Source organism: Apteryx mantelli, chromosome 4, assembly GCF_036417845.1.
Source record: "Apteryx mantelli isolate bAptMan1 chromosome 4, bAptMan1.hap1, whole genome shotgun sequence".
Classification (NCBI taxonomy): domain Eukaryota; kingdom Metazoa; phylum Chordata; class Aves; order Apterygiformes; family Apterygidae; genus Apteryx; species Apteryx mantelli.
This window is the reverse complement of record NC_089981.1, coordinates 38,478,987-38,551,075: the sequence shown is the minus strand read 5'-3', so window position 1 is coordinate 38,551,075 and position 72,089 is coordinate 38,478,987. Positions and strand designations below refer to the sequence as shown.

General features: G+C 42.0%; 3 protein-coding genes across 3 annotated transcripts in view; all 3 read left to right on the top strand.

Moving 5' to 3' along the window:
- The window catches only part of FGF3 (fibroblast growth factor 3), a 5,541-nt gene extending 277 nt beyond the window's left edge, over positions 1-5,264 (top strand). Inside the window, exons 2-3 of the mRNA XM_067295544.1 lie at positions 1,501-1,604; positions 4,932-5,264. Of these exons, the coding sequence (XP_067151645.1) occupies positions 1,501-1,604; positions 4,932-5,264 (437 nt within the window). The remainder of the gene's footprint in view (positions 1-1,500; positions 1,605-4,931) is intronic.
- Positions 5,265-36,065: 30,801 nt separating this feature from the next.
- On the top strand, positions 36,066-38,908 carry FGF4 (fibroblast growth factor 4). Its single transcript, XM_067295543.1, has 3 exons — positions 36,066-36,366; positions 36,902-37,005; positions 38,732-38,908. The coding sequence occupies exons 1-3, from the start codon at positions 36,066-36,068 to the stop codon at positions 38,906-38,908; spliced, it is 582 nt and encodes a 193-aa protein (XP_067151644.1).
- A 29,490-nt stretch (positions 38,909-68,398) lies between these two features.
- The window catches only part of FGF19 (fibroblast growth factor 19), a 3,971-nt gene continuing 280 nt past the window's right edge, over positions 68,399-72,089 (top strand). The window contains exons 1-3 of the mRNA XM_067295351.1: positions 68,399-68,633; positions 68,727-68,830; positions 72,037-72,089. The exon at positions 72,037-72,089 is cut by the window's right edge and continues 280 nt beyond it. Of these exons, the coding sequence (XP_067151452.1) occupies positions 68,399-68,633; positions 68,727-68,830; positions 72,037-72,089 (392 nt within the window). The remainder of the gene's footprint in view (positions 68,634-68,726; positions 68,831-72,036) is intronic.

Here is a 72,089-nt window from a genome sequence, read left to right as displayed (position 1 = left end):
CGCGCCGCCGCCGGTGGGACGGGACGGGACGGGACGGGACGGGACCCGCCGGGGCTCCGGCTCCTCCTGCCCCTGCGGCCGGGCCGGCGGAGGGGCTCCGCTGCCCCGCGCATCCCGCGGACCTGTCACCTGCCCGGGCTGCGGCCGGGGCCGCCGCCGGCAGCCGGGAGCCCGCGGGGCCCGCGGCTGCCCCTCGCCTCCCGCCCCCTCCCCGGCGCGTCCCGCGGGGCCCGGGCTGAGGCACATCTGCCCCGCTGGCGTGTGCCGAGCTCGGCCGTCATTAAGGTGAAACGGGATACGTCGGAGCGAGGGGGTTCGTGCGCCGGCGGGGCGGGGGGAGCGGCCCCGGGGAGCCTCGGCAGCCCCCGCCGCCGCCCCGGCCCCCGGCCCGAGCCCCGGCCCGGTGCCGCGGCCCCAGGAAGCACCAGCCCCGGCGGTGATGGCTCGCAGCGATAGGGAGACCTCGGGGATGTGGCTGTAGTCCCTAAAGGAAGGCCGCTGTTTCCTAGAGGAACCCCCGGCTCTCGGAGCCCGGAGGAGACATCCTTCAGCGGCGAAGCGGTGGGTGATTCAAAACAGCTGCACCGTAACCACCCCGGCTCTCCCAGGCGCGGTGGGGCCAGCAGTCCGGCTCCGCAACGCGGGCAGGCCCACGGCTCCGCTTTAGCGCTGCCGAAAGGCAGCGATGGGTTTGGGCTGCATCTCGGCTCCCAAACACTGGTAGAAAGTACCGAGGTATTGGGCCAGAGCTGCTGAGGTGAGAGCAGGATTTGAGCGGCAGCTGGAGAGCTGTGCACATACAACGCATCTTCCCCTGGACCATTTGTGCCTCCCTCTGCATCCTGGCATCTCTGGCTGGACATAAACATTTTGGTAGGCGTTGTGCCAGCCCTGCCTGTGACACTTGTCTAGTATTTGAGACCCCATCTTTGATGGCCTGAAACATCCCCTCCCTTTTAATTTGACTCAGGCAGTCATATTGTCCTTTTCTGGAGGGCTACATTGACCTCCTAAATGACAAGTTCCTTTCTTGATTATATACATGGCTCTAAAATGCAGCCGACTCACTCTGTTTTACCCTCTGGAGACCTCAGCGAGGGCTTTGTCCTGAAATGGACAGCTTTGTGACTGGTCTCAATAAGTCAAGAGCTCTTGTGTTCCTAAGCATTAAAGAGGATTTAAACTTTTTTTATATACATATAGGATTAAGTGAACCTCTAGTTCAGTGTCAGATCTTTTTCATTTTTGAAAGAGTTCAATCTCAATCAGACATCTAGGGATTTATTGCCAAGCTTGTCTCAAACAATGCCTATGTCATTGTTGTTTTATAAGGTTTCAAACAATAGTCTTGTTTTGTTCACATGGTTGCAGTATGATTTTGGTATGAGCTAGTGACAGCTGTGAAATCCTACTCCGCAGGTAAGTATCAGTCAAACGTATCTCCAAAACTTACTTATGGTGGGGAGCAATAACATATCTCATAACTGTTTCTGTTTCTAGGTATTCTGGAAATAACTGCCGTTGATGTCGGAATTGTTGCCATCAAGGGCTTGTTCTCAGGCAGATACCTGGCCATGAACAAAAGGGGCAGACTTTATGCATCAGTAAGTTTTACTTAAGACTCTGGTATACTCTGGTAATTTTCTATGGGGAGAATGGGTCCAGTGGGGAGCACTAATTTCTTACAAGCCAATGTTTATAGAGAAAACATTTAAAGTTACAATAGATTTCTCTCTGGATTTGTTACAGGCAACTAATTAGCATATTTTTAAAAGATTTGAGATTCTCAGAGGAAAGAGGCCTTGTTCTTACTTTCTTATTGCCTGTACAGCCAAAGGTATTTCTCACAGCCGAAGTCCTGGGCGATTGTACGCACTGGTAAAGCCCTCAGGAGCCAGCCGTTGCGGTGCAGACTACCTACCTCTCTCTATTCCAGATGATCCATATTTATATTTGCTGTAGATCTTGGACACTGGTAGGGGGTATAAATGTCAGATGAAGAGTGTCCAGAAGCAATTGAGGATCACCATTATAGAAAAGCAGCTTACTGACATTAATGGGAGTTTCTCCGCACAGAGTATTCAGTTCGGCAGTGGGAGAATTAACAGGGCCTAAAAGGCAGGGCTATAGCAAGGAAAGGAAGTATGAGAAGGTGTAAGAAGATACCTTATTCTCCTTCTTGGACCTTATGCTTTCCTCCTGATCTTTGAGGCAAAATCTCAGCTCTACCGGTAGCAGTGGTCTTGCCCTTTCGGCTCAGCTCTCTTACCCTCCCAGTGAATAAAACAGTTTAGCTTATACTGCTTTACACTCAGGGACAAATATGTCTGTATTTACCATTGTATACACTATATGCATTATCTACCTACTTGAATTTCTTCTGGTGTCTCTGATTACATCCCTAGCAACTTGTGATCTATTACTGTATAACAACCATACTGTGCAGTTTCTCCAGGAATCCTGTGGTCTGAAAGCAGATTTGAAGGGGATAAAATAGAGCTATGTGAATTTTGCTTCCTTCAACAATTCTGTGTAACTCTGTTGATTTGAACAGTATGATACATTCTCAAGCAGTGTGAGCTTTTTCCGTGTGAATGGAAGCTAGGTAACACAATCAACAAGACCAGCTCTCAATTACCTCCCTGTTTCAGTGTATTTTACTCCACCTTTTCAAGAGTGTTTTCCAGATAATATTTTTGATCCGGCTTCTTTAGTATGTTTCATGTGATGCCCACTGACGGAAGGGGCTATGTATAAAGACAATGGTTCTTTGCTGGTACAGAAAATTGGACCACAAATAACTTTGGCAAAGGAAAACACAACTGAAGGGAAATGCAGACATACTAGCTCTGCTGTGCCAGGGTTAAGGCTGGACTACTTCTATGCCTCCAGTTAATATGCAGATTAAATTTGGGCATCTTTAGCTCAAAGCCAGAGTCTGCCCCAAAGGAATGAATGGAAAGGTTGAATTTTAAAGGAAGCTCTTTCTTGCCTTTATCTCTTTCTTGTTCAGAATAGATATCTTTTTTCCTCCAGATTATTTGGATTGAATTAAAATAAGACTAAACAAATTCTTAGTGAAAAAGCCCCTCTCCTACAGTGGAGAAAAGCCAGGGATAGTCCAGGGAGTCCTTTTTTCTTGGATATCCCTCTCCCGTGTGAGGAGTACCAGGCCATCCTGCAGTTTGTTCAACTGAGTCATGTTCCAAGGAATATCACCTGTGAAAAGTTCCTGTAGAACTAGAAAAGGTAATTTTTGCAGCTCCAGCTCAAGTTTGAGAGACACGGTTTCCTACAGACTTGTGTTTCAAAGCCGGAGGGACCGTTCGGGAAAAGCTTTTCCACTCCAACATTTCTTTTCACAAGGGGGCAAGGGGTGAAGGCTCAGCTCAGGAGAAACTTTCCTGCTTTGCTTGCCTAGAAAAACTGACCAGCTGCTTCAGTGGTGCTACTGTGCCAGGAACCTGTGTTAGGCTCCCTACTTCTGATAAGACTGACCTCTTTTGGAATAATTATACAGGGATCATTTTGTGGAACAGTATTGGAATAACTCTTCTCAGGTATCCTTTGGTTCACCAGTTTCTCCACATCAGTAAAATCAGTTAGTTGAGTCTACAGAGTTTTTTGGGGTCCTTTGCAGACTGTGCTAATCTACCCTTTAGAGCTAGGACTGAGGCAAATGGCAAGAAAAATCTGCCTCCATATGGCAGTAGCATGGGCTCCGGCACTGCAGCACGTGAAAACCTTGCCCTCGGAAGGGAGGGCACTTCCATTTTACAGCTGTGAAACTGAGACATGCAGAGTCTTTTAAAACCTTGTTAAATGCCTATCAGCATCTCTGGTGAGTGAACAGCATTAAACGTGTGTTGCTAGTGGGATGCTGCAGGGTTCCCGCAGAGCCCATGGCTGTCCTGGCCCTGGCCTCAGTACCGGTGTCTTCACCACCTCCACCAGAGAGGTGGCTGTAAAGGAAAACCTCTGCGAAGGATGCTGCTGCTATTCCCCTCTCTCCCATCTATGCCTCACACACATCACAGATTCAAGTCATCGACTCAGGGCTAAGGCAAAGACAGCTATGCAATTAAGACAGTGAAAAAGAGATATGCAGTGTAGAGCAGGCCTTTTTTGGCTGCAGACCAGAAGAAAGGGGACAAATTTTGATAGATAAAATGTGAACATCCGGGAAGAGAATTTGTTTTGCCTTATAGTGGGACTGATGTTTTGAGGGCAAGTACTGAGGAAATGAGTCTAACCCATCTACAAGGAAGGCAGGATGAAGAAGCACGTGTCTGTCTGGAAGCATACGTACAGGGACCTGGTTGTAATAAAGGAGCAGCCTCACATTTTGGAGGAACTTGGTGGGCAGGGTGTACTTTCATTTTGGTACACTCATGCAAACAAAGAAGTTTCATAAAGCTAACTGTTGTTCACAGCTCAAATCTTCATAATAGTCTCCAGGTGTATCTAGCTATACACTTATTCAACATCCACACTTTAAACTATATGACTTTACCTTTTTAACAGGTGCCAAAAGTTGTTAGGTAGCATTTAGATCATACTTCCAGTTCACAGGCATATTTAGGCCTATAAGCGCAAACAAATTAAACTTACAGCTGAAAAACCAGCAGAGCTATTCTTTCCTATTCATATATCATTTTTTGTGTTCAAAATGATATTCAGTCTTTTTCTGCTTCTGACCCACAGAACTCAGTCCCGCTGGTGACAGGGAGCACATTACTGCCCAGCAGCTTAGACTCAGCTCTTCTGCATGCCTTTTTAGCATCTCTTTGAGTTTTTCCAATCACATGTGTTGCTGTCCTTAGCCTAATAATGAATAGAGTCTTTTGTAAGACTTTCATCCAGTCTAATTGAGGTACAAGCAAGCTATCACGTATGTATTTTTTTTAGACTTTGTCATGTTTGCTTTACAGGAAAATTATAATGCAGAGTGTGAGTTTGTGGAAAGGATCCATGAGTTGGGTTATAACACTTACGCATCCCGTCTGTACCAGACTGTGCCCAACGGAGCCAACACCAAACGTAAAGCCAGCGCAGAGAGACTCTGGTACGTCTCAGTCAACGGCAAAGGACGACCCAGGCGGGGTTTTAAAACTCGCAGGACACAGAAGTCGTCTCTCTTTCTGCCCAGAGTGTTGGATAACAAAGACCATGAAATGGTCCGACTTTTCCACACAAATGCGAAATACCGAGAGAGTCTCCTGAAGCCTCCGAGCAAGAACCAGAGAAGAAGGAGAGGGCACTAGGGGCAATGGGGGAGCTGGCATGGAGACCAGAAGTGAGCAAGGGTCCTCAAAGTACTTCTAAAAAAGACTAACAGCTGTGATTGTATGACAGGCATAAATGTGGACATTTCTTATACACTGTATAATATAATTGGAAGTCGCATGACTGACTTTTAGCTATTTTAGAATTATTACTTGTGGTAAAGGAGATGTGAGATAAACTAAGGCACATTCAAATGTAAATTAGTTTGGTGTAATAATTTTGTCAATGATGACCTTTAATGATTTTCTTTCCTAAAAAAAAACATTTTAATTATTATTATTTTCATTCTAACTCACCTTAGGGTATTCTCTCAGTGAACCTGTCCTCCCAAATCATATGAACATTTTACACTTAACAGCTTTGTGCGCTGAGAGAAAGCATAGCACTTTCACAGCTTTTTTGGCAGTTCCTCCTAAAAGACTACATTCCTATTTTTATGGAATACAGAAATCGCAAAACTCACTTATTTTGTAACTTGCATACATTAATTTTTATTTTATGATCAGTCAATATCAGTTATACTTTCTCCCATGACATTCGGGTAACTAAAAATTGTAAGTTGCTTTGAACATTTCAGTAGACCTACACATTACTAGAGTATTCCTGAATTTGTTTAATTAAAACACCAAGACACCTGATCTTGTCATTAAGTTAAGTGAATCTTGGAAGAGCCAGGGTTTAGTAATGTAAATCTGTTTACCAGTTGATGAATCCTCTTCTAGAATAGCACCCAGAATATGTTGTGAAACCTGAGTTTGTGGTGTTGATTGAACTTGTGATATATGAAAGTTCAGCACTGGAGAGAGGAATCTTTATCATATGCTTTTCTTTAGCTAAGTTTTCTACAGAAACTCTTAGTTGTAGGATAAATATATTTTAACTACTTGGGAAAAAAGCTCAGCCATGTTGTCCGTACAAAACCTGTAGTGATTCACTGATTTAAGGTGGCTGCTATGTTCTGATTTTATTTGCTTTTTAAGTGTTTGTTATTTTGATGAAGTAGTTCTAAAATGAAAACTGCAAATTCAGACCGGGATCAATGATCCTGAGTTTTGATTTAATCAATGTAAAAAATATGCTGCTATACATTTTTCTAATCTGAATCTGAAAGTGAACTTTTGCAAAGTTGAGGCGAGTCCACATTGCAAGTTAATTTTGAGCTAAGCATTAAATTTTAAAAATTTCTCTTCACATCCAGGAAGATGATAGAGCAATACAAAGATATAGAAATGCTTGACAAGCAAAAACAATAATCTCAATGGGGTTTGGCCTTGCACTCTTCACTTCCTAGAGTTAGGTGAAGATACAGCACAGCTGGAGAAAAGAGACTGCACTGAAATAAACATTTGACCTAAATTTAACCAAAGATCTGTGAAGTTAAATATTACATTACATAGAAACACAGTTAGGTGCAAACTCCATTCAAAGTCATCCTGATACTATGGGCTATCTACTGAATAACAGTATGGTCATTTAAAAACAATTAATGAAAATATTTCATCATTAGGGGGAGAATTCTGTGAGAAAGAGAAATAAAAAGAGTCCATAAAGTGAGTTCAGTAAGCCCAGTAATAATATGTTTAGTGCTGCTCACATACGCACAAAGGTGAGAACATAAAGGCATTTTCCTACCAAAGTATGCTCCATTACTTCCACCTTTATACCCTTTTTGTAATATACTATTAAAGAAGGAAGCAATGTTTGAATAAGAAAGACAGTCAAAATTCTTCGAGCTCTGCTTTCCATTAAATCAAAACCATGTAAAGGATACTGAAATGATGCACATTAAATAATGTCACATAGAGCGTGGAATGGACCTAGGTTAAAAAAAGGATACAGGAAATTATGAACTGCGTTCCCAAATTTGCTTGCTATCAAAAAAGTAACTAAAAATGCTAATGGGAACTGAACGGAAGCAGTCTGGCAGTATCATGTCCTCTGTGTCAGGAGCGACTGAATAGGCTGTGAAAGAACAAACAAAGAGACTGAAAAAGAAACAAAAAATTTCAGGTTTTCCATTTTGCTTACTGTCCTGTGAGCCACACGAGGTCCAAACTCCTGCAGCATTCAAAGTGTCTGTTGCAGGTTGGTTCTATCAGTGAAGAGATTTAGATTTTGTCTATTGGTTTTCAGGAGTGGAAAAGTCTTTTGGGGGCATACGGTTGATTATACCAAGCTACCCTATCGCAACCCTACATTTCCCCTCCAAGGCACTGGTGGGAGCTAAATGAGTTGACTGGGCAGGAAAGAGAGGGTGCAAGGGCAGCCTGCACAGCTCACAAGCCTCAGGAACAAAACACCAGGGAAGAAAAGTGTCACCCCAACTGCCCGGCAGGAGAGAGACCCTGGGGCTGAAGACCATGAGTGCCTTTTTCCTCATGTCTCATTTCTAGCACCCAGGCAGGACATTTTTCTTTTTGGCCACTTTCAGACATTCTTCACCCCAACTGGTTGGAAGGATAAGGTCCATTCTCAGCTTCTCTCCCCACCCCAAACTGTTGTTGTAGAGCTTTTTTGTCAGGAGAAAAAACTAATGAGGGCATCAGGTATTTTTTGACACAATTCTGCCTGTCTAAAGAGAGTGGACAGACTCCATTTCCCTAAGACCCAAAGACGACACCTTCACTCCAGATCCAAGTCCCTTTTCTGTCAGCATTTAGACTTCACTCCTTGCTTATCTCAGGGACAAGTGTGTGTGCTGACTGTATCCTTTGCTTTTCTGTTTTTCTCAAGTTTTCTGCTGATTCTTTTGTCCTTCTACCTCTTTTACAAGGGCTCAAACTACTACCATGATGCAACAGTGGATAAAACTGTTCCCATGCTATAGGCGACATAAGAACAGCATTAATGACAAAAAAACAACTGCTTACACATGCTTTTGTTTTGAGCTGTGTCATGTGCTTGCTGTAGGAGTACTGTTGAACCACCTTCCTGTAGGGAATTTCAATGAAATTTAGTTTAATACACAGACTATATCCTTATCAGTTTCACTTTTCATCCCAACGAAGTTTAAAATAATGACACTCAAAAAAAGGAGGGGAAGGGGAAGAAAGTAAAAATAATTAACTCATTCAGGCAGTGACATTTTAACTACTGTAGGTAAGTGATGATTTTCATATCAACCTAAAACATTTTTATCAACATTCTTAGAATTTTTCTTTGCTCAGTCTCATTGCAGCAATTTGAAAGAGATGGCTTTGGGATTTGTCTTTTTTTTAACTTCTGAGAAATATTACTGTTCCTGTTGAAATACTTTTCATTAAAGACATTCATTACTTAATATTCTTTTAGCAATCATGAATTCCACAGTCCCCAGATACAGACATGCTGAAATCCTGTTGCTGATAATTATCCCAGTTGTATCCTATAAATCATTTTATTTATTTGGACCAGAACTTTATAAGATGCCTTGCAAGATTCAAGAGATTTGAGTTACTGATACTGTCTTCTTAGGGTTATAAAGTCAAGCTGCGTCTTCTCTTTTAAAAGTTTCTTGTGTGACTTTATCTTTTCATCTTACCACAGGCTGTTATCAGATTTTTCTTGAGGAAAATGTGAATTTTACTCATTTTGGATTGCAGAGTTTGTAAAAACTTTGTGTAGTTCAAATTCCAGAAGTTCACCAGCATTCTTAATTCATCTCAAAACAGGGATCATTCACGGAAGCCAAACCTCATAAAAAATTCATTCTGCTGCAGCCTTTTGGTTATACACCAGGTAAATTTTCAGTTGTTCTGTGGTTTGAAGGCTATTTCAATGCCCCTATCAGCATCTTGTGGTGACGTCTGCATTAGCAAGTAGTGCAGACCCAGGGCGAGAGATCTGCATAGCAAAACTCCTGGTGCTGAGTACCCAATGTCCGCACTATACACATTTTCACTCTTTCTTCATCTCCCTCATCTCTACCACGTTGTAAAAGTATTTCTTTTGGTGCCATTTTCAGCTTTGCATTGAACTCTTTCCATCATGTTTTGCACTGTACACTTTACAAATGTTGTTTCACTTTCCCAGTTATGTGTAAATTACTTGAACCGGATTTGAATGTCATTTTCCTTCAAGGGCATGAGGCAGAGAACTGTACATTGAGGGTTTCTGGCAAACAGTTTCTATAACACTTGCTTCCTTCTCATGTGCACTGTTCCAACAGATGATTCAAGTTCTGCAGCAAACTCTACAGCATTTGAGAGAGTCATTTATCTTCTTTCATTGATCAAGATATGCAAGATGAAATCCCACTGAACATCTGTAAAATGAGCCATTGGCAATTTAGCTTTGGAAGTCCTTGTTAGTAGCTTGGGATGCCTGGTGGGGGTAGGTTCCTGAGGCTTTGTTAGAGCAGCCCCGTTCATTTTGGCTCCTAGGAAGTCCATTTTCTGCCACCCTTCCAGCCATTCGTTTGTGTGGTACCATGGATCAGGGCCAAGTAAGCTGTGTTGGGATTTTCTCCAACTGAGACACAGATGTTTAGCATTATTTGAGCTGGGATGACATGATGTCTCCTCACTGGGCCTCTGCAGGTGACTAACTGGGAAGAAAAGTGCCCAGGTTCTGTGTCTAATGCAGTTACTCTTCCAGACAGATGACATGCAATTTGCTCCAAGACCTTTTGACTTACATCTGAAGCAGATATTTTTTAGTTTCTTTAATCCTTGCTTTGGCCCATCATAGCTTTTATGGTCCAATCTAGCCAAAGCTTCATGCGAAATATTCTGGTCTTTGATTATGCTGGTACTTCTGTAGTTGTCTGTTCATAAAAAACAAAAGTTGTGCATGCAACGTAAATAGCTAACCCATCTTGAATAACTATGTTACAAAGCATGAATTGTTTCCCAGTTTACTTGCACATTTTCCTCCACTTTCTCAGCATGGATTTTATCTTTCATTGAGGGTCATTTCTCTGTCATCCTGAGATCCTATTATAGTCCTTTTGTGATATTTCCAACTCTCTGTATCACCACTTAATATAGGTTTTATATTCGTTTCTACAAGCCCTGCTACCATCACCCATTTACTTCAGCAGAGTATTTTTTCTTGGAAACCACTTCATGCTTGTAACACCAGCATGACACACTTAGAAAAGAAACTGATGATGTTTCTTGAGGAGATCATATTTGTTTTCAAAGAATGTAAAAAATCTGTTTTCCTTACTCACAACAAGCATAAAACAATGCAGGAGAGTAATTGCTGCTCATACTTCTTAATGGCAGTACATAGCCCAAAACACTCTGTTTCCTTCACTCCACTCCTTTTGTGAGCTATTGGATTTCCTGCCTTGCTTCCTGATATTTCTTCTCTTTCTTGCTTCCCTACACAGATATACAACCTTCTGCAAAACGTTAAACAAAAAAATCCTTTTGACCACACGTGCCTTTGTTTTGGGTGTTTGCATGGACCTGTTTTTGGAATGGGGCTGGTATTAGTTCAGCTATTTGTTTGACAAAGCTTGACTGTTTCTTATAATTGTCTGAAATGGAGGATGTGGTTACGCCCCCAGCTCTCAGAAGGTTTAGTCCAATCCAGAACATTACAGGCTGAAAAAAATCTAGAAAGCAAAGCTGCTACAACACACTACTATTAGTCACATATTATTTGATTCACAGCCTCATCAGTAAATATGAGATCAGAGGAGCAGACAAGTAAATACATTTAAAACGGTATCCAAGAGTGCAATATGAGATATCACAAAACAATGCAGTTGAATGGCCTCTTGGCATTACAGCTAAAACCTTTTCCTTGTGCTTAGCAGTAAGTGTGGAGATGAGCAGTGTGAGCTTCCCTCCTTTGTGGCTGCTCTTGGTCGTCTTCTCTTGCTGGTGCATAGGCTAAAATGGCATTTGCAACGGGAAATGGATGTTGTCCCCCGAGTCTGTCGCGGACAAAGAGCCCTGAGAGACAAACTGACTCGGTGAGCGAAACGTTTGTAACTGCAAATGTTCCTTTACACACGTTACAACCATTAAAATGACAGCAAGAAGAAATGACCAGTTTCTAACCTATCAACAAGACACCTGAAATTTTTACATGAGTGAAAGGAGACATGTAAATAGCTAACTGCAAAAATTTTTACTTGAATTTATCATTTTTACCTCTAATTTGAGGCCAAATTTTGTTCTTGTAGCTTCAGTGAAGTTACTGGGCAGAATACACACTAAAGACTCCACGCTATTGCAGTGATTTGAATCAGTCAGTAACATAAACTTCAGCTTTTCAGCTATAATTGCTTGGTTCAACTCCAGCCCAATCCAGCTCCCATCAAAGGTGTTGAAATTTATTCCATTATTCTCGGTGGACGTGAATCATTTCCCACCTGACCTTATGACATTGTGAAAGTTTAAACAAGACTTTGCAGTACACCATGTCTTTCATAAATGCATGCAATAAATAGGTTAGGAGCATATTTGAACAAAATAGTTACTTTATTTGTAAGGAAAAGATGCCTTGGTTTTTGGATGTACTATTCCTCAGATGAGAGCACATAGCCATAATGTTCACAAGGTTTATTTCAGCAGCATAAATTAACAAAACAGAGGGAGAATGAGAGAATATGTATGCTAAGTCCCTAGGGATATCTGGGAAACTTGTACCCTTGTGAGAACCAAAGGATATAACAAAACTGAATAGCTTGGATAGGGTAGCAATTTCTTTAATTCCACGTATCTGCTTCCTCTTCTATTATAGAAGATTTGTTTTCTTCCTTCTTGTATTTTCAGTGGTTAAATGCTTTGCATATAGGGGGAAAAAAAAGTATTGAACTCATTGGCTTTTTTTAAAGCTATCTTAAATAGTGCCTTTGAAGTTTTCAGTGGAGCTCAAGTTCAAATGTCTCCTGTTTCCTCTTGGAAGGTTTGAAGGATTTGGGAAGGTGAACAAGCAGATCTATAATTAAAGAACAGTTGATGGTAACTGTCCTCCTTTGTTAGCATTCTCAGGCCACCTCCAAATTTAGACAGTTAAAGAAAACTCCGTCCCATTATAGTTCTGCCATAGTTTAGATGCCACCATTGCATAGCAGAAGAGAAGCCTTTCTGACATCCAGGGTACATCCCCTTTCTGACCGCAAGGAGAAGTTCACAGTCTTTGCTTTACTTTAAAGAAAACACTATGGTTTCCTACAGCAATAATTCCCCAAACTGTAGTAATTCTATTGTAATATGAACTGTTTGGGTTTGAGGAAGTGATTTATCCGTGAGTGGAGTTTAGAAACATCTTGATGCTAAATCAAAAGAAAGAGGGAAGCTGTAATAGGTTAGCAAATCATCCAAAATACATAGAACTGGAAGAAAAAAAAATTCTCCCAAACAGACAGTTACTGATTATTTAAAAGCAGGAAAAAGACTGCTTGTGTGGGAGACAGATCGGTTCCCTACACTGTCCTGTGTAGACCGGTCACCAGTGAGAAAGGCAAATTTGAAGAGAATAAACATTATCTGGAGTGACTGTGAGGAGACCTCCCACCAAATCTAGTTTTCACAGCTCAATTATTTAATGCAATTTTAAGTTCAGACACTCAGGCCTGCAACCCAGCTAAATCTCCTAACGTGTAATGAGGAGAGTGTAATTATGTGGTGCTGGATGAATTCAAAGAAACTTTGAGATAGACTGTTTTAAAAGAAACAGTCACTGGAGAGATGAATGAATTGCCCAGCTTTTCAATAGAGGACTCTAGAGGGCTACATCTATAGTGCACACAAATAGCAACAGCCCCCCTGAAGGCCTGATGGGGCTGGGATTGTATAGCTCTCAGAGAAGCAGTGTAAAGCTCCTCAGGTGGTAGCGCTTTCCTAAAAAAAATAAAATAAAATAAAAGAATAGAAAGGCATGATCAGCCAGGTGCCTGACACAGCCATTAGCTACAGAAATGCCAGGACTGTGCAGGAAATGAGGGGTGATGCTGCAAAACAGAAGAGGTCTGCGCTCCCTTCCCTGCCTCCAAAGATGACTGGTGCTGGTATGCAGAGGCGCATGGCAGCAGGGCTAGCTGCAGAGCCTCGGTGGCATCTGACCCCACTCAAATATGCAGTTCTACTGACTTCAAAATCTCTGGCACAGGCTGCCTGATTTTGCACATTTCTGGAAACAAGGAAAACTAAGCCTGATAGTGTCAAAACATCACAGGATCCCCCACTGAAATATTTTTTAATGAAATGTTTGTATTTTTCATATTGAAATAAACTGTTCTGAAAGTACTCTTGTAAGTTTCATTATACTATCCCATAATATATCATCTGTAAAGATCATCCCAAAAGCTACTAATTCATTGAAATTCATGTTTATCTTGTGGAATTATCCATTGTGTGGATTGGGTGGTGGTCAGGGAGTAGAAGTGAGCTCATTCATATTTAAAGTACTAACAAAATTCAGTGTCTTTAGATACTTCATTAAATAGAGCTCTGAAAAAATTAACAGGAGGAGTATCCATTAGCCATATTCAGTAGTACACATGCAATGGAAACCTTCTGGATCAGATTAACCATTTCCTTCCCAGTTCTGAAGGAAGACCACATTGCCTCTCTGCTGCTTTATTGCAAATAAGTTTCAGAAATAATGATAAGAAATAGAGTTTCTCTAAGATCTTCCCAGGGGAGTTCCCAGGATGATAAAATGGGGCTCTTGAGAGCGGAGATTTCCTTTTTTTTTTTCCCTAAGGAGCACCATAAAAAGTTCTAAGCAATAATAATTTCCTCTTCAACAATTCTAGTTGCTGTAAAGGCCAGAGAGGGAGTTTTCCAATATGAATGTGGGCAGAATAAGCCCATGTATTTTTTGCTTTTTCTCTGAGAATTCAAACCAATGGTAATTTTCCCCATATCCCTGCATTGCACAGACCTAATTCACTTTCCTGTCATATATCATCTCTTTCTGCTTTCCTCTTCTTTAGCACTTCCCCAGCTTTAGGCAGGATTGATGCCAGAGCCTTCTCCCCTGCAGCTTTCCACCCTGCAAACACTTTTTTTTTGGCCTCTGATTCAATACTTCTCTCTACATTTTCAGAAAACCTTTCACCTTTTCTCTCCTCTATTGCATCTATATTTGCATATTCTAAAAGTCACATGAGACCCTATAAGGCCTGAAGCACCTGAGCAGCCTAGCAAACCCACCTCAGACCATGCTCAAGGAAACTCCACCACCCTTCAGAAAGGGCCCCAAGTCAAAGAAAAACCTCAGCCCCCCACCTCTCTTATAGCCTGTGCAGGGCAGGGGCTCATTAATTCCCCACAGCTGTCTCAGCTCCCTGCCCCGCAAATCCCCAGAAAAGCAGCTGTAGGCTGCCTTCTCCCTAAGCTGAACTCCTGCTGGGTTAGCCTTGATGAGGGCTTGCCTCTGGGCTAACCCCTCCCAAGGGGCTGCAGCAGATCCCCACCACCACTTGAGCACTTCTCAAATTTTATCTTTGTTCTCACATTGTCATTGTTTTGGCTGTGTTCACCTGGAGAGCAAGGTGAGGGTGTTCGAATGCAGGGCCTGAGTTGCATTTTGCAGCTGTTTTGCTCTTTGACCATAAAGGCTGCAGAGCTCCTTCAGGACAGTACAAAAAGGAACAGGTATTTGATCAGGTTTAATGCTTCTTGTAAGGAAAAGAGGAAGGAGCCCAGTGTAGCATTCTTTTAGTACTTTTTTTTGAACTTTTGCCCCATATCTCAGACTGCATTAAGGTGAACTTGCTGCTGCTTCCTGTTTTAAATTCTAACAAACGTTGGATTCTCTACCAAGAACAAAAACTAAGAGCTTTTTTCAGTAATAAAATCTGTACAAAAGACTAATGGTTTTTGCAAAGGCATTGTTCTGTCTTATGGCATGGGCTAAGCACTCCACATAACTTCATTTTCACAGAAAATTAAAAAAAATTTTTTTTTAATCTTATCTGAACTGTGACATGTTTGTGTGGTGGCTCTAGAAGAGGTGAAAAATCTCTAAATTTGTAAAACAATAAGATTCTTATAAAACAAAAGAAAATTTAAAAAACAATACAATTTATAAAAGTCATGCAGCATATTCTGGGATTTGACTGTTGGAACAAGTGTCCAATTATAAAGGTGAATTGGAAAGGTAGGCAAAAGTTTGCTTTCCTGGTGGGTTTTTTTTGGAGCAAATGTAGGTTATGGTCTATGTAAAGAACATGTATAACTATGCAAAGGAAGGCATACGCTCTTTTAAAATAATGAAACATTTGGTCAAAAAGCTGTAGAAAGCCTGAAGAGCACTCTATGCTTTCTATCCCACCTTGACAGAGCAGAATCAGACAGGAAACATGGATAGATTAAAATACAACCAAAGAGAGGTATGAAAAACACATTTACACCTTGAGCTGCTGTTGTGGTGCTGCTCCTGATGTAAAATTGCCAGAGGAAAAAGAAGAAAAGAGAGGGGGAAGGAAAAAGAGAAAATAGAATAAGTTTCGAGCCCTACCCTGGAAAACCCAGCCAGGTAGGGCCTACAGGTTTTTATTCTGCTCTTCCTCACAGGAAGGAATTGCTGTAACTGAAACAGACAAATACATTTTTACAAACCAGAAGCACAATTTACTTGCAGATGTGATACGGCAAGTTCACTTAATTATGAGAAAATTCACATTTTTTTATTTGGCTAGACTGATTGTGTTGACAAACATTAATATGTTTAAGTTTTCTTTGTAAAACTGTATATTCAACTTTGGCACATGCATGTTCATGCTTAGAGGCCCCATCAGAAGAGATGCTCATGATATGCAAGGAAACAGCAAAATGAGAATTAACAGCACAAATCTGTATGCCGAATCTAACGATGATGGCTAGGTTGTGGTGGCAGATGCCCATGTGAAACCTGGCCCCGGTCCGGCAGCCGGTAGAGGGAGTACGAGCTGGGGCTCTGCACAGGCTTCAGATGCTCCAGTAAGGGTGATGATGTGGAAACAAAATAAATAAAATTCAAAGCCAGAAAGCGTGCTACTGTCAGCCACTGTGGGAATCGTGACTTTGCAAGAGTAAGAGCAATATAAACTAGTATTACATTTCAGGAACTTGGCTCACTTCTCCAACCTCATTGTACTTGAGCTACTTCTTGACCTTTGTGCTAGTGAAAAGCAGGATTTTCAGTTAATTCTGTATTTCAGAGAGGCAGATGGCCAGCTTTCTTGCTCTTGTGAAGAGCATATAAACCTATGCAAAGTTCCAGGAGTGTCAGGGCTATGATTTCTCTTCTTCCTTTCTCCTTTCAACAGAAGTATTCAAAGTAAAGCTAAGTCTTTTCCTTTTCAGATACTTTCAAGGGAACTTTTGTATAGCTTCAATACAGCTATAGGAGGGGAAATAATTTTGCACCAGCTGTATTAATTGCAAACTGATTTAATGGGTCCACTTAGTGAATCTGAGTAACTAGGGTTTTGAATAACTGAGATACTTTTCAATGTAAGCAATAAATGCCAAGGATAGAACTGTATTATAGGAAAGAGAGACTATGGCTGAGCTTTGGATAATCAAGATTCGAGTTTGTATCGTGTGTACTTTGGCAGCAGCTGATTCCTATAGGTATAAAAAAGTAAAAACATGTGCAAACTGCAGTATGACACTACCACTGTGACCTAGTCAAGAACTTCAAGGTCATCATTAGGACAGTCTTCAGCTTTTTTTTTCTTTTTTTTGCCTAGTTGCACATGGGTTGTTAAGATTATTGCAATGATTGCAAGGAGACACCTGCTAAATGTCAAAAGATTCCTGGGAAACTTCAAGTGTTTTGCTAAGGCAAAACTACACCTTTTGCGCTGCTTTCATGAATTCAGCTCAATGAACTATAGTCTAGTTTTCCTCAATTGTAGAGGCTTTAAAGCAGAAGCATAACCACAAAAGATATTCAGAAGAATTTGTCCTCCCAGACCATTTACCTTTATCAAAAAAGATACGACTTGCTTCCTGGGATTGCTGGCATATATTATACTCTGTGTGAGGGCCAGATCCACGGCTGAAGTCAACAGGCGTTGCTGTATTGGCTTCGGTGGAGCCATGACGATTCACACCAACAGAGCACTTAATTGGATGGCTAAGCACTGTCTAAATGTATCTATCTGGAAAATTAATCTTAAACTTGTAAAATTTATATTAAACCATTAAAAACATGGAGAAATATCTTAACATTCACATTTCTAGAGGTTTCTGCTGAAATTTGCCATGTCTCTCCTTTGGCTGTGTTGCAGTGTTCTTGCCCTACATCACCATTTTATTTTCAGCTCAGCACTTCTCTTTTCTCTGAGCGATGAAACACTGTCTGCTTTTCAAGACTAATATATGGCCCCTGAGTGAAGGCAAGGCTGGGATTCAAATCAAGAGTTCTGTTGACATTATAATCCTTAGGAGCACAGCTGGAGCATTTCATGAACAGTAGCAAAGACCCTCCATTGATTTACTGCCTTGGTATTTGATCAGGAGCCCATGTTCTGTGTCGTTAGCTGCAACATACAAAAAATAACTCGGCAGACTTCTAATTAAGGCATTTCACTTCTTGCCTATCTTGTAAGAAAAGATTTGTGCTATATATGAGATGATGCTGCTTTTATGGATTCTCACCTATTTTTATAGCAGGAGGGCTCCAGGCACTAAGAAGATCCTCTGGGCTATATATAAATGGGATATACACCAAAGACACTCCAACCCTTCCCAGCAGAAGACTAATCAGTGCAGGATGGCAGGAATTTTCACGTGTCTCTCCCTAGTTCAGCATCTTTTCTTTTATTCCAGCTCCAGTTTACGTAACTTTATTGCCTAGCCATAATGTTCCCCAGCTGCATGAAACCATTCCTGCTCTGATGAGAGCCCTGAAGGGGATCCGCAGCTCCTGTTCTGGGCAGCAAGTAAGCCCTTCCTTCTTGGCAATGCCGGTCCCCCACCAGAGTATGCATGAGAGCAATTTCCAAGCCGTGCTCTTTCTCGTCTCGCCCCTCGTTCCCAGCGGCAGGGTGCACGCTGCCAGCCCCTGCTGACCTGAAGAGGAGAGTTCCCTAGATTGTTTCCAGCTTGCACTGCTAGCCCCGCTGAACGAATAGCACTTACAGTATTTTGGGGTGGTGACTCACAAGAAAGTCATGAATGCCCCCTTAAGGGGCTGTCCAAAGCCCCTGGTAAGAAGTGTTTTGTTTTTCTTGTTTTCGTTGTCCAGGCTGCTTGCAGATATTTCCATAAGACTCAAACACAGTTTTCTCAATTCATTGTCCAGTAGCAAGCTGCACCCTAAAAGGCAACAGCTTGGAGCCCCAGACCCCAGCCTGGCATAACTCCTACTTCTCTTATCAGCCCCTGTAGTGATAGTCACAATATATAGCCCTTCTGGTTATCACAGGGGATACCAAAGTGCTACCCAGGGCCAAACCCAGGGATGCTCCTGACTGCCTTTCAGTTACTTATCTCCCTGTTTATTTCAATGATAATTCAGGCAGCTAAACTCCCTGGAAAACCTAGGATTTAGGAATAAAAGTATCTTTGGTACTAAGTGCATCATAGTCATATTTTTCATCTCAGTAGTGCTTCAGAAGCTTTACTGACCCTCTCAAATAAAATTAAGTAGTCAGGGATTATTATCACAGACACTTGTGTCTCCCAAAGCTGTGAGGTTAAATGACTTCACCAAGGCCAAAGAAAAGTCAGTGTCAAAGCAAGATATGGATTCAAGTGTTCCTGGGGGCAGAAGAGCCATAAGATCTGCAGTTCTTAGTGTTGCTCAGATTTGTAGTTCTACAGAGTTATTGCTGCAAAACTTTTTTTCCTACTGAAGTTGAGGATTATTATGGCTGGGTCCTCTGAGACCGTGGCAATACAACTTCTATCAGCCTCCTGTGAGCAAGGCTGGCTCTCAGCTCAGCAGCACTCCCTCCATCAAGGTGATCCCCCAGCCATGAAGATCCTATTGTCTTCTAAAAAGTTTTTATCAAGGAAATATTGGAGGTACAAAGCTTGCAGGAGAATGGCAAAATAGAAGAAGCTGGGAGTAAATACAAACTGAAGAAGAGGTGGCTTCAAAGCTGATCAAATGCAGCGGTTGTGACGGTAGCGGTTGTGACAGAAGCTGACTGAGCTCAGAGAGCCCACAACTCGTTACCTAGCCCACCTTCACTGACCAGTACAGGATACACAACAAAGCCACATGCACCAGACAGACTCTTCCAAGCTACAGGCCAGTCTCAGGACTCACCCACATGGCGGGTTTGGCTTACTCCAATGCAGTGGTGCAATCACAGGCACGAGGTCATGGGAGGGGTGGATGTTAGAAATGCCAAAGAAGTCAAAGGAAAGTTCCAGCTGAAATTTTTGAGCCTGGACATCTTACAGAGGAGAACAAGAGGAGACCTTTCCTGAATGACTCCCAGCTTTACAGACCACCAGGACAGGTCTGAAGTCTGTGAAATATGTAACCACATGGGCCTGCCTCTCATGCCAGGATTGCCCTGCGCATGGATTACCTGCTGATTTCCAGGACAGCCCCACATCCCGGGAAGAGTTAAAGCAGTCATGGAGATCACTGGGCAGAGCTGTAAGAATGAAATTCTGTGTCATCATGTGCCCTTTTTGAATAATTTTATCCTCTGACAATTTGCTGTGGATGACTAAGCAGAGAGAGTAGCTAAGCAGAGAAAGGCCAGATTGTCTCCTTTATTGTTTAAGGGTGTGTTTTCTGATGCAATGGGGTCCTGACATTTTTAGTAGGGCTTTTAGGTATAATAAAAGCAAGCAGAAAAATAGGTGATATATTATAGGTGATTTACAGTTGATATACTGCAGGAGCAGAGGCATTCATTGAAAATCACTCTCAAGAATTGTGTGGTATATTCTGTTTGAAAATACTTAGCTGTGACTTCTCTCATTGGCACAAAGAGGAAGAACTATTACAATATCTCTCTTTCAGAGAAACAAAAAGCTTTCTAGTCCATATATTATTAAAGATGAAATTGAAGGCTTGTACGAGTTGAATAATAGCATGGAGGTAAAGCAGCCACAAAATATTTCTATTATTGCTGCTTAAAAAAATACTTCTTTATGTTATTTTTGTCAAACAAATAAAATATTCCATAACATTCTTCTCTCTTGGAACCCTGATTCTACTTTAGTGAGTCAGTGAAAAAAATTCCCACTGATTTAAACTGTGCAGGATCAGACATTAGTAAAATAATGTCATGTAAAATAATGAGAGTGTAAGGTTTATGACTGCTTATTTGGTGGGGCTGGGGTTATCCAATGGGAGAAATACTACCAAAGTCCAGTGAGATATGGTTACTAGGCAGGAATCCCAGGAGATTCTATTTCTATGCAGGAATCCCATGAGACAGTATTATCAAGCAGGAATCTGTAGTATTCAGTTTACCACAAGGCAGTAATATTAGATTTTTAGAATTAAATCCTGTGGTATCTTGTTTTATAAGAGTTGGCACAGAAGGAATAGAGAAAAATGCAATGGAAGAACTATGTCTCCCTGGAATCTCAGCTGGAAGTCCTAATCGCTATACCGATTTCTAGCAGAAATAAAATGTCACAGAATTTCCTCATGATCCTGAGATATTTTACTAAAAGTGATATCAATCACTTATTAGTGAAAGAATTTCTGATTAAAAAAATTAGAAAGTACAGTTCACTGAAATGAAGTCCAAAGCATGAACACTATTGTGATTGTTTTTTGATTGGTGTAAATAACTTTTGGATTTTTTTTTTTTTATCAAAAGTAGTACTACTTTATGTTATAAACATGTAATATGCCTATTTTAAATCAGCATTAACCAAGATAATTAGCTGTTCAGATCAGTATCTTTTATCGCACGTTTGTGTGATGCCTCACACAATGGTGTCTGCAGCATTTGAGTGATATAAAAATATAACAGAATTGATAAAACTATATTTATTCTCCTCATTATCTTTTTTGTAGTACCAGTAACACTGGCATTTATGGCAAGAAGTGACCAGACATGGGTTTCAAGGAGACCTAATTTAATTTCAACTTCTGTCTGGAGGTTGGTCACTGCACCTATGAGTTTTGAGAGTCCTTTGCCAGCCGTGCAGACTGATCTGAGAAAAACTACCACCCACCTTTCCAAAAGAGGAAACTAAAGCTCACTATTTCTGTTTGGTCACAATAGATTAGTCTAAATGCTTATCTTCTTTTAACTGTAATATGCCTATCTGTATCATGATACAGCTTTTTCAGTATTTAATCAGGGAAACTCTGATGAAGAACAATGTCCCCTTAAAATAAAGAGAGTCTAGTGTGAAGAGTTAATAGACTGATTCATTCTGAGATCAGCTGAATAAAGGCTGAGTATGCGTTAAATTAAGACCTAATATCAGGTTCCAGATCTACCTTTAATTCTTCAGTATTTCCAAATAGATCTTCTCAGATACACATCTCTTGAAGCTGTGTTTTGGAAGGTGAATGACAGATGCAGTAGATCAAAAACTCCTATGGCCCATACCCCTGCATGAACAGATAGTCAGAAACTTGTCGGAATGACACAGCTCTCAAAAATTCTTCTTAGTGAAGAGGGAGACATGGAAATCTAGACCTAGAGGTCTAGAGATCTAGAGGTGAAAATCTAGACAGGAGAGTGGAAAACTGTTGAAAAGAGCATCTGTGCTGGGAAAGGTAAAAGGTAGATCAACAGGGGAGCCAAGAAGAGCTGCAAGAGTCAGGACCAAAAGTCATCGAAATGAATGCAAAGACCCCACAGATGTCCCTGCCCTGGGACCAAGCCCCCTGTGGGACACATGAAAGGTCGTCCTGAAGAAACTTGTCCTTCTGGCAACGCTGACAACAAAGGTGTTACAGATGTGACAGTGTCAGGTATTCCTCTTGCTTTTCAAAGCTGCGGAAGGACTTGTCTCTGGTATTCAGATGTGATTACAGCAAGCTGAAGAAAAGGCAGTGGCAGGAAGGAATATAAAACTCAAGAGGCATTAGCCTGTTTGCTGTGTTTGAGAATATGTTTGCTTGAGTGCTTGTGAACGAGAAAGCAGGCACCACTGAATAGTAGGCTTAAGGAAAGTCAGTTTAGCTTTAGAAGAGGGTGTAGATACACTGATTAGATCTTGACCCTGAAAGACATAATCAAACAGGAGTGTGAGCATGGGAGACTTGTGAATGTGTTAAGTGGACCATTAGAAAGCACATCACCTATAGTGTGGATATAGGTGACACAGAGGTACAAGAAAGATTACAAAGAAAGATTACTGGTAATGACAGATGGAAGAGTTATTGAACCCACACTTTGGAGAGATGCAAATTATTATCATAGTGATTTTGTAATAAGCTCAATAGGTAATGGTTTGGGACCACAGCTCACATACCACGGGTTACCCAACAGCCACCAGATGCTATTGGCTTGCAGTCCCCAGTGACAACGGGACTGAATCACGCTGGCAGTTCGGGGGCAGCTGAATCTCCTGGGATCTTTGTGAGAGCCTTGAGAATGAATACACTCTTTTTGCTTAGGGAATGGCATGTATCCTTGTGCAGAAGGCTGTGAAAATACATTTCAAGGGAAACATCATTTGTGAGTGGGCCCTGCAGTGAGATATCGGTAATCCATGCTGGGAAATTTAAAAGGTAGATTAACAGGGGAGCCAAGAACAGTTGCAAGCATCAGGACCAAAAAGTCATCAAAAAATGATACTCTTTTTGCACAGAGACCAATTTCAGGTGTTGCTACAATATAGAGAGGAAAAGTCGAAAGACCGTATCACCTTGAAAGAATTAACATTAGTATGTTCAAAAGAAGAAACTTTTTTACTTTTCACTTACTGGCATGAAAAGAAAAACTAAACTGATCCTGATTCATACCAGTTTATGTGGTCTATGGACATGTATCCTTTTTCTTCAGTATTTGAACAGCTGCAAATCAATTACTATTTTTTACACAATAAAAGAAAAAAAGAATAAAATTGCCAGCACATACAGTGTTCAGTTCCCTCCTTCCACCTCCAGTGGGAGAGTGTAAAGGAACATGTAAACGTCATTTTTCAGAAAGGAACCCAGACATCCTTTCCAAAATAATGTGCACTCACATTGCATCTGTCATCACCACAAGTGTGTACTCATAATGATAAAGTATAGGTGCAAATACCTGGAAGTTCACACTCTTTTGCACTAGGATATCCTATCTCTAGTTCACAAAATCTAGCCATAAGTGGAAAGTTTCCATCAAGTTAATATTTCCCATATAGAGGTACTGCACAGAGGCAGAGCTGCTAACAGACCATGCCTAAGTATAAGCCAAACTGCAGCCTGCAGATGTGAGCAAAAAGGCAGAAAACCCTTGTCCCTACACTCCTCTCAGACCAGAGCAGGTGGAGGCTGGGCCCAGCTCAGGCTCAGTTGCCTTCATGGATGTTGGGGTGGTAGGGCATGACTGGTTTATAGAAGTAGGAGAGCAGCAATTTCGAAGTGAGAACATATTTTGTACTTGAGAATACCACTGAAAAGGCAATTTAAAGTTCAGGAGGTCTCTCTTATCCTCCAGTTTGCCACTACTAGCCATTAGCATTCAACTGATTTCAGTAAGAAGATGCATGGTAAATTCAGAAGTGCACCAAATGCACTGTGCCTGCATATTTGAACTCTGCCCTTTCATCACCATGTGTAGGATCTAGTTGACTAAAAGCTAAATACGTAGTCTAAAACGTAAGTGTAAGTAAGCTAAAAATCTAGGCTTCTGCTGTTGTCAATGGAGAAAGTTGTGGAAGAGTGGGTGTTTTATCCCAGCTCTCTTAAGCACGTCTTTTAGGATGGAATGAATCTTCTTTTGGAAGTGCTTGCTTTTCTCATTGACGATAGACGACTAGCTTAGAATAGACATCTAATTTTTAGACAACTAGCATTAGGCAAGAAGCATCTCTTATGCAGTGTTAGCTTTACCAGCCACCAAGACTCTTCACTTGCTAAATAAGATTGCTCTTCTGCCTTGCTACTAAATGCACTAAACAAGTGTGTGTGTTGCGGGGGGAAGAAGGAGAAAATGTTCTCTATTATTCTAAATGAAAAACGTCTAGCATTCAGTATTTCCTTATCGGCCCTTCATCACCACAGGACTTGAATACCCAGAATGTTCCCAACAGCTGTGCAGCAGATTGATATGAACATACAGAAAACATAACCAAAAAAAGAGATGAAGGTTTCTGGGCAGAGTTTGCAGAGTTCTCTGTGGCGCTCCAGCACAGAATCGAATGACACAGCCACTGCAGGAGACCTTCTGCACTGGTCTGCCCAAAGCATTGTGGAATAGCCTGCAGATTTCAATAACATCAAGCGAAAAACCAGGCCAATGTTTTCGTGGATCTCTCAAGCATGACAAGGTGTCAGAGAAATCTCCTTATCTCTGAGAAACCACTGATATTTCACAAAGTTTGTCTCCTCCTGCTTAGCAAAATGTCTTTTTTCTTAACATAATGTGCTTCTAAAAGCTTTCTCTCCTGTATTGCAAAAAAATCATTCACATCTTCACTTGTTTCCACAGAACCTTTCACTAATACGTTCTTCATTGTCAGTCTCACCAGCAGCATCTCATGTGTTCACCTCTACAAATAAGTATTTAATGTATATTTTCATAAATTTGGCTTAGGAGCCACTTGTTTCACAGTGATAGAATACTGTTTTTGCAGAGTGACTTGCTGAAGTCAGGCAGAGTTGCAATGCAGCCTGTGCAGCAAATCACAAGATTGAGACTTGGGGCAAAAATCTGGTCATGAGTTTGGTTTGGGATTTATTGCTCAGCAACTTGGAGCACTGCTACTCAACAGCTGGCTCTTTAGCCAAAACACACTGGCAAACAGAGAACAATTGTCATGGTAACAGTGTTACAGTGCATAGTGCAAAAATGGTGCATGATGCACTCCGGTCTGCTAAGGGAATTCCTGAGTGGTACCACAATAAAAATTATGACTAATAATAACTTGTAATAATAAGTATCACTACAAATAATAATAGCAATTGTTATATTTATAGTATAACAACAGCTAGATATCTTTGACTAGTATTTGGTGATTCCAAATTGCTGTTTAAATGTATCTGGCTGATTTCTTACAAGCTCTCTGCTGAAGTGTTGCAGCTCCCCCTGCAATATACGGTTAGCTCACAAGCAAAGGCACTCTGCATATTCCCCTCTGGGGTTAATGGAACTGTCTTTCTCTTACCCCTAATCATCACAGAAGCTTAAATAATATGTAATAATATGCAATTTAGTGATAAATGAGTGCAGGGTTTGGCTAAAGCTAACACAAAGCATGAAGTGAACATGAAGTGAAGCAAAAATGTCAGTTGAAGGCACTGCCCTTCCCTCACCTCCTTGCACCCTCCCCTCCAGCCACTTAATCTTGGACTAGCTGCTTTTTCCTGACACAAATGTTTGTAAGCCTCACAGTAAATCCCATAACTTTTAAAAATCATGCTCTTTTCTGGTGTTTTAGCATTGCTCTGACCTTGTTCCCACTGCAACATAATGGAGAGAGGCACTGAAACCCCTGAAGGAGCAGGAGCAGGAGCAGGCACAGGCACAGGCACAGGCACAGGCACAGGAGCAGTACAGCAGCTGGGAACTGGGCACAAACCGCTGTGGCTCCGAAGGGGTAATAAAAGACAACATTGTACAAGGTTTGTTCTTGTGATTCCAAATGATGATTGCACTCACACCAAAGCTGCTTTAAGAGGCAGTTTTGAGGTAGTTTCTTTGTATTTACACCGCAAAATTTTCCTGCTGCAATTTAGAGCACAGGCCCACAAACAGGTACCTCACCACAAGTGGTGATGAGCAAAGAAAGGCACTTTCTACAGTCTGTAAAAACCTAGCATAGAACAACCCTGGCCAGCCTGATTCTTCTTGCTGATCTCCCTTGTCCTCAGAGCTCCCCAGCAGGAACCCCAGGTAAACCCCTGCTTCGGTCAGTGTGACAGAGAGCAGGGGGAGTTTAGATAGACAGGAAAAGAGAAGATATGACTGTGGGCATAGAGGGATCCCCAAACTGTGATATGTTGATTTGGGATGATACTGTCTGCCTCTTCAAATACTGATAGCAAAAAGCTGTTGCTTCTACCAAATATCACATTCTTATTAAACCATTTCAGCAGCAGCTAAGTGGAGATCTCCGGGCAAACAACTAGCATAGCTTCTAGGTCTCTCTTGCTCTCTCTCCCTTTGATAACTTCTGTTCTCCAGCCAGTGCGACTTTGCTGGGGCCACAGTTCAGCTCTCCAAGGAAAAGGCCACTGAGCCAGGCTTTCAGATCTACCCTCTTAGGGTAAGGTAGAGTCAGCACCAACAAACACCTTGTGCTCCCTTGACTGACAGGATCTTCAGGACTGATCCAATCCCTCCAGCAGTGGCTCCAATTTGACACAGTCTTCTAGTCCTTGCTGGCCCTGACATAACATGTGGACCAGCTGCAGCTTCTCCATGTCTGTGGCCACCCTTCTTTTACGGGACAATACACGACCTGGGCCATCTTCTCAAAATAAACACCTAATAAATAGATATCATTCACCTATGTTGCTATATCGGTGTTGGCCAATCAGACCAAATGAAAATGGTTTGACTGCAGTAATTTGTAATTACAACATGTAGCAACGGTATCAAAAGCTAGCAGCTGCCTCAGCTTTTTAGAAGACAAGTCAGCTAGCAGCTTATTTTGTTTGCTGCTTTGTCCTGTTTGTGATTTGATTGTAACTGCAGTCTTAGACTAATCTTTGTCAGAAAAATAATAATGGTAATAATAATGACATGTATGGTGTTGTAGACAATAGCAATGGCATTTTACTGTGAGGACTATTGTATCATCATTATGTTCCTTTGTTTTCCAGTGTAGGAAACTCAGTCATAAAGACTCCAATGCTTTTTTTTTTCTGAGTTCCTGCATTTGATCTTCAGGTGATGAGTAGCATCCCAGTATGCTGTATCCAACAACCCTCATGAAAAATAAATTTACAAATTAAAAAGTGGAATAGGAGGGGGAAGAAGAATGCAGGATCATTTTGAAAGGAATGTTTTAAACAATGGGATATATTTCCATCCAAATACTGCTACCCATATTTAGTTTTTATCCCTTGAAAATAAGCAGATATGCTGAAAACTCCAGATCATTTTATCATATCTCATTCCAGCATTATGAAGGGTCAGTCATGTACATAAAAATGAACATTATTCCTACTTTAAGTTTTCTTTGAAGTTCCAGGGCAACACTAAGTGGCCATGGATGTACCAAAATCAGCCCCTCTGGTTTTGCCTGGTTCTTCACATACTGGAATAAGTTGCATGCAGCTTGTTCCGTGCAGGTCAACAGAAGCTCTGCTATTCCTTTTGTGGTGGAGGGTGTGCTTAAGTGATTATTATAAGATTGCAAGACTTTGGGGTTCGCAGGGCTTTTTCTGGCCATGTCTCTGACTGAGTGGAATATTTTGTGCCTGTATATAGCACATGGCAAATAGCATAGCAGTGACTGCACAGCACTGTCTGAATTCCCTGGGCAGGGAGTTTTCCTGTCGTTATGTGTCATTCCCAACCCACTGTCCAGTCCAATAGCTCACATGTACATCCTCCATTACCATTAACACCAGTAATAATGTACATAAAGATCCATATCAAAATAATCATTCTGATTAGGTGTTCATTGCTGAGAGCTAAGGAGACTGTGTGGCTTCATTGCACAAACTGACTTAGAGTCCAGTCCTGTTCCCCAGGAACAAAAGTAAACCCTTCAAGAAATGTATTGTTATAGCAGTACTATCATATGAAGAACCATCCAAAAGGAGATAAGCAGTCTCTTTCTTTTTCGTTTGCTTGTTGATTTGTTTTACCTACATCCTACATTAGTTCCTTGCTGTAATACTGATGTTACTGTAGTTCTTGTTGCTTTATTAATGAAGCGAGAAAAATGAAAGGGAGACAGTTAGAGGCAGAATCTAAATGGTTGACTAGATTGGAGCTGTTCTTGGCCTTGAAGGAGAAGAGGAATTAAATGAAGTCAAAAAACATGCAATGCGCTATGCTATCTCTGCAGGTTCCTCGGTATCAGGTGGATTTTTCTGGGTAAGGGTTGTACCTCTAACACTTAGTTATGTCTTGTGTGATCCAAACTTGGACTGAGTGGCACCCATTATAAATAATAGGAGCTGTTATTTAACAGTGTAAGGGGAGAGAATAGCAAATATATCAAAATCTAAGATAAATCTTCCAGACATGTCTGATGCCTGACAGATTAACGTATTTTACATGGTTCTGCAATATGCTTCTTAGCTATACGTCTAGCTTCCTAGCTTTTCTTTCCAAACATCTTGAAGGGGAAGAAGTTACATTTTACCTAATTATTATTGCTGTCACTAACTTCAGGCAATGAAGAATCTGATGGGTAAGCTCCAGGCTGGTGTTGTCCTCAGCTCTATAGCTGCATTGTCCTCTGTGTACACTTTGTGGCCTACAGTTTTACTTTTCAAAAACTCATCCAGCAAACAAAACAGTTGCTTCTGGTTGTACTCTGTCTCCAGGCTGTAGGAGTAATATAGTGTTAAGATGAGCAAGCCGTCTGTTAAACTGTGATGATGCAGTGGGATATAAGTTAACTTGTGTTTCTATAAAAGTGTTTTCAGGACCCTTTATGTGTCAGAGTGCAAAATAAAGCTTTAGGCATTGCCTGTATCAATGGTAGGTATTGCAAAGGAAGAATATTTAAGAAGTTTCCGAACACCTGGGCTCCAGTCCTCGCCCTGATGCAGACTTTCTTGGGAAGGTCACACACAGTTTGTCAGTGCATGAGGAGCATGGTACAGAGCTGGTGCAGTTTTTTAGCCCATACAGACGATACACACCTTCCTCAAACCCCTCTGATCCTGACCCCCACTCTGCCACCCCAGGTGTACATGAATGCACCTCACCTGAGGGCCGCATAGCTGCCCCTCACAGCTACAGATGGCAATGGGCTGGGGAGGATGACAGCAATGCCCAGACTCACAGAGGTACTCTGAGGATATGGCCACCAACTCGAGAGAGGACTCAAATCTGGGAATGATGAGTGCCATGAAGAGTCCGAGAGTAAATAAGGAAAAGAGACATTCATTTGTTTATTGGTTGTGACACTAAAGGTCAACTGGAAAAGTTACTCTCCTACATGCTCAGAGAGGTTATGAATTGTACAGCTATGTCCATATATGTTCTGACAGATTTTAAGTGGTGCTTTGCTGGGCAGTTTTAAAATTCAGCAATACACGTCATTTGCTTACAACAGCCAGTTTCTTTCACATTAGCCACCGGTAGAAAATGATTCATACAAGAGAGGCCACATGTTGAACAGATTTGTGTAAAGAATTATGCTACATTCAAAGTCAGCTAAAACATTCTCACATAAAAAGTTAACTTAAGCTACTATTTCCCACAATAATAATAATAAAAATAAGCTTAACAAACACTTACCCTGATTCTCAAAACTCATTTTCTATTATGTTTCCTTTTACCAGTTTTCTTTGGCAGAATGTCAAGTAATGTATCAGCAAAAGTATGTGTTTCATAATCTGACAAAAGGAAAAAATATATGTATATTTTTAGTTTGAAACTGTTTATAATTTCAATAGGTAAAAAGAATATGGGACAAGGAAGAACAAAATAGCATATGCAGAAATGTCAGCAATGAATATGAAAGTATAAGCATATGAATTCTAACATGAGAACGAGCCTTGAAGGGAACTAAGTTTTCTAAAAAATAACTTTATTAATAACAAGAACCCTTTGAACGTATTTCTCTACTTAGAGTCTTAGCAGATTTCCCTACTGATCTTAGGTTCATACTCCATGAAGCTTGAGGATTAGGGCTGTGAGGCTATGACAAGACCCCAGAACATGATCTCCCTCAAAAATGATCTGGTTTGGTTGACAAATTCCCAGGACATTTCCATTGTCATGTCCCACTGAGTCCTGTTCTTCGATAATGCAAACTGCAATACATATTCCCTCTCTGCTAATAAAACACTGAACTCATCCTGTCACATACTGAATTTGAGAAAGATGATACCCCTGAAGAGTGCTCTGATCCCCCGTGTTCGTTGCACTTGTCCCATGGCCCCACAGAGAAGCATCCCAGGCTGGCACCTCCAGTTGCAGGAACTGACACTAATCTCAGCATCAGAGAGACATCCCACTTAGCACTACTACAAATTCCTCCCTTAGCTGGTTTTCATGCCATAGCTCCCCAAAGCTCTTTTTCATGCCAGCTGTAGTTCACACATAATTATTCAAGCAGGCAGTGGCACCATAGAGGTGACTGCAGAAGACCTAGCAGGTAGAAGACATACTTTGACCCTGCAGTTAAGGTCTGTGGTACTATTTAGTCATCCTTTATCATGAACACGACTTCCACAAAGAGCATTTGCTTTTGTAATCCTGTCATCTTGTCCTGAGGGTGGACAAGGGAGTGGGACAGCTGCAGAAAAAGGGAGAAAAAGAAGAGAGAGTAGTGGGCAAGGAGAATAATGTGTGGGCAAAAGAGTTGATCACAGAGCAAAAGCCCACAGAACAAAAAACTGCTGGACAGATGGTGTGGTAGTGATAGTTGGAATAGGGATTTCAGTTATGGGGAAAGCTTGCTTAAAAAGAAGCATGGAGCAAAGCTGCAGCCTGCAGATACAAGGTGAGAAGTGGAGGCTATAATAGATTGTCCAGACTCTTTTCTTCACCTGACAGCTGTTCCTACGTCAGGCACTGATGAGGACCAGCAGGACAAAGAGATGGTCTGCCATGACCATGTCGGGTTCCTTGGCTAAGAGCAGCCCCCGGTCTGCCTGGGAGTCACTACCACCACACCATCACCTCACACCACTGAGCTGGTGTTGCAAGAACAGTCAACCCTACAGCTCGAAAGCAATAAGGAAAAGAAGCCAAACATGGAAGCTGAGAAAAAGACTGCTAAGACACTAAATGTAATTCACAGAAAGTCAAATGATTGTGACTTGATCTTCCAGCTGGAGCTCCTTGGTTCCTGCTTTCCTGCAGCAGTGGGTGTATATGGGCAGCACTATCACAAGCTGGAAGTGTGAACTGCAACATTTGACCCATTGGAGTGCTAGAGGAGCCAAACAGATGCAGGCAGTCTTGTCCTCTCTGGTCTCTGCTTTATACAGAGATATACAGAGATACATTACTGTACAAGCTCAACAGGAGCAGAGGGAGTAGCTGTTGAAAAAGCCCATACCCACTACAAGCAAAGTGACACCCAGTCCCCTCACTGAACCAGTCCAAATACACTGGAGAGAGGTTACTGGTGCCTTTGCTATTTGTTCAGCATTGTAGCTGCCTGCTGCTATACTCCACTGCCCCTTTCCAGTATATAACACTACAACATCACCCAAGATAATAAGGTTTTGATCATGGCAAGACGCATACGACAGTAAACAACCCAGGCACACAGAGATCAAATAGACCAGCTGCAAACAGGGAAAAAAAAAAAAAAAAAAAGAGTACATCTGACTTGCTGGCTTGTGCGTGGGTATGTGTGTTATGCCGGCGGCAGTGGCCTGGGTGGTGGAGGTCCCCAGCGACCCCAGCCCTCTGGGGCTTGGGCTCCCAGCCCTGTGCTGCACTCCAGCCCCCTCCTCTCCCGGGACCCTGCCCCGATCACACAGAGGGGCAGCCAGACGTGAACGTGAGAAAGCTTGCTCAGGCGAGTCCTTTCTGCAGATCACTGGGGAGTAGTCTTCCAAAATAATCATAATTAAAAGGGGCGTGTGCAAAGGGGAGGTAGGGTATGGGCCTGCTTTCTTACATACAAACATGGTGAAAGGGATTTTTTGCTAACAATATACTTCTCCATGCCCCTTCCAGTCTACTCCCCATCCTTCCAGATCAAAGGGTCTCAGTACAATATTTGCCTTCAGTAGAAGAGCACATGAGCAATAACTTTCAGGGTCATTTACATCTATTTAGTAGGATTAATAAATATGTAAACTGAATTATGGGCCTAAACCCCTTTAGAGATACAGACATAAAGCCAAATTCTGCTGAGTGCTGTGCCAGTGCAAATGCAGAATAACCTCCATAAAGTTTGCAACAATAATCCAGATTTATTCTCTCTTTCTCCCTTTCTTTCAGAATACACGATATGGAATTTGAGTCTGGGTGTGGACTTGGATTCTATGAATCCTTTCTTATTTTTCGTATCTTAAGCCTAGAGGAATTTGGAAAGCAGAGCTGTCTGAATTGTGACATCTATATATGCTTCTAAAAGAACAGAGCCAATATAAAGATGAAGACATTTTACCTGTTGTCATATTTAAATTATTATTGTGAAAGAGTGTGAGACACAAGGGGTAGGGTGTACACAGGGGTGGAGTATGGCATGATATGGAAGATTCAAAATAATTAATTATGGGATGACCCAGAGACGCACAGCTCCCCTTCACTGCATGAAAGCTGGTGGCATATTGGAGGGTCCAGGCCTGGCCCTGCCACAGAGAGTCTGGATGATTGTGGGCAACTCACTTCACCTCTCTGTGTCCATCTCTGATCTGGGATCATTCTCTGTCTGTTTCATTGACTTCTGCAGGGAATACGCTGTTTTGATTGTTTCCTGTGACGATAATTTCCAACTGGAAATGTCTATGTTGGAGTATAAAGGCACTGAATGTCAGCTCCTTCCACCTGTCATTTACACCTCTACCAAATTAAAAATGCTGCTGTTCTGCTGCAGTTCTGCTCTATGTATTCTTCTCTATATATTTTTCACAGATACAAACAACTGAACAACCAGAAGGCTTTGAAGCATCAGGCCTAGCGTTTTATAGGATGTAGGTGCTTCATTGTTTTATGTTGTGGAACGTTATCTGTTAGGCTGCAAGCTTAATGAATTGTCAAAACTGTCAAGGAACCAAGAGCTTATTTGGAGGCCTCTGGGCAGTTCAAATATCCACTTCATCTGTATGCATGTTCACACACACATGAATACATAAAATTCAAAAGCAAACACAAACCCTGTAGTTTCATCCTTAGCTGGAAACCTGTTGCTTTTTTTCTCAGAAAGGTCCATTTGAAGTATTTTACTCTGTAGCAAGTTTATGAATGAACTTGTGAAAATTTCCCTTATTGATAAATGATACTGTGGCAACTTAATTTAATGTTCTGGATGCTCTGCGTAATCATTTTGGACCCGATCTCACAAGTATATGAACTCAGAGCCTAACAGGTTTTTAAGAACCCATTTCCATATGTCCCAAAGGGATCTGGCCCCACAGCCCTCTGGGCCTGAAGTGCACATCCCTAACTTCAAGTTTCACCCACAGTTAGGCATGTGCTCTCACATTCACAGGACTAAGGCCTTGGAGTTCATGATTTTCGGGTCAGGGACAATCACTCGCCCAAGTTATTTAACAAGCATTACCTAACAAGGTGTGTGGACAGAAGCACCACTCCTCCTCCTTGTCTTTTAAAGCATGAATAAAGTTCATCCCAACTTCATCCTTTGCTGTTTGTTAACAGAAAATAATTCCAATTTTGAAGCACGGTGCAATTGCGCTTTTTAAAGACCCTCAGGAAGAACACACTGCTCAGCACAGTCCCTGCATGCCACAGGCACTCCCAGGCAGAGGAGCAGCAGCTCTGCTTTCCACTAGCCTTGCCCACTGCATAGTACTTTCATCCAGAAATGGTCCCCTGGGAAAGAGAGGTTGGGATGGGCCTGATGCAAAGCTAGTAAATGTCTGTGCGTTTGACTTCAGTAAATTTACCAACCTTTACAGAGAAAAATCTAAATTCTGCTGTCTTCACATATGAATTTACTTGTTTGACACATTAAGACAAAGCTACACCTAGAAGTCTGTTACTTCTATAGCACCAGGTTGTAATCATCCACAAAGCAGCAGCAATCTCTTTTCCATCCTGAGAGGTGCGGTAGGAGAAAGAAACCATTGCAGAAATCACACACACACACACACACACACGTTGTGTATATGCACCTCACAAGAAGGAATAAAAGCACATAATCTAAATTTGCTTAGGTTTAGCGAAGGTCAGAGATTTTCGCACCTAGGTGAACTGTCATCTGGCTTAGGGCAATTCTCTTTTCTCTCGCATCCTTTGCTGGAACAGCAGGAGTGCTTTGCTGGCGTGAAAGACTAAACTGTCCTCAGGCTATAAAGGACTCGAGTCACAAACCACTTCACTCCCCTCCCCCGTTTCATATTAATTCAGGACTATCCAAAATTGTTCTAATATTCCCTCACCTGTTGGTTATGAAAACCTGTTGAGGGCCGAGGGAGGTAACAAAACATACAGGATTTGCTCTGATCAAAGTAATTCTGGACTGATGTAGTCAAAACTTCTCCTCTTCTGCTTTTAAATACTGAGTTTCATTTCCAAGAACTTAAATTTAATTAAATAATCACCTAAAAACAACTGCATCGTTAAGAGACAACAGCAACACCTAAGTAAGTGAATGCAAAACAAAGATTAGAAAATAACTGTACAATTAAAAAGCACAGCAATACTTGAATGAATGGACAGCTTCAGGATCAGGAATAAACTCCTGTCATTACAGCCCTTATCAGTATACTGACCAACAGGGAGCTCTGCATGTCTTGTAGTCTAAACCAATGCCGAGCTTTCTGATTTCTTAAAGGGACATTTAAATCAGGAACATGATTATTGCTTTTGAACACAAGCTGCCTTTTTAAATGTTTTCTCCTTTATTAAAGACTTGGCCCTTTCCATTGTTAAATACTTTTTTTTTTTGCAAGTCCTTTCATTTTTCATTGCTTAAACCCCCCATGCAACAACTATTTTGGCTTTTAATGAAGGGAATTTTTCTGCATCCAGCAAACTGTAAACCATGTCGCCTGGATACAGCAAAAGCCTAAATTCCACAGATTTCCACAAAGTCACACATTGTGTTGTGGGGAAAGTGTGTTGGGCATTCTTTGATTTTTGTGCCCTGCATTAGCATTTGTAAGCACTTTTGAAAGAGAAAGAGAGAGAAAGAAAGAGAGAAGAAGGGAAAAAGAGAGAAAGAAAGAGAGAGAGAGAGGGAGAAAGAGAGAGGCAAAGAAAGAGAGAAAGAGAGAAAGAAAGAAAGAAGAAAAGAAAGAAAGAAGAAAAGAAAAAGAAGAAAAGGAAGAAAGAAGAAAGAAGAAAAGAAAGGAAGAAAAGAAAGAAAAAGAAAAAGAAATAGAAAAAGAAATAGAAAAAGAAAAAGAAAAAGAAAAAAAGAAAAAGAGAAGAGAAGAGAAGAAAAAAAGAAGAGAAGAGAAGAAAAAAGAGAAGAGAAGAGAAGAGAAGAGAAGAGAAGAGAAGAGAAGAGAAAAAAGAGAAAAAAGAGAAAGCTGCTGTGATGAACGCAAAATATGACCTTTTCTTCTAAAAAGTTTGTCCTGTCCCTCTTGCTTAGTACCAGTGCCGGGCTCCCTTTCCCCTCAAGACGCTTCGGAGTTGTTAAGCATCTAGGGGTGATAGTCTGACTTTGGGCTAACGCGGAGGGCTGCAGCAGACAGCAGTAGGTGGTGATGTAATAGGTACCAACGCACATGGATATATAAATATCGTGGCTAGGGCTGAAGCGCTATGGCTGAGCAGCTACCGAAGAAGCAGGGCACTTCAGACAAGACTCCCGCAGTGGGGATCAAGTTCAGGAGCCCTCGCTCCCGGGATTTCCTCTCCATGCAGCCCGCCCGGGGCAGCCGCGCACCCTCGGCGGCCTGAGCCCGCCGGGGGCCCTTTCCCCGCCGTGACCTCGCTGTAGAGTGGGAGCTGGGGGGCGCGGGCGGCCGGGGAGCCGGGGAGCCAGCGGCCGGCGGCCCGGGGCGGCGCGCCGCTAGCCGGGATGCCTCTCGCCGCGGCGCTGCTGCCGGCGCTGCTGCTGGGGCTGCTGTGGCCGGGCGCGGTGCGGGGCCGCCCGCCGCCGGGCCGCCCGCCCGCCGCCGCCGCCGGGCCCCGCCAGCGCCGCTGGGACGCGGCGCTCTTCGCCCGCTCCGTGGCGCGGCTGCCGGCCGAGCGCCGCGACGGCGACTACCTGCTGGGCATCAAGCGGCTGCGGCGCCTCTACTGCAACGTGGGCATCGGCTTCCACATCCAGGTCCTGCCCGGCGGCCGCATCGACGGCGTCCACAGCGAGAACCGATACAGTAAGCCGGCGCCCGGCCCCGTGCGCGGGCGCGCAGCGGCTCGGCCGCGCCGCGGGGCGGTGTGCGCGCCGCGGGGCCGCCGCCCGCCGCGGAGCTCCGCGGGGCTGCGCGCTGCCCCCGCCGCCGCCGCCGCCGCCGCCTCCGCATCTGGGGCCGCGCGGCTCCGCGGGGCCGGGGAAGCATCTGCCAGGGACTTAACCCCGTGGCCCCGCGGCTCCGATACCCAACTGAAACAATACGGCCGGGAGCGGGGGGGGGAAGGCGCACGCTGACAAATGTTGCATTCGCCCGAGCACACGCTGGCTTATTTTAACCCGGGGGGGGTTGCATGGGAGCAGTGTAAAAATAGCTGCTTAGTCAAAAGAAGAGAGGTCCCAGCAGGGGGTGGGGGTGCAACGCGGCCAGGGGTCTGCGGCCACCCACAGCAGTGCCGGGCGCAGGGACCTGCGTTGCGCTGGGGCACCGGGGCTGGGAGCCTTCAGGTGAGTGTGGCGCATGGCTCTTAGTCCCCCTGACTCCTGTGTCTCCTCCATAGGTCTGCTGGAAATCTCTCCCGTGGAAAGAGGAGTGGTGAGCATATTCGGTGTGAAAAGTGGACTCTTCGTGGCCATGAATAGCAAAGGCAAACTCTATGGATCTGTAAGTAGCTGCCAGGCATGTGCTTGGGGAGGGGGCCATAGCCAGCTGGGGTGAGAGGTGTGCATGGTGCTGGAAGCTGCCCAAGCCCCATCTGTGCCCTGCCTGGGCCAGGCACGGGGAGCAGCCCTTGCTGCCTTGCCAAGGGAAGGTGCACTGCCCAGGGGTGCTAAGCTCACTGAGCTTTTGATGTAAAACCCACTCCTTGCACTCCCAGCACTTCCTTGATTACCCCATAAAAAATAAAGCCATTCAGCCATGGCCACCCATCTTGCCTAGCATGTTCACCAACAGAGCAAGCCCCTTTGTGCCACAAGCCCCCGTGCTAGCCACAATCCTTAAGTATGAACAGCTTTAGGCAATTATGGCAGTCCCTCGCCCATCTCTCAGAGGGCACTAGAACTTGTGATCAGCCAGGCCCCTGTATGTGATTCTTTATGACGTGACAAATCAGTACCTGCCACATACCTGTTGATCACTCCTTGTTCGTGCTCTTGGTTGGAGAATCTGTTCTGATGAGGATTCAGCATCTTCAGGGGGTCAGGCTTATATATATAAGATGGCAGACCTATTAGGAGACATTACAGATCTTTTTTATATTGAATCTCAGAAACAAATAGTTAGAGGCATCTTTTAAAACCCAGCTGGGTTTAACAATAACAGTGGAGGTCTTTGCCCATTTCAAGCTGTCTTTCTGCTTTTGAGTTCACCTCTGTATAAGTTACTGTGGTCAGCATCATTTCAACTCCACACTCCTGAATCTCCTTTCTTACCCATGGCTTTTCTATTTCATATCTCTCAGGTATGTTTTGAAGGAACTTGGGCTGAAGAAGGGCCCAACTATATCAGAGCTAACTAGGGTATTTTCACCTGACATGAAGTGTCCAGAATGATGCTGTGGCATCAGTCCTGTCACAGAGGATTTTGGCTTTAACTATAAGCTGGGCAGGATCAGCCATCAAAGTGCAACAGGTCCTTTGCATCATTTCTTCTGAAGGTGTTATGCTGTTCTAGTGTCCTGGATAAAGTAATCCCCTGACAGGTTGAGACCTATTTTACAAAACCCTCAGCTTTTGCCCAGAAACAGTAGAGATTAGCTCTTTTGTTACTCTCCAGATAACACACCTGTAGCACCTGTCCCTCTTTGTACTTGCCTAGGAAACCACTTCACTGGAAGTGAAATGCCTCTCAGACAATTTATTGCTGGTCGGACAGCTACTGCTTCGGGAATGAGGTAGACTCATCACATACAGACTCCGGAATATCAGTGAACCTACACATTTTGACACGGGGACATGGGCACAGGTTACCATTCATCATTCTCATTGTCCCAGCATCCGTCATATCCCTCTTCTCATTAATGGGAAAGGGGCATTGACCAAATTAGAGGAGCAGGGCAGCAGACCAGGGCACTGCCCTTACCCCACTGCACTGCCCACACTGTTAAAATGTATCTGTTTTCCCCAGGAGCGCAGACTTTGCTGTGGGGTGTCCTTCCCGGCACAGCTCCAGGGTGCGTGCCTGGCCTGGACATGGGCATCCTTAATGATCCTTTAAATCCTGAGTGTTGTTTGAAGCTTCATTTGGACGATCACTTCAAAAGCTAACTGACAGGGGGAAAGTCAGCTGCACGTTTTCCTGCAGCACACCTACTACACCTGGTAGCAAGAATATTTCCACACCTGATGTTTAAAATTCCTTCCCTCTCATTCTTTCCTTTTCATTTCAGACCCACTTCAATGACGAATGCAAATTCAAAGAGATTCTCCTGCCAAACAACTACAATGCTTATGAATCCAGGATTTATCCCAGGATGTACATAGCCCTGAGCAAAAACGGAAAAACAAAGAAAGGCAATAAAGTATCTCCCACAATGACAGTGACACATTTTCTTCCTAGAATTTGAGAAATCTCCCTTCAGATCTACCTCAGCACGGGGGAAGACAGAGAATGCATTTGGGGAAAGGAAACATGGTGCACTTTTACTGGAGAGTTTTATGCAAGAGTAGGTGTAAGATATTTAAATTAATTATTTAAATATGTATATATTGCCACAAAAGTTATTTATAGTTCTGATTTTTTTTTATTTCTGAAAACAAAACAAACCTCCAACCCAAGGTATTTCATTTCATTGTGCAACAGTAGGAGACTTCTGCTTTGTGGTTTATTTAATTTGTTTTTAAGTTATCACAGGTGTGCTGCTATTACATGTTCTAAAACAAGTGAAATTCAATTCCTATATTACAATGTTTTGCACTGTTTGTGTGTTGTACAGTGTCTATTGTTGTACATGTATTTGTTTGTTATGGTGGTTTTGCTCTTCTTTGTGTGTTTTTAAAACCCCTGTGTTTCCCAAAGAAGGTCTTGGTCTTTGAAAATGAGCTGTATAAACCTTTCCCAGTTCTGATGCTAGCCTGTAGCCACACACAATGTCTGACCTCCTTTGTGCAGTGTTGCTATTTAATTGAACCAGTATCGGTTTACCTCTGGTACAGAAAGTGCAGCGTTGAAGAGCTACCCCACAAATCTGTTTTTAGATCTGCCAGTGCTGAACTCTGAACTTTTCTGCAGTCAGTCTTCCCAGAGCTACTAGGCAGCAGAGAGGCTTAAACAACTATATAAACTCAGTGGGGTTTTTTGATTTCTGTTTAGATAAATAGGGGCATGTAATCTTTTGTGGCCCTTAATTGAAGTGTATATTTGATACGTTTGCTTTGCATTAGACTAAAAAAAAAGTGTCTGTGCCTTCCCCAATGAACACACTGTGAAATATGCTACTATGAGCAAATTATACCTTATTCAAATCGAATTCCCTTTCATATTTGGAAACCACATTCATTTTTCAAAGTCTGTGAAACACTATAGTACTCATAAGTTTTTGAAAGGCAAAATCATTTGCTAGTTCTTAAGAAACAAGTTCTGTAGATAGAATTTAGATTGATTTCAGGTAATTGAGGTTGTTCCATACTATTTATTATTTTTGGTGCAGTATTTGGATGGAGAAATATGCTGCTTTTTTCTATGTCTCATTCCCTGACAAAGTTGATTAATTTCTACCTCACTAATGCTTGAAGCCAGTCTCCTAACAAAATCTGCATGGAAGGTACATGCTTTCCTGCTTGGTCTTATAATTCTGGAGAGGGGCCAGGGGGAACAATCCTTGTAATCCCAAATCTTTTTTTTTTCCATATGTAGCCAAAAGTATTCAAGATAGAGTTGGTTGCGTCCTATTTGAGCCTTGTCACGTTTGAGCTATCTTTACCCCGTGATTTACTTTTAGTAAGGATAATCATGGTGAAAATATTTGCAGACAGCTGTCAGGCTGCAGTACTATATCGTCATCAAGTAACCCTATATTTTTCTTTATATATTTTGCACGTGTAACTCATGTCTCTAAAGCAATGAAGGAAAAGACAGGTTTGATTATGGGGGAATCACAAAAAGAATCCTTTACTTTTGCTTTTTTTCTTTCATTTCTTTAAATGACATATTTTCTTTGTGACATCAATACATTAAGTTGTAACTGGGACTAACCACAATGTTTAGCGAATTAGAAGATGTTTACAGATCATCTTCCAATTTGAACAAATTATTTTTAACTATATGCAAATCTCAAGGCTGCAGGTAATTTGAGTTTGGCTTTTTTTCTTTTTACATTCCTATACAAAAGTTTTTGTTCTATTGGAATCATATACACTTGCCTACTTACAAATGACCTTGAAGACAAAATCTACTCACCAAAGTTCAGTAAAATCAGAGTAGAGCAGGACCATACCTCAAGCCAGCTTCTGTCAAAACAAAAATAATAATTAAAAAAAAGAAGCCAAATCAAGAGATAACCTAGGAAATGTCATGCCTAAGGATTTTTTTTCTTTAATTTGGGGGATTTCTGTACTTTCTGTGTTTCCTATATGTGAGTGATCATTGTGTAATTATCACCACTACCTCTGACAACAGATGATTTTGTTCCAAGTTTCAGACAGCAAAACCAGATCACAAAGAATTTGCCTGGGAATGGTTCTTTGTCACTTTTCACTCCATTGAAATCCACAACTGACAGCCTCGCACAAGATATATTCAGAGGTAGTAGTTGTAACGCTGAAAAATTGTGATAAAACCTTGATAACAATGTTACATGGTATGAGCTTTCACCATTTACCAGAATCTGTCTGTAGTTTTATACAGGTGCTGTTCAAGACTGTGGTGTATGTGCTGTGCACATTTAAATGCATAATAAATGATAAACATTTACAACATATGGCACCCTCATATTGATTTTAACTATATAGAGTGGAATGCATTCTGTAATGAAAGACAAAAATTGCTATTTCATTTTCACAAAGGTAGGGGAGCCTTTGCGTCTATGCCAGATCCTTTAGGAATGCCAATCTGGATTTCTTATTCAGCTAAAATTCACCCAGAGTTGGAATTTATCCAGGACAGTCCAGATTCATGAACTTGATTATAAATCTGCAGACTTCCATGTGCCACAAATTAGCATTCTTATTTGTATTAGCTGTGTGCTTATTAACAACAACAGCTTTTCATGCAGCATCTAAAATTAATGACTAGAGACAAACCAGTTCGGGGGCTTGTGTTGCTGGGTGTTAGTCATACAAATGAAACCTGATTGCCTTTTCCTTGGCTTTAAAGAGTGCTGCTCTCTCTGTCTGCCATGCTTCAGTGAAATAAGTTTACATTGATTTTAGATATTCTAGGGTTACCTGTTTGATTTAAGATACTGTCTCCTTTTACAAATACTGATTACACTCTTACAGGTGTATACAGAGATAAAGTGCTTTGTAGCACACCTTACGGCAAGATCCACTTGCACAATTTTTATTTATAAATACTAATGCATATGTGCTCATGCACACTTGCCACATGCACACCAGGTCAAATCTCTATACTTTCAGTTTTACTCATGGATAAACCCCTTCCTAGGATTAAGGAAGGATATGTAATGGGAATGACAATATTCAGGTTTCATCTTGCATTCCTTGATGGCAAAGGGAGTTTGTTCAGCTAAGGGCTATGTGAAATAGAAAGCCAGATGCCAAGAAAGCCAGATCTGAGATACAGACTTTTCCATTTTCCACTGAATGATATTCCCTTCCCTGTTCTTAGAAAGGGGATGCCAATAAATGAGCTGTGAATGGTCAGTGTCCTCACTTTGAGCAAGAGCAATTTCTCTGTGAAGCTATACAGGTTCTATAAGTATGCAGCATAGATTTTTATTTTTTTTACTGAACAAGGATAGACGTTGTGTGTTTAATGCTCCTATGAATAGAATCAGAATGAATAGGCAAGCAAACATATATAATAATTTTTCACAATTAACTTTTTGTTTACACTGTTTGTAAACAATGAACAAACATAAATTTGGAAGACTGCAGGGTCTTCCAAAACTATAGCCAAAAATTACAGCTGGGGAAAAGAATTTGTCTGAGCACTGGGGAGACATTCCATTATAATATTAAGATCAGAGGTAATTCCTAAGACTTGGCTCTTAGCAAGGTGAGATTTCAGCGTGGTGGTTTTGTGGGTTCATAGCACCCAGAATAGTTGTATTGCATGAATTCAGTAGTTGTCTTACCCACAGGAAGATTAAAGAGCCTGTTGCCACCGCAAAGGGAGTAGCTTGAGATGTTGCAGAGAACTCTTGAGAACTTTTCTTTCTCCTCTAGCATCACCTGTTTTTACTTCATTGCTAACCCAGCCTTTCTCCCTTTGCCTTTGGAGGTAGTGAAAGAAACTCACTGAAGGTGAGAGTGAATTTTAACACCAATAAACTGCCATGGTATACAATGTTGTGCTGCATTTCTGAAATCACTGGGAGCATTGCTAGGCTCCAGGCATGCCCAGGGCTTCTGGCATCCTCTGACAAACATTTCTTTGCACTGAACAACTATTGAAATCTTTCCTGAAAGTGGATTAACCCCTTCTGTAAGCCAGGCACATTTCACCCCACATCAGACTGGTGGTCCAGCCATCACGTAAGATAAACCAAGGGAACCAGTGCCAGTCCTGGCCCATAGGCAGATATCGTGGTGGCTGGTTGCATCCTTGATGGAGTGCCCAGGCAGAGTTGGGCACTTGCCAGTGGCAGAGGAGACACTTGGCTTCACGCACCATCACCCATTTGCAGACTTGCCTGTCTTAAATGGTCTGTGCTTAACATTTTCTGACTCCTCTGTGACATCTACCAAGTTGTCTGTATCTAATCTGTGCTAATAAAAATCAGCATGACAAAACACTGGCTTGTATATAAATAGCCATAGGTTTCAGAGTGGTCACTGAGTTTATAGTACCAGATTCAGTTGCTCACACTTTACCACTTGGTTTCTACTGCAGTATATTAACTGACCATGCAAGTGGCCAATTAAAGAGAGTCTGTTAAGGGGTGAGGAGTCTTTTGATAAAGGCTACCAAGCACTTCAGTATGAAAGTTAAAAGGAATTCCCTGAAATACTGCATCTCCCTTTATATTACACAAATTATTGTTGCTTATAAAGCACAGATGAGAAGAACAGCTTTTTAATGTAGAAAACTCTGTCTGAAGCTAAAAATACAGGGTTTTTTGCTTTTTACCAGGTAATTGAAACATGGAGGGAATAGTGAAAGGTTGTAATACCCAGCTGTTTTCAGGCAATACAACATGAAAAAGGAAGGCACAGCACAATGCCAGTGTCCTGTGCATCTGCCATGATTTATGGTCTTCAAATGAGAAATACTGCCCTGCCCTGTTTGTTTTTTTTTAAATTGATTACTCAAAAAAAACAGTTTAATACTGCGCCAAGAAATGCCTGCAGTCAGTCACTTCAGGTCGACAATTACTTATTTTTTAAAAAATGACATTTTATTATATCATGCTTCATTTTATATTAAAAAAAAGCTGGTTAATGCTGTCTATAGAAAAGATTCATTAATCCTTCCTTTTTAAGATTATTTATAGATACTTAAAGATTTATCAGATTTGGACAAAGGTTTCTGACAATTTAGGATTTTTTTTTTTTTCAAGAACTTCTGCAACCCCTTTGGAGAATGAGATTAGCAGAAGACATGTTTTGTCCATGTTAAGCTGAATTTTGAGAACAATTGCTTGTAAAGGCCTCATGCTGCCAATGGACCTGCAACCTGAACTAGTGTGGACAGTCAGTCTGGTGTTAGGAAAATGCTTCTTTTTCATCTGCAAGAGATATGTGTACATTTGACCAAGTATGGAGATTTCTGGGGGGAAGACGTCCAAGTAAGCAGGAATGCTTCTTAGAATTTAACATTAGAACACAAATTCACTTTCTTGGCATATATGCATTATGCCTCAGTACATCATCACTTGCTTTTTTTTCAGTAGGACCCCTGCCTCACTCAGCACAAGGAACGGTCCTGTGCTGGGAGTGACACAAGTGAGGGGAATGAAGGAGGCAGCTGTGTATAGGATCCCTAGTTGCTTTGTTATGGCAGCAGAAAGTATAAAGTGAATGAAAGGTTTTCAAGGCAGAATTAGTCCAGTGCCACCCTGGAGAATCAGATGTTGGTGTCATCTCCGCCACCAGCTTCCCACATGATGCCAGTAATATACTGCAGCAAATGGTCTGGCTTTGTTTTCTGAATGCCCAGCCTGACACCACGACGTCTGGCAAATATGGTGAGCATCTGAAACTGAAATCAGCCATGCCGCACGGTGAACATAAATGATGTCTTGGCAGTGACAATCACTATGAAATAACATGTCAGGAAGGTTTCAGACTAGGCAGTTTACATTACTGCACCTTTTCAACACTAATGTCTCTGTGCTTCAGCTACCATTTCCAAGTTGTCACTAAAGTATTCAAAATATATCCATTCTTATGCTAATACCTATTAATATTTGTGAGGCACACAGATACTGAACTTATGAAAGCTATAGAAAGCTTATGAGAAAACAAACATTTCTTTCCTCAGACTGTGTGATGAACAAGCCATAAGTCTTCCTGTTGAATGAAATAAAACAAGGAATAGGTGCTCATTTAGTGAGCCCTGTCTATATTGGACACTGAGTGAGGCAGGAATCCTGACAAAATGGGTGGTGTTTGACTAGATTTTGCTTGTATGGGAAGATTTAATTTGTTTTTTTCTTAAATTCACAGTGCTGGATTGACCTTGGATACCTTCCAGTGTAATTTTTTGTGTGCACATACAATTACATTTTATTACTAATCCTTCTATTTTATTGTGGGTAGATACACAAGTAATCATTTTCTATGACTCCCCAGGCTGCGTTGACCTTCACTATCGCTCATTCACACTACTTCATATAGGTTAAAGAAAGTGATTTAGTGATGTTTGTACCAATTAACATATTCCAGATTCAAATTGGCTGCTAATCAGGTTACCTCTGAAGTACAAATCGGATCTTTATCGGCTTAAAGGTATTTGGCAAGTGTCAAAGCCACTTGGTAAAACTCTGTGGTTTCTGGTGAGCTGCTGTTTATATCCTTTCTCATCATCTCCGCAGCTACATCTGTTTGCTCCTGGTGCCACCGAGGAGGGTGTTTGCAATGTTAGCGAGGCTGGTACAGCTGTTTAATGTCGGGGTAGAGGGTGCCTGTGACGGCCAGGGAGGACCCACCACTGCAGGAGTGGTGCACGGGGACGGGCACTCACCAGGGAGCAGGGCTGCCGGGACCCCTGCCTGGCAGGGGGCTTTTGGGGGAAGTTTAGAGGAAAAAATGCATTGCTGTGCTGCTCGGCCAGCTTGGGTGCTCGAGCGTGCCAACTGCTTTGGACCTTTCAGGAGACCTTTTACCGGCATGAAGGCTGTGGTGGGCTGCGCCCTGCCAGTGCGGCGAGGTGGCCAGCCCTCACCAGGGAACACCAGCACTGATGGCCAAGCCTCAGCACGGGGCGACGGGGGCGGCTGCACACTGGCACCCCGCAGCCAGGGCCCACTTTCGACTTACGCAAACGGGCCGCAGTGGGGCATGCAGCGGCGGGGGGGACCGGCAGCAGCCTCGCTGCTTCCGTCGCTTCCTTGGGAGCGCGGGAAGGCCAGGCATGCCTCGCTTCCCTCCTCTTCCTCGCTTCCTTCCTCCTTGCTTCCTTCCTCTGCCTTGCTTCCTTCCTCCTCACTTCCCTCCTCTTCCTCACTTCCTTCCTCCTCCTTTGCCTCACTTCCTTCCTCCTTGCTTCCTTCCACCACTTCACTTCCTTCCTTCACCTTGCTTCCTTATTTCGGTGACACTTCCTCCTTGCTTCCATCCTCTGCCTCGCTTCCCTTCTCTTCCTCACTTCCTTCCTCCTCACTTCCTTCCTCTGCCTCGCTTCCTTCCTGTGCCTCACTTCCTTCCTCCTCCTTGCTTCCCTCCTCCTCCTCGCTTCCTTCCTCCTCCTCACGCGCCCTCCTGGCGCAGGGGCCGACGCCGGCAGCATCCGGAGGGCAGAGCATGGCTGCGGCAGGCCGTGGGGGCCGGCACCTCCCCCTGTCTCCCTCCCCAGTCAACGCTGGCCAGCAGGGCAGCCCCGCACTGCCCGGCGGGCAAGGGGGCACTGAGACGCCCCGGCACTCTCCTTCCCTGTCCAGGCCCTCTCAGGTGGCTGTTGTGGGAAAGCCCGGCACTGCTGCATGTAGGAGCTCCTCCACAAGGAGTTAAACATTAACCGGGGCGGTTAGACTGGTATCGCATCCATGTGGTCTTGATCTGGAGTCAGCGTGGGTTTTTCTTGGTGTCTGTCCTTTCAGTGAGGTTTGATACAGATTTGGTGGTTTCCCTGGACGTGGACGTGCAGTGCTGGGGGTTCCCCCTGTGCGGCCACATCAGCCATCCTGCCATGCCTGTGCCGGAGAAATGGTACCACCAGCCCAGAAAGGCAGGTCGGGACCCAGGCAGGAACCACAAAAGAAGATGCACGTGAGCAACTTCTTCCTCCCAGCTTTGCCTGAGCTGCTTGTGCCCAGAAATATTTCCCGTTCAATATGGCATCACTCTTTCTTCTACACTTCCCATTTTTGACACCTTTTCCTCTGGTTTTGTTGTTCCTCTTTTCCCCCTCATACTCATGCTTCCATTTCATACTCCTCTTTTCTTATTTTTCTTAGTTATGTTAGCTCCACTCGCCCTCCCTTCCTGTGCCTTCTTTTTCTACCCTTTCTCTTTCCCTAAGATTTTTGTCAGATTTTATTCTTGAGGCCTTATTAATCTGAGTGAAGCCAAAGCCAGTCAAGGACACTCTAGCTTTACCCAGGCATGTACCTGGATATTGCAGTTGTAATGGGTCAAAGCAAACTCCACAAACATGGGAGCAATTTATGTCTATATCTGACCCTGTGACTCAGATTCCTTCCTGCAGATGTTGATGTGCATGGACTATCTGTTACACTGTCGTCAGGATAGGTTTGTTTGCTTACTCTTCTGATCAGGATTTGCCCTCAGTCTTTGTCATCTGCATCAAGTTCAAGCTTGCTTTCAGGTTACTGCAGAACTTTTCCCTTGTCCATATTTTATTTTCACTCACACGTCTCCTTCCTCCCAGGCTTTCACAGGTTGTCTCCTGAATGGCTTAAAGTTGCTGTCCAGTTTCAGCAGCTGCATTGTGTAGGGATGCCCAGACCAGCCTTCAGCAAGCTGTGGCCTCACTATGGCAGCAAAGAGCAAGGTAAGTCAGCCACAAACTGTAATGAAAGCAGAGTGAGACCATTAAGTGTCAGAAAAACATAAAGTACAAGCGCTCACTGATATGATATCAGACATGATTCATTGAATCATATCTGTTTTGTGTATTCACAGTGTGGGCAGTTCAGGGCAGGGATTTTTAATATGCTTAGCATGATCAAGCAAAAGCACTTATGTATTTATAGCTCTATGTAAGTTATAAATACCATTATGATAGTCTTATGTCATACAGTGAAGGTATGCCTTGATGGAATAATCAAAGCAAAGTGTATTTTAGGCAGAGAAATGCCTAAATAGAGGGCATCTCTAGACATAGCTTTGTGTTAAATAGTGAGTGCATTTTAAAAATTTGAATACAGAGATGCTGCTAAAGACAAATCTATAAATACCTAAAACATTACATAATAAGATAAAATTTAAATTCTTTGACCTTGAATTTCAAAAACGTAGTGTCTGTCATAAATCTTTATTCTAATAATGCTAGAATTACATCCAAGATAGTTACTTGTTTTAGATTCATCGGTGCTAATTATTCTACCTTTTATTATTCTGCTAATTACTGTGCACACCTAGATTGATCTCAGTAGAATAATTAACACATATGCTAAATCATTACGACTTATTTAGACCCTTTATGCCTTAGCAAACTATTCACAGGTAACCAGCAAAAACAGAGAACAGAAAAATGGATGAGTTGAAATGTTTTGTGAATAAAGGCTGAAAAAAATCAACAAATACCTCTTTCATTAAGTTTTAACTAGTTGGACAAAACTGGTGGAAAAAGGATCTCCTAATATTTCACTAGTTAACAGGACAGTTGGATGAATAACCCATAACAAGCGAGGTAACTCATTCCATTTTGCTTCCTTTTTGTTCGTAAACCAATAATGCATGTGTCAGTTGCTCGTAAAGGTTCACCAGTCAGTTCTTGGCTCATAGTTCAGATGAGAGCAGATCACTGAGACTTAGATGTTTCAAATTTTGAAATACAGGTTGCTTTATTTGGTTGTAGAAGTCTGATGGTGAATTTGTGCTCACAAGTCAGGTGAGGGTGAATCAGTGACCCCGCAGAATGGGGGTATGCACCTACTTGGGTGCATATTCTACATTATTAGTTTAAAGCTCACTGAGTTCTTGCTCTTCTGCAGAACAATCATAGAAAATAAATAAGGCTACCAGGGCAGTTATCAAATGAACCACAGTTAATTTTAGGTAAATAGTCATAAACATATTCTGCTGTAATCACCTAGTGACTCTTAAAGCAAAGTGAACATATGCACAAATAAGGAATAGATGTGTTTAACAAAAAGCTCTATGTGTTCCCACAGGCTGATCTAGCTACTCAGCTCCAGCCACCAGAGTATCACAGTGGCAGGTCAAAATATTCATGTTCACTCCTCTTGGCCACGTAAGTCTCAGGTTTCTTTCCATTATAATTTTGGAAGATCACGCAGTATAAATTTGCATTTGTTCATTGTTTACACTCTCCAAAGGTTAATTGAAAAAAAATAGGGATGCAGATATGTATCTGCTTGCCTATTTATTCTGGTTCTATTCATAGGAGTATCAAACACTGTCACTATGATTCTGCAGAAAGTCCCATTAGGTTTACAGATGTCTACTGATTTCCTAGGGACACAGTCAAGCATGTATCTGTACAAGTTGCTGTGTTAATAGAATTGCCTTTACATGTGACCATCAATTAAAAAGATTTCTTTTGTGTTAGTAGGAATGCAGTAAAGGATATATGCCTGGTAAAAGGGAGGAGCACATGAACTGAAGATCATGAATACACATGTATTGCATAACTGGCAAGGGTTCTTTATATGCTGTACTGAAGGTTCTCAGAAAAATACAGCATTCACAGCTCTATAGCAACCTGTATTTGTGTGTGTATATAGATATATACATATATATATGTATAAAATACTTAGAAATACATACTTAGAATACTTTTGCTAACTACGAGTATCTATTCATGTTTTACCTTTAGTTAGGATCTTAAATTTCACTGAAGCATACAGTTTACAACTTTATTCAAACCACTGATACTAGGGGAGAATCCACTCAATCACTCTGTTGAAGAAAATGTTAAAACAAATCAAAAATAATTCATTTTATAATTAACTGATAAAAGCACTTTAAAAATCTAGCTACTATAGAAGGCTGTTTAATGACACACAGCTTCTGGATATTTCTCAGGCTTTGCCATCTATGTTCTGAAAGTAAAATCCACTTGTAAAATAATGGAAATAATCAGAAAGGCTAATTTAGTTTTTTAATAAACAGAGGGCCACAACAATGTTGGTAATCAGATGATGTGCAACAAAGAATAGCTTGTGGTAAAAGTTTTTCCTTTTTTCCTGCTAAGAAGATTACAAGGTTATCATTTGTAAAATAAGCATATTCCTGATAATTAAATTAAGAACATCATCTGCATAAGCTAATACCAATCACAGGAGAGAGAAAGAGAGTGAGAGAGAGAGAGAGAGAGAGAGAGGGATGCTGAGTTTCACACATAATTTGTTTCTGGCTACTTAGCAGGGTCATGACAGACATTTGCTAAGTAGAGAGCAAACATTTACTATTTAGTTCACCTATCCAGCTAACGCCTATAAGCCTCTATTAGCAAAAGCTGCCTCTTTTGGCACAGTGGATTGTTTGTTGTGAAAAACTTTTATTGAGATAGCTTTAAAGGAGCTTTTGTTGGCAATTTGAAGGTGTATCAGCACTGATTAAGTAACAAATGCAGTTACGGTTTTATATTTGCAGCATACTTCATCCTGCAAGCCTGATTCGGGTCTACTGAAGTGAGGAGGGAATTTTCCTTTGACTTCAGTGGTTTGAAGCCAAGCCCTAAATATAGGAAGGAAATATACCTAACATGTCACCCAGATATATATATATATCTGTTTCAGTACAACAAAGCTGTACTCAGCCTTACATGGGTGCATGATATGACCGTCTTTACAGAGTTTGAAAAATCTTCCCTGCACCGCGTGCACCTCAAATGCCAAGGCTAAGGGCAGTCCCTGTCCTCCCAGGAGCAACAACATTGCCCTCGCAGCTGTCCCTGAGCCTGTGCCCTGTGCCCAAGGCAAGCCCTGTAGCAAAATGAGCCATACGCCCCAGAGAAACCAGGGAGCTCCCTGCTGCGATTAACGGCTCTGCACCCCACTCATGCCTAGGCCTGAAACTGGCAATGTCAGCTGAGTTAACTCAACAAGGAGTCTTGTATTAACACAATTTTGCTAAATGTCAGCCCAAAAGAATAGCAGCCAAAATAAAGTGGGAGGAATGCTGTGTCATGGCATGGGTTGCAAACTGGCAAAGCATGCTGAAAACAGCAAAGTGATTTCACTAAAATTTGGCTGGAATGTATTCCTGAGCAGGAGAAGGGCAGGGCAGACTGACTGACTTGCCTGGGAAATGGCTGTATGGAAACCTATCTTGTCTCAGGTAAAGCACTTCCTTGTTGTCCATTACAATATATTTTTTTAAATTAGAGAATAAAGTGGGAGATTCTCTGCTAAAAGAAAATACAATGGATGGACACTTACATAGTTAAAGCATTATTTATATGGAGCTTTTAGACCAAACTGACAGTTTCTTATGACAGGGAGATGAGCTGGTGAATTGCTACTGTACATTTTGTCAATTTGGTCTAAAAGCTCCATATAAATTATGTTTTAACTAGGAAGTGTCCATTCATTGTGTTTGCTTTCCATTCCATCCATTGCATTTTCTTTCCATTTTTACCCTGGAGTAAATACCACAAAGTAATTAACCACAGGTTATTTACCTATGATATTTACCAAAGGTTATCAGAGTTCCAGTGAGCTCCGATATGCACTTATTGAACTTTAATTAGGATATTAAATGCCATGGTTCTGGATTTATCAAATGTCTAACTCTGATACCTCAGCATGAGACCCAATGGAAAGCAGGGAAATCATGAGTTTATATTCTAAAATACAAAATCTTATGTTGAACACAGCAATCTTAAAGCCTAAAATCTGTTAATCCATGAGGTAGGGAAATGGCATTAGGTAGTCTGACCAATACAGCACTTACCTGGGAGGATAGGGCCCACTCTGCATATCAGACAGTATCTCAAATGCCATGGCATTTTTGCCAAGATTCCCAAAAAGTAATGATGGTTACTTTCACTTCTGAGCATGCTTACTGCTTTTTGAGTTGTGACACTAAGAAGTTTCATATAGACCCTAAAACAGTTTTTGAATGATAATGACATTTTGTCACCCCTTGTATGGACTGAAATTGAATCTATAAGTAAAAGATAATTAAATAAAAGGATATAGTAACTGAAATTAATGAGACTCATGTCATAACTGACCACATCACACCTCCTTCAATCTGCAGCATAACCTCAGCTCCTCTTGGTTTTGCAGAGGGCTGAGGGCACTCAGCACCTCGGCAAAGCCACCACGCTGCCCTTGGTGGGTTTCAAATCTGGCTGCTGTGAACAAATGCCAGCCCCGAGCCCCGGCTGTTCCTAGGGTAATACGGCAAGGTCTGTGGTGATAGATGGCCTATTCTTTGAAGCTGAGTAAAAAGAAAATGAATAAAACAATCACCAAAGCAAGTAACAAGCTAACAACATACAATTTCAAGCAAGTTTAAAGAAAAGAGTGGCATTTGTAAGTGATGTGTGTCCTGCTGATCTTTTGTAAAGCCAGATGTGGAGCAGAGCTGCGATTTCTGTTTATAGCTAGGTGCACAGGCTTCCAGATGTGCAAGTGTCAAGCCCACAGACATCAAAAGGACTAACTTTCACAACCATTACCTGAGCACCACCTTTATGTATTTCAAAGAAAAAACAGTTGCACTATCCCTGTAATCATTATCTCGCAACATCCCTTTAATGGTGTGAGGGGAAACCAGCCAGTGCTGGATAGCTGTGTCAGTGAAACAGAGAGGTGCTGCTGCTTTCTTTTTTCTCCTAGGAGTCACTCATGTCCCTAAAACCCCTCACACAGTCTTGCTGCTTTGTCCATAGGAGGAACTGAGTGGGATTATACAGCAGTATCAAGCGGGAAAAAACAGACTCAGCCAAGCCATCCAGAGGTAGAGTGGGTAAAATTTGTGGCCATAAACTGGAAATGTTGGAAGAAGGCCAGTACTCAAATCTCAGGATGCAGGCAAACACGAGCTGACAAACTCCTTGCAAGAGCATTTGGCATTTTATAATTTGGTTCTTTTGTTTGCTTTCTGTAGAATAAGAAGTCACCTCTTAGCTAGAGATGCTTCAGTTTGCAATGAAAGGGACAAATGCAACTTTGTGAAATGCCTACAAGCAGATCATGACTTCCATTAATTAATCTATGATCCATTTTTCAACTGGTTGCTTATGCAAACAGTAGCCAGGGGATACTTTCTAATATGAATTGTCACCAGTATATGTCTCAAAAAGAAAAACTGTTGAATGTTCCCTGTTTAGAATTTGCAAATATTTGGTATTTCCTATCCTTCTGGGTGACTGGCTGATGTTTCTTCTCCTTGGGTGAAAAACCTACACATTTAAAAATGACTCATTCTTATGTTTCCAAAGCATTCCTGATCAAATGTCCAAATGAACAATATTTTTCCTATGTAGTGTTCACAGAAAATGATTTTGCAGTTACATTTGTAACAGTGAATATTTCAGTATACAAAAAAAAAAAATGGATACTTCTTTGTCACTTTATCCATCTTGCTTTCTCTTCACTACTGTGGCACTGAAGCAAGACGGGACATAGGTTTTCTGTAAGCAGAAGATATAAGACCCACATAATTCACATTGTTTAACAAAACTGTTAGGGAAACATCTTATCCTGTGATCCCATGGATGAGAAATTTGTTTAAGAATTAGCTCCTACTTGCTGTATTGCATTCCAGATGTGAGGTTCATTTTTTTAAAACTGTGTTGCTATGTTCTGTAGTCCTGGAAAAATACTCAAAACTGTACACCAGCTGTAAACTGAAGCATCTGCCCACAATATTTCTGAGATATGCAGCCTGCCCCATTTCCTCATTAGGACTTTGTACAATTTGCAGTTTTCTGGCTGTATAAACTGGCATTTTCCCAAGAGGAAATTCAGCATTTATGCCATGGACTTCATCCCTTTGATCCATATTTAGTTTTTTATCTAGCAGACTGCTTTGCATAGCTACCTTGGTAGCTTTCCCACAAATAAATAAGAGGTAGATGACAATCTGTTCCATAATTCCTTAGACCTACACTTCAGAAACCTGCAAATAGCATCAGAAGTCACCTTGTATGCAGAGATCAGCACAGACCAAGAGCAGGAAGCCTGAGTGTAAAATCTCTGGTGTAAGAATTCACTGCAGTTTGGTACATGTGCTTCACTTTATTACCTGAACTATCAAGGCAGTCAATTGGGAGATGTAGGATAGAGTCAGCATATCTGAAGTGCATAACAAAGCATACTGTGTTTCCCACTGATCAAAAGAGTGAAAGCTATAGTAGAATTTATCAGATGCCATGTCAAGATTTGGAATTACTGGGCCTATGGTCTGCCACACACAGAAGAAACCCTTTTATTTTAGAAGGCAAAAGATGTTATGAATATTATGAATTGTCCCATATTCAGAAGAAAACATGTCAGGACTAAGCAATATTGTCAGATTTCCATCATGAGTTTTCTTTTTAATTCTTTTATCTTGGCAAAAGAACAGCATAGCCATAGTTTCAAGTTAGACGTTGGCTTTGCCTACAAGCAATGCAAGTGCAACGCAATTGCAAGCAACACAGTGTAATTGGAGCAGATCTTCAGAGCCGATGCTGAGGACATAAAGTCTACATGGCACACATTTCAGGGGAGTTGCTTCAGACTAGCTCTAATCTGGTCTCACGGACTGAATGCACATCAGCAGTTACAGCATGTTAAGGGAGCTCACTGAGCATGTCTTTGAGTTTAGTTTAATCTAAAGTGAATCCAGCGCGCATGCTCTGATACCATTTACTCCACACTGCAGACTGAAGCACAGCAAGGAGCAAAATCAAATTTGCTTCAAACCATTTTCCTGACTTAAAATAAAATGCTGTTGTAATTTTTGCTACTGACATAATTCTACACCAAAAATATCTAGAAACTTTAATGCAGTCTCTTCTAAGTCACCTTAACCAGTTAACTGAAGGTAGTGTATACAGATATGTAAACCTGCAAATACAAGACTGAGGTTATCTGGAATGAGAACAGCATGACTCAGCTTCACCTGGAAGCTCATTTCCCTCTACCTACTCACTTCTAGTCTGTAAATCCCAGAGTGTGTTTGTCAGTCCTTGCCCTGTATTTCCTTACTGAAGAATTTCCATCATTCATTGTTCAGATCCAAAATGCACAACAGAAAAAATGCATTCAGCCACCTTCTCCTCTTTTCTACCAAGCAGCCTTCAAAATCAAGGCAGCTGCATTTGCATCCCTCTCCAGGATACCTCAATTTTGCTGTGACATCCTCAGTCTCACAACCAGCAGTGCTGGAGAAAGACTGAGTTTTATTTCCTACTGGCAGTCATCAGGCAGGAGGCAGGATCACAGGGTCACTGGTCACGTCATGAGGGTCAGGACACACTCCCTCCACTGAGCACTCGTGCAGCCTTCATCAGCACACACTGATGGCAAAGCTTTCAGGGGCTGACGGGCCCCAGCCGCTATCCTAGGATCCCGGACTGACAGGAAATGCCTACAAAGCAACACAGTTTTGATATTGGTGTTACTGGTGACACCACCTGCCTTAAAGATGCCAGTCTTCTGATGAGATCTGTAGTTTCTTTGCTTTGCTCAGTTTTATTTATAACATGAGTGCCACTAAGTCAACCTGGCTTTGCTGGGCTGCAGAGTTACCTTCTGCATTTGCTCATACAAGCAGCTAAGTACAAGTAGTCCATCTACCCGATCCTGAGAGGATGACTCCTGAGAAAAAAAAGGTGATTTATTTTCCATTGCTTGTTCAATCTTTGCCTTTGTTTCTTTTTTTTTTTAACAAACACAGTCATTAGTAATAAAACCAAATTTTTTTACCTTTTGTTTAACTTAAATCATAAATGAATCCAAACACTTTTGACCACAGAGAGCTGTGAGAGTTCATAGCAAAGTAAATGCTATGAGCTGCAGTCAGCTGCATCTATATGTAAATGTTTGAAACCTTTACATTAAATCCACATTAGGACAGTGGTCCTAAGATAAGGGCTCCCTTCATTACACTGGGAGAAATATTCAATAACCTTGCTGTTTTCAGTAGAAATTTGCCGAGTGTTTGCTTGTAAAATATACTTCAAAACTAAGCCTTTGCAATTACAACAAAAAAGTTTACAGCTGTAAAATTCAATACTAACATATAAATGAGAAATTATTCAATAGCCAATGGAGGGCCTAGGATTTTATCCTTACAAAAGCAGAAATTATTTTACTAACGACTGTATGTGGAAACACTTTAGAGTCTACAGCATTAGGTTTTAGGAGGTAGGGGGGCTAAAGCCCATCTATATCTCAGAGTTAATATATGAAGTTTTATAAGCACAGTCTGATATAATATCTGTCAGAAGTATTCAGTGAAAACTATGGGAAGAGGAAATGTTTTGTTCTATGTAAGCAGCCACTGGCTGGCTAATAAACAGGCCCACAGTAGTCTATTTAAAGAACGTAGCAAACACTTTGGACAACGTGCATTTTATTAGGAAAAGGAAGCATTGAGGAATCAACTATAATATACACAGCAGGAAAAAATAAATGCATTAACTGACTTTAATGCAGATAAAAATGGTGGCCCAGGGAGAAATTCTGTTTCAGAAAGGTCATTCATTTGCCTCTGCATTCCTTCACCGCATTTACATGCTGCTAGCTCTATTCATCAAAGGTCTTCATTATTTTTTCTTGGCACGCATAAAACAATCACTTTCATATATAATGACATAATCACTGAGAAAAGACAAATGAAAAAAATGGCAGTTATTTACTTCAGATGTTAGCATTTAGCAGCTTCTCCAAAAAAAAAAAAGATTTAAAGGATTCACAGCATGTATTTAAAATGGGAGAGCAAGTATCACCCAATAACATTGGTTTTGGTAAATAAAAACATTGGTGATGATTCTCTTTCAGTCTGACTCTCTCAGGCTACTCTAACTTATATTTTGCTCCCTGCAGACTCCCAACAGCTGTAGGTTCCTGTGAACAGCTGCAGAACGAGGACATTTTCACCATGTTTCCCCCAGCTTCCCTGTGGTCAACTCCAGCACATCCTGCGCACCCAGAGCCAGGCTGGGGGCTTGCGGAGACACCAGGGAAGCTCCTAAAACCAAAGGTTGTCTTTGAAGGCTGTTTCTGCCCTCTCTGTAATCTCTTTCTACAGCCAGAGCAAGGCAACAAAGATCAACTGGAACAAGGGGAAATTTTAGACTGAACATTTGTAAATTGATGCATAATCGGGGCAATTCATTGTTCAGATTTGTTGTGCCTGAAAAAGAGATACGGTCCAAAAAGTGGATCATTATGTTTCTTGTTTATCTTGTAAAGTTCTGTAGGACCCCACAGTAGTAATGATGTAATCACTACCAGTAAATGTCACATTCAGGCAATGACTCATCTAGAGCTCTCATGATTACAGAAGATGAGGTACTGGCATTATTATGGCACTTATCAGTGCTGTGTCATATACATTGCTGTATTAATTGTCTTGATTGAAAAGAGTTGATTCTGGGGACAAGAATCATAGCATGAACTTTTGAGTCTCCATGCACTTTCCCCTACAGAGATATATTCTGTTTGCCTTTCTAATATCTCTGCAAGTGTAGAATATATGTACTTGTATTTTTCCAGACTAGCCTTGATAACAGTCCACCTTATTTATTACAGTGCTTTGGCAAATATCACAAATATCACATCCAAGTTGTTTTGAGCCTGTTATATTCATGTCAGTATACACCGTTAGAGAAAAATCTTGCTCATTTCCTAATTACTAAGCATTTTACACTGGATGGCAAATAAAAGGCTTAAGCCCCAGTGGGATCGTATGTGTCTGACCCACAAATAATTGTTTGACATCAGAAGGTTTATTATCTCCTAGCAGGAATGAGAAGCATATTTCTTAATAGGTTCCCTACCCTGGGCAGTGCAAGCTTTCCTTTGAAGAGTGTCTCCATGGTAATTGATGTTAATGAGCAGCAAGCCAAGGAGAAACACTGGGTCACCAGGTAGGAAGCCCCCCAAGAGATAATCTAATTACTCTCCAAAACAAATTACTTTCAACCAAAACAAATTACTTTCAATCACTCTGCAACAGATAAGATCAGTGGAGAGAGCTCAAAGCTGATGACAGCTGGAGACTGAGGCTTCACGAGTTTATGGATTGATCGCTTTTCTCTTTGGTCCATTTTGTTGAATGACAATGGAGTGACAGAAAACTGGAGCCAAGAACTGAGCTCCCTTTCATTTCATTCAGATGAGTGCGGAGGATCTGCCAACCCAATGCTGTTTTCTGTGTGGCTCATTGATCTAAAATTGGAAAAGCTGTAGCCATATGTGTTCACATATGTAACATGAGCAAAGCTCTCTAGGAATAAATGTACAGATGGGGAGACTATAAAATCAATTCATTGTCTGTGTATCATTTCATCTAGGAAGCATAAGGTAAAACATTAGATCTTTGCTTATTGGTGCATTCATGTAAAATGTGAAGCAGAGCAGAGCCTGAAGTTGTTACTCAGCTATAAGTATTAATTGAGATCGTTTATAATTTATGCTATATATTATATATAACTTATTATAGATAGTATATTTATATGTATTCATATTAATTATATGTATTAATACATTATGTATTAATACAGTACAGTATGTATTGTCTATAATTTATTAATAATAATAATAATTGCTAAATGTCTGGTTTTGTTCCTATTGAAGTAAATGTATTCTTTCCATGGAAGGCAGAATTGGGCTTTAGTTCTTTTTCTTAACTAAGTATTAACAGTATTTTTCTGAATGTTAACTGATCATTACTATTATTAATCAGTACTATACGATGAAGTCAAATTGAAATACAAACTACCCATGAGGAACCACTGCATTAACCAAAAAATTAGATCTGTTTCACTGCGAAGTGGTTAATTGACATCATAACTCTACAGAAATCTTACCATCTTCTAATGACAACACAGAAGGAAATTAGGTAGGGAGGGTGCAAATTACCAGCAAAAGCTATAGTTGATAAGTCTGTATTTCAGAAAATAGAGTTAAAAGGCAGCTCTAAAAGTAATGTAAGTCAGACAGTTAGTATGCAAGGTAAATGACTAAACCAGGAGCTTTTATATCGCTGTTATTTCCCAAGATGGTTCAAGGGGTGCTTTTATCCATATCATTATTGTTGCTTGTGTGTGTGTTTCAGGAAAAAACTAGATTTGGAGATCGCTGTCTTTTAAGAATGGGATAGTAGTATTGCTATTGCGACCACGAATAGGAAGCGTTTGTGTAGCATCCATTTAAAGTTTTGTTGCTCTTTATTTCATTAGTATTGGCTATTTCCTTCTACAATATAATACAATCAGTGACACATCTGCCTAACTGAATCCAAAACACACTGATGGCAATATGTGACCAATTAGTCAAGATAGAGGGTAAAAGACAGTCTATTGTCTAGTAGTAGAAGCTCTTCTGCAGAATGAGACTACAGTAACATAGATCAGTGGCTGTTCTGTTACAGGCTTTATCTTCTAGAGACCTCTGATAAAGAGTAATATCTAGGTCTCAGTGAGCCTTTACTATTGAAAGAAATCTTGATTCCCCAGATAGAACTATGAGAGGAACTCCTGCCCCATTCTGGAAATCTTCTGAAATTGGTCAAATTCTGAATCAGCATGTGAGCCTATCTTCACAATTCCCATTGCAAAATGAGTGCCTAAATAAACAGACTTATATTCAAGAGCATATGAATTTTGAGAATCGAGTCCTGCCTCCAAATCTTTAGCAGTATAAAAGCCACATCCTTCTGTAACTAGGCAAATTTGGACTAATGCATAAGAAAGAGGCACCAAGACTCCACTTTTTCATACTCAGCACTTTGGTCTGCTTTGTTCTCTTCAAGATCTGAGGTGTCCCTGCCTCTTGTTATGCAAGGGTCTTCCTTGTACCTCCAGACATGAAAGAACTGGGGTCAATTTTGCTCTCACTTTGGGTCAATAATGTTTAAGGAACTTCATTTTGTTTCCAAAATGAAAAATTTTAATGAAGATGGGTTTAAAATAAAAACATCTGGAGACTGAAGGTGGTAAATTAGAATCCTTCTTACCATTATAAATATGATCATAATTGTAAATACACAGAAAAGAAATACTGAGCTGAAATTCTGCTTCCTACATCAGCTCAAAGTATGTAGCATAAGTAATAGCCAAATAGCGGGGGATTTCACATTACATTGTATATTGGCTGTGGTGTTTAGGTGGATAAGCTCCTTACCTAAATGCAGGCATTCCACCTCACTTTTCAGCGATGGTTCAGATTTTATCTCATATTGAAACAAGTTATTTGATGAATCTGAATTACTTCCAAACAAAATAAGACATCCATTACCTCCTAATTTTCTCACTAGTCAAATGTGTAAAACCTAAGTAAACTTGAATTACTTTTTAAAGACCATCCAGGCTTTTTCCATGCTGATTTGTTCTGCTTCTCTTACTTTCAGATGGCCTTTTAATTGGCCATTAAACTAGGAAATTATGGCTGATTAGGATCAATCCAAATGCAATGTTTTGGATGGACTAGCTATCTGAATACCATTCTTTTGGATCCCATTTTACTTCTGCTTTGTCAAATAAAGGTCAATTTTAGCTGCATTGGCAGGATGCTTCAGTAACCTTTGCCCTTCAGTTCTTGACCCCAAATGGCCCTCAGCCATGTTTCATGGTAGCAAATGTGACTAGTTAAGAAACTGCAGTAAGGACCATTAGAGGAAGTTATTCACCATAAACTCAGCTTCCTGATTCATAGCAAATCATGCAGCTACTCCACAGCCATGGTGTAGGCTTCCTTTCAGCAGCAAATTATTTCATATGACCTCCAAGTGGAAAAACTTCAATCAAGCCCTTCTCCAAACTTTTACATGACTAATGTCAACTATAATAAGGATTGAGTTTGGGTGTCTTGTGAAGAAGGAGCGGAGATACCATCATACTTTGTAAAATCCGGGTGAAGTAACTCTGCTTATTTAAACAGATTTTAGAGTAATTGCACAAGAATTCTATTTCTTCTAACATCTTTCTCCTTGTTTTTAGACCCAGAGTCTGGGCCAAGGTGAAAGATAGGCTTCTACTGATTTTAACTGAATCACTTCACTTTCCAGAAGCTGAGGATCCAGCTGTGTGCAGAATATTCTTAACAGTCTTAAAAGATGCCACTGGGAAACTTTGTACCCTTTTAAGTTTGCATTTGTTCAGAACTGTTTCATAAAGGGCTTCATCATTTCAGTGAAAGTCCTTTTTGTAATATCACAATAATCAAAAGTGATGACAGTAAGTGAAACAGCATTACACCAACCTCCCACTTGTGCACTGACTTGACAATTTGACATAACATTCATCAGCATTCACTGATGATTTACATCTCTCTAACCCTTTATCCAGCACTGTTCCCAGCTTTCAATTCATTATTCAATGATAAGCAGCAAGTCTGCAACATGACATAATAGACAACAATAAAATTGTGGGTCTTAACTGACTTCTTTAACTCCTTCTATATCTCTTTTACATATGTCTTCAGGAAGAGTGAGAATCACATTCGCCAACATATAGGAGACCTGACTTTAAGAGATTTATCTTGATATTAGAGGGGAGTTTCAATGCTTGATCATACAGACAGCCATAGCTAAACCCCTTTTGTCCCTTCCCTTCCCCTCCCCTTCCTACTTCTAACTTCTATAAATCACCACCAAGAGTCCCTGACTTAGTGTCCTTGTTAACAAAGAAAACAATTTTGGGCTTCCAGTGCAATGAAGTCAGAACTTTATGGAACAAACTCATCCCAGATAGAACTCAGTGAAATTTCTCCACCATCAGGTTTGGCTTAACGTGCCTACACCAGGCTTGTTGCTGAAGTCGTCACGCTTCCTGGCTTCCTACTGAGCTCCTGAGGGCTGAGCTCCTGACAACTGTCACTCTATCAGACTGGATGGGGTCACCTGATCAACCACATCTCTCCAGAGCTTTGAGTGTGTTTGGACAGGACCACAGCTCTGACCACATACTCTTGGCAGCTGGAAGCCCCACTTTGATAGCAAACCTGTTTCCCTATTCTTGTAGTACATGATCTTCTTCTAATAGCCTATTCTCTGTCTACTGAAGGAAAGAAAAATATTTCCTTTGGGAGCAGGAGTTGAAATTGGTCATGAAGCAAACACTATTTAGCCACTGACAAGAAAAAGGTGTAGCTAATGCTCGATGGATACTGCTTTTGACTAAGAAGCAGATGATCTGGAATTACTCTTTTCTGAAAAAGCTAGAGACTTTTTTCACGGTTTTCACAGAACCATTGCATAAACAAAATCCAGCAGTATTAATCCCTAGGCCAAGCTAGAAAAGGACATGTAAGCCAAGGCCTACCAGGAAAGAAATTTACAAATAGTATTCACTTGTCCAGTACCTAAAGCAAACCTCTACGAGCAGAACACAAACAGAGGGAGGCTATTTCCTCCCAGAACCGAAGTCATGTCCGAAGCCATTCAAAAATAATGCCAGGAAGGCACCCTTGGCTGGGGGAGAAGCGGCGTCACCATCGTTCTGTAAGTAAATATACCAGAGAAAGGCACAAGCACTGGCACATGATCACAAACACTGCAAAATTTAGAGTGAGATTTCATTTTCATTTCCTTTCTGAGCCAACAGATTGTCTATGTTCAGGACCTAAAAGATGACCTAAAGCCATTAGCAAAGACATGAATGTGCTTAGAAATAAAATATTTATACCATATGGAGAAGACACTTGTTCTGCTGTAATGGACTGGAGAAATTAATCTTATTGTATAAGAAAGGAACTATAGAGAATATTCACTTTTTCTTTCCCTTGCAGAGCATCCAAGTAGTACAGGGTTAAAAGTAAGTGCTGGGAGATTTTCCTGTCTTTATTGAAAAGCTTCTGATCCTGATGATACAGGGCCACTTTACGCTAAACTTAATTTCATGGTAACTCTATACCTCTTGGCCCTGGGTGTTTACTAAGTATGGGATTCAGACAAAGCAATTTTTCAGAATCACAGATTTTAGGAGGAAACAGTCTGTGAGAAAGTGACTTTTAGTGTGCTGAACAGGTTAGCTGAAGTTTATAAATGTTAGTCCAGGCCTCAGGAACTAGATTACTGAACGTGAGGCAGGGAAGGCAAGGAAGGTACTTCCAAGCCCCAGTTGCTCAGGGTAGGATGCAGCTTTCCTGATCAAGAGGGCTGCACGTCTGTGCAACTTCCCCTAGTTTTGTACCCAAGAGCATGGGCTCTGTGGTGGACAGCCTGAGTGAGAAGACTCATTTTTTTTCATTTTGCTGATGTCTCTGTATGTCTATCCACCCTTCCAGGAAATGCAGCAAGCTCAGGCACAGTCACTGCTTTGTTTGCTTAAAAATAATTGCAATGCAAGATTGCCTTAAAGGAGAAGCCACCACACATACTAACCTGGCTACATTGCACAAATCTCCATTAAGGTAAGTCTAAAAGAAAAATTAGATAAAATGAGGATCTCGGGTTTCTTGATATCTTCATAAAGTAGCTTTGGTACTGAAATATTTTAATTAAATTAAATATTTAGATTATGTTCCTACATTTTCAGACTTATTGTTGATTTATAAATTAGGTGCTGGAGAGCTGCTGTACTAAATATGTATCCATAAAATCAGTAACACTTCTTATGTACCAAAACTACAAAGAATTTCATAGCACACAGAGAAGATGGGATGGATTAAGTTTTTCCAAAATATGAAATAACTATTTTCAGTTAGGAAAAAATGCAGTTAGGCCATTTGAAGCTGAAGGGACTTTGGTGAGTGTTAGAGTAGGCTTTATCAGAAGACATTATTTGACTGTGAGAGTTTCAAGTCAATTCCAGGGTAAGTACTGCTCTCAGGAATGCATTCACTGATAGCAATAGTTAAGAAAGCATTAGATAACAGAATGGTGAGAGATATTTGAAATTAGTCCTCTGAAGGTATTTGTTAAAAAGAACCAGCGATAACACATGTAACTACAAATTACAATAGGAACAATCTCTCTAGTGCATTGATCGACTTTAGTGGAGCAATTTCAAACCAGAGACCCCTCAAGAAGTTGATTATTTGAAAATCTTAAAGTATCTGATGTATTTGGATCCTCCTAATCACTAGGGACTATTGCACTTGTGATATCTAGGAAGAGCTTTTATGAATGCTTGTCCTATTGTATGACACCCCATCAGCGGGAGCCGGCAGCAGGAACTGTGGAATCTTAATTCTGCCCTCATTCACAGCCCAGAAAGAAATATTGTCACCTTTATGCCTCTTGGATTGCAGAAGCAGCTGGGAAGCAGAGCAGTCCTTGACATATGGTAGAGTAACCTCTCCTTCTTAGGCAGGTTTTTTAACTTGTGCTGTGCTGATAAGGCTCTTTATAGAACAACTCCCATGCTCGAATAACAACATATCACAGTGTACTATGTCTTCACTTCTGCCTTCCCTCATTTGCCTAACATACCCATCTCTGCTAAAAGCAAGAGAAAGGATTGAACTGTCCTGTTGGCCCTCTGCCACTGGGGCAAATAAAAACTTTCTTTTACTGACACTTCTGGGATGATATGCAGGAACTATAGCAGAAATCAGAAACCAATGGAAGTAGCACTGATATCTGCAGTTCTGCTCGGGACCTTACTTTCCTCATAATTTCTACAGTCTCTGTAATTCTTCTTCCACTTCTGACCTCAGAGAAAAGGGGGAAAGAGCTACACATCTCTTTCCAGAATCATGGCATCGCTTTCACATAGTGCCTACTCCTAAATCTATGAGGGATCCCAAAGAAACCCCAAAGGTTCCCAATGATTCATATATCCAAAGTCAATGCCATAATATTCTGGAGATATTCTGAAGCTATTCTACTTTTGAGCAGATGCATCTTCATCCTAGATGCATCTAGTTCCTCACATTTTTGACCTTCAGTCAGCCTTGAGTGACTCACCTGTATAGTTTTTCCTTTGATCACAAGGTAGGCTGCTGTGACTGCCTTGAACTCACATGTCATTGCCATGCCCTCTTTCTGATCATTACTTGTAGCAACCTTGCTTGGTTTTATTTCAGTTACTTCCAATGATGTTTTAACCTAGTTAGGTACAAACCCTTGTTTATCTTTTTGGCATGTTCCAGGATCTCTGGATGTCTGACTTTTAAAACATAGGTAGTCACATTCTTCCAAAATACATTCAATACAACTCTAGCATTACAAAAATCTGAAGTTCTTGTTCTGCAGAAATTATATAGGGGCATTGAAAAGTGTAGTTGAAATAAATGATTCATTACAACAGGTGAAAATGCTTTTGCAGTTGTGTATGATTTGGTCAGGAGATATTTTTATTCTACAAGATTTTTCTTCTTTCTTTTTTCCATCCCCAGAAAAGTGAAAAGTGCTACACTACAGGTTTGCTTGATGAATACTCTGTTGCAGGCAGAAAGCAGGTCCAGCACTGGAAGTGATTGTGTGATTTACCCTATAATGTCTTTGCAAATGCATTTGTGGGAATATGAGGAGACATGTGCCTTTCTCCTGAACTTTGGTAAAAAGATGCCAATAAACAATGAAAGTTCAGTGATATAGATAGGAATGGAAATGAAAATCATATCTTAGAGCTATTATATTTTGAAAACAGTGTACATACAGTGAGATTCATCTCATTTAGCTTTAGCTAAAAATAAGGTATCTAATCTGAGCTAATCATCTAGGCTTTTTCCAGAGCCATTAAGGAAATAGGCACCTCCAGAGATAATTTATCCCATCTCTCTTAAACACCTGTTTTGAGCTAGGACTATCTGGTTTGGTACTATTGGTACTCTCCAATCCAGATAAGTACTGGAGGTACTTACCTCTGTCATTGGCTGCAGAGGAATGCGGACAAATGGCTTAGATTAGACACTACATTTTTAGACAACTAATAAATAATTTCAAACAGTTATATAAAGAGAGGCAATTACAGAAAATGAGCTAAACGTTCCATTTTCATTTGATTTGGACCTTTTAACATCGGTCCGCATAACATCAGCAATAACAACAACGAAAATAATTTTAAAAGCTCTCAATCAATTGTTAAGCATTTCTCACTTCTAGCCATTTTTTTCACTGATTTTAAATATCACTTAGGGCAAATAATTTGCCCTTTCTGTCACAGTTTTTTATCTTTACATTTGAATAATACTGTCAAAATTCATAAAAAAGTTGCAAGCATCAAGTCTTTACTACTTGAAAGATCTTTGACTTCTTCATGAAGAAAACACTATACACTTACAATGACGAATATTATTAATGCCGTAGTGTAACAGCAACAGTAATAATGAAATAGCTTTTATTCACTGAGATGCACAACAAAACGGACTAAAAGCCGTTCAGATTCACTTCAGTCTGTAACCTCTGTGTGTGTGGTGGGCGCTCAGTACCTTGAAGAATGCATATGTAGCTGGGATGAGTTACACGCACAACTGCTGTGGGGCCCAGGGCTGCAGGGCAGTGAACTGCCTTTGTAACAGTCATGTAATAATGCTGCAAAATTCTGTAGAGGGAAAAAAAAGAGGCTCTCAGACTCCCTGGTATTCTTTATTGCTTTTATAATATTGCAAACTTGTGTGTTTGAAAGGCCAACACTTCTCAAATCAGCCCATGATTTGAAGGATGCAGCTAGAGACATCTGAAAGTGAAGTGGTCCTGATTTTCCTAAATTATTCATCACCCGTGTAGAGAAAACTGGGTTCCTTTACATGTGTCTCAAGGTGACCATTAAAAAAAATGAATGTATTCAAAATCAGTAGTTGCTTTAGGAATGACTGGTGGCATGGAATCCCTTGCTGCAGAGAGCTTTGGATACAAGACCCTGATCATTCAAACACTGATTAACTGATGTGTTATGGTACTTCAGTACCAAAAGCTACATGTGATAATAGATGTAAGGATTTTTATAAGTGCAGGCCATCATCCTACAAAAATTCTGTATTTTTTATGACCTTTATGCACACAGCCTCACTGAGCTAAGATGATTCATGAAGAAAAGCTATTTGTATGGGTGTTTACAGGATGGAAGCATAAGTGTACAGACAAAATGACGAAAGTAAATGAGTAGCAAAAGGTGTAAAAACTGTATTTGGGATTTGACAGGCAGGTGGTAGTTTCAGAGACATTACTGGGGGCGGGAAGTTCTGTTTTGTGTAATTTTGGTTTAACGCATCCCGCGGGAGAAGGAGTCCTTTTCTTTATGAAATCCCGTTGGTACCTCTTTTCCCTCTTGAGATGCGAGAAAATTCCCCAAACCTCCGCCGCGGGCCTCCCCGCCCCCCGCTGCTGCTGCTGCTCCTCCCGCCGGCGGGGAGCGGCCCGCGGGGCAGAGCCGCCCGGCGCCGCCACCGCCTCCCGGGTGCCAGGCTCCATCTAGCGACGCGGCCGGGCATGGCCGGGCGGCTCGGGGGCCCGCGGCGGCGCCGGCCTGCCCAGCGCTGCCGGGCCCCCGCCGACGGCAGGTAGCGACCCCGCCGCGACGGTGCCCGGTTGCAGCATCTCCGCTCTGACCAAAGCGGCGACAGTTTGCGGCCCGCCGTGAATCGGCGCTGCCGGGCTCGGCGGGAGCTGCGCGTTGCCTCCCGGCGCAGAGCCCGCGCCTGCCTCCGCGGCCGCTGCGCGGGGCGGCCGGCGCCATCCGCCGGGGCGCGGCGCTCCGCTCGCTCCTTGCTGCCGCTCCGCCACGCGCGGAGCGGGCGCGGCGCAAAGCCCGCGGCCGCCGCCGCTGGGCACTGAGCGCGTTGCGGAGCGGGCAGCCTGAGAGGTCCGGGGAGGAGAAGGCGTGCTGTGTTTTGCCGAGGGCTAATTTCTCTGAACGAGATAAAAAAGCATCCCACAAAGGCCCGGCCGCTTTATTTCTGATAAGGGAAATAAAGGATGGGCAAGCTCCGACCCGGCAGCTCAGCTCTGCGGGTTCAGTCCGAGCGCTCTGACCTCCGCTGCGGTGGTTTTATTCTCTTCTTAATGACTCCTGCTTCTCTGCCCCCCAGCATAGCCCACGTCTTCAACTCCGCATAACCCCTGGATTTCTTTTAATGTACATGAATATGTATACGCATCCACCTCCAGCCCCTTGCCTCTGCGCTGGCATCTGGGCAAGGTCTGCCCGGCCGGCTGCGCCGCGCCGGGGACAGAGGAGGTCGGGGCGGCAGCGGAAAGCTTCGAGGTGCGGTCGGGGAGGGAGCGACTTCAGGGTGTCCCCTGTGAAATGATGTCACTCGATCAATATTTTCGGGGGGAGTGACTGATCTGACCAATTCCTGCTATGAAATGGGCTCTATATTGGAACTGGATTTAGCCGAATCGATCGGGCTGATAACAGAGAGCTATAAAAGGCCGGGGGGTGGCTGTGCCTTTCCTGCATCCCGAGGCGATCCGCTCCAGAGAGCGCTGAGCCGCCGCTCTCTCCGCCGGCGTCGGCGCTGCCGGGCAGGCGGGTGCGCGGGCGAGGGGGCACGGAGCAAGCGGGGACGATGGGGGAGCGCCTGGGCAAGTCCCCCGCCTCCCTGGCGCTGCTCGGGCTCGCTTTGGCCGTGGGGGCCAGGTCGCTGCCTTTATCGGACGCCGGCCCCCATGTGAACTACGGCTGGGGGGAGCCCATACGGCTGCGGCACCTCTACACCGCCAGCAAGCAAGGGCTCTTCAGCTACTTCCTGAGGATCGGCAGCGACGGCCGGGTGGACGGCGCCGGCAGCCAGAGCCCGCAGAGTGAGTGCTGCCGCCGGCAGCGGGCCGGGGGCGGCGGCGGCGGCGGGGCCGGGGGCGGCGGCGGCGCTAACCGGCTGTGCCTTCCCCGCACAGGTCTGCTGGAGATCCGCGCCGTGGCGGTGCGCACCGTGGCCATCAAGGGCGTGCGGAGCTCCCGCTACCTCTGCATGGACGCGGCGGGGCGGCTGCACGGGCAGGTGAGCGGCGGCACGGGGCCCCGGGGCCGGGCCGGGGCTTTCGGAGCCCCTCGGAGGGGCTTGCCGGCCGCCGCGCCAGGGCCGCGGCGAGGGGGAAGGACTGAAGCCCTCCGCTGCGACGGGCGAACAAAGCTTCCGACCCCCCCTCTCCTCCATAAGACCCTGATTTTGTCACTCTTGCTGCCTAAAAGGCCGCCATGGTTATTAGCGCAGCACGACAAAAACAGCTTTCTAACGCGAATAATCTACTATTTCCATTACGTGTTACATGTCCCCAGAAGAGACTGAAAAGACAATATAGAGCAAAATTTCATTTATGTTTAAAAACCCTTATCGGTGGGGGGGGGTTGCTTCTGCCACAGAAATAGATTAAGTCAGCCCATAGCCCGAATTATACACACTTCCTTTAATTAGTTTCTTGCTGTTCCGATTAAGTACTCCGAAGAAGAGTGCTCCTTGGGAGAGGAGGTGCGCCCACATGGCTCCCATGTATGCACGTCCCACCAAGGCGGGGTTGCTCTCTCCTTAAGTATCAGACAGAAACAGGACTACGGGGGGAGAGACTCTCCTCCCCTGTCTCACTTGGTCTTGAGACCCGCAGCAGCACACTCGTGGGACACTTAGAGGCTGAGAAGTTTAGCGACCGTCTGATGCAATGTTGTTAGCTCATGCTTTTCACCTACTGTATCAGCCTATCAGCTGAATATTATCAGCGACATAAACTGTGGCTTTGTAAGTAACATAAGTAAGTTGCCAACTCTAGAATTTAAAGGGTGAGATTCAAGTTCAGTTTTTGTGTAACTGCTTTAGAGGAACCTGAGGTTTCACAGAGAGAAGGGAGTATTTTTTTACCAGCCATAGTATATACACTGTTTTACTCTGCTTTGATTACGCTGGCAAAATTTCTGCTGATTTCAATAGGGCAACGACTTGGCCCATTGTCAAAACTCCCAATATCTCTAATAAGAGCCGGAATGATTTAGTGAGATTACTGCTTGAGTCCATAACATAGGATGAAGTCTTTTTTCTGCATTTCCTTGCTTTTCTTGGCTAGAATCAGAAAATCAGTGCACTGATAAGGTGCACAGATCTTGAGGTTCAGATGGTCTGGACGGTAGGTGAATTATTAGCTTAAAGTTTTAATGTATATCCAAACCAAAATGATCAGTGAAAACTAAGCAAAGCCTGGATCCCACTCCCACTGGAGCTGCAGACTGGATCTTTAGTGGTTGCACAATTTTAAAATAGCTTTCCTATAACAGCATTTTGAAAGATTGTGAATAACCCTTGACTGAGACTGTTTATTGATGTATTAATTACGTGTTTTTTTGAAAATATAATGACATGTATCCATGCCATCAGATCTATGCATTGTGGATGAGTTCTGTATGTTTTATTCTCAAACATAGTTTCGTTGACTTCAGTGACAACATTCACAGAAGTGAGCAGAATTAGACACATAAAGAAAAGCGTTCTCTTGAGATGCAGTTCCCCTCTCCTATAGATTCTTTGCTCTGAGATCTGCCTGTGTTATTGGAAGTAAGAAAGAAATGGCTTCCAGTGTGTACCGCTACACTAACTATATCCCTCTGAGTGCCAAAGAAACACTGGCTGAGACTGTAGCCAGTTCAGGCTGAGAGTGAGAAATCGGGTCGTTCACAACACCTGCTATCACCCCTCCACTATCAGCCAGGGCAGACAAGCTCTGTGGAGAAATTCATACCCTTATCAGCACTGTGTTCAGGAGTGGAAGAACTAAAGGGCAAATGTGGTACCTGACGTGCCTTTTTCTGACACGGGAAAAGTGATGACTAAAGTTGATTTCAAACATGCAGTGTGCTGTAGTCTGTTTTCATAATTCCTGTAGGTTAGGGGAAACCATGTAACTTCTTAATATTATCATATTATATACATAGCATATAGTTGATATAGTTGAGATATGAGGGGGCATAATCAATAACTGCTGTGATTTGTAATGCACACTTGCTCAAGAAGCCTTTTTATTTCATCACTGTCATCAGTGAGGCTGACCACTCATAGAAATAAGGACAGATAACAATTGAACCATCAGTTTGTATCCTATACAGTCTTCCAAGATATACTGTGTGTTGAAGGATAAATATTGTATAATTTGCAGAAAATGCTTTTTTGTGAATTACTTAAATGGTTTAAAAAGTGCCTTTAAAAAGGCACCCATTTCACACTTAATTGTACTCTGTATCATTGGTGTTTGAGAAAGGACTTAAAAGTATCAGCTATATTCTAAGTTAAATTTAGACAGGTAGAGCATTCATGTAAGAACACTTTTATCACTGATGACCGACATATAATCAGCAATGGGTTTTTATTAACCAAGAGTTCAAAAACCTGTAATAGCTGAGCCAGAAATAACACCAGAGCTGTAAGAAATACAGTGATTATGTAAAGGATCTGGAAAGGTCTGACCTCGTGATACAAAATCCTAATATACTACATGTGCAGTATATCATAAATGCATTTCTACGAATTCATACCTAAGAAAATATATTCTTCTATAAAAAATCTGAACTCACATTGTTACAAAATGTGTAGTTCTAAGTAATGTCTAATGGGAAAATAATACTGCATTAATTAGTTTTTTTGGAATTTCAATTAATGCTGAGTAAAAACATTAGCAGTTACCTTTTTAATATATTTTTACTGACTGACATGTTTGTGAAGTGCTGTCCTTTATAGTGATGCCTTTCTACAGACCTGAACCTGAGGCCTTTAAGCAAATCTCTAATAGAACTAGGGTTTTATACTTCAGGACTATTGGATTAGGTCTCATGACTGCAGTTAAATACTGCCAGCAATTAACAGCAGTTTATCTGAAGGAGCACTGGCAACTGAGATGTTTTTTCTCTGTGTTCAGAGCAAGAGTATGTGTGGAAGCACAGACCCTGCATTATTTAAGAGGATGGGAAGACATACATTAACTTGAGGAGTTCTGGATTAGGCCAATGTTTTCTTTTAATGGCTTCATAATCTAAAATGCATGCTACATGCAACATGGGGAGCTTTAGGCTGGTCTCAGTGGCTGTGGTCCGTAAAGGAAAGAGCTGCCCCCGGAGCAATGGCGAGGGCCGGCATCCTACCTGCCAGCCCCCTTGCGCCTCTATGCTGGCAGCTGCCAGGCATAGGGCCCGTGGGCATGTTTGTAATTTTCTTTCCTCCCTGCCCTTCAGCTCAGGTATTCTACTGAAGATTGTTCCTTTGAAGAGGAGATACGCCCAGACGG

Coding starts and splice junctions, on each gene's coding strand:
- FGF4 (XM_067295543.1), top strand. CDS start 36,066: ATGCCTCTCGCCGCGGCGCTGCTGCCGGCGCTGCTGCTGGGGCTGCTG. Junction 36,367..36,901: donor CCACAGCGAGAACCGATACA/GTAAGCCGGCGC, acceptor TCTCCTCCATAG/GTCTGCTGGAAATCTCTCCC. Junction 37,006..38,731: donor AAGGCAAACTCTATGGATCT/GTAAGTAGCTGC, acceptor TTTTCATTTCAG/ACCCACTTCAATGACGAATG.